Raw genomic sequence first — 65864 nt, 5'->3', positions numbered from 1 at the left:
TAAGAATTATAAGGCAATATTTGAGAGGATTTTGTAACAACTGATCTAAGAAGTTTTGATCAACTTATTAAATTGAAAAGGCTAATATATTAACAAAGAAAATGCATAGCCTCTCATTTTGTCTTATGGTTAACAAATTTCAAGCTCTTATTAAATTCAAAAACTTTGAATTTCAAGTTAACAGATAACAATTATTTTACAATTAACAAAGAACATGCTTAGCCCTCGACTAACTCTACATGAAAGAACAAAATTAATCATTAATTAATTGGTTACTAAAACCCTAAAGATGTAAAATCAAAATAAAGTGTTAGATATTAAATTAAGAATTAAGAATACCTAATAAAAGAGGGGTTGAAACAAGCGTTGATGAAGCAGGTGGTCTGTGGGTGTGGAAATGCTTCGGTTGTCAGTCGTCGTTGAGGTATTGTGATGAAGAACTTCTGGTTATGTTTAGTTAAGGTAGAAAATGAGCAGAGGATATATGAACCATTGTAGATAAGATAAGGGTAAGATAGTAATTTCAATCATGGCTCCTTTTTTTTCCATCATATTCCTTCCAATTTGAAAGAAAAATAAATCATGTTAAATTTGTATCACTTTCATTTCCTTTCTCACCTATTTCCTCCCAAATAAAACTCTGGAACACCTTCTTTGCTTGATTCCTTTCACTTTCCTTTCTTTTCTCTTCATAAGTGAGACTCTGGAACAGAGTGTAAGACTATCCCCATCAACAATCTCACAATCTCAATATCATATTATAAAATTAATTTCTCTCTTCAATCTACAAAATTTAACTCACTCCAATCTTTTACTCTTATTAACAACCCAATCTCATCCTTTTTTTATTAAATAAATTCAGTTTATAATTATTTTTATTAACTATATAAATATAATTAAGTAATTATATTTCATATTGTAGGAATATGAAATCAGATACAGATGGAAGGTGTGAGTGAATATGAAAGTTCTTATAATATTTATAGGGTTAAAATACGAATTTAGATATTTATTTTATTTTTGTGAACAGATAATGTTTGATTTTTTAGATTATAAATCTTATCCAAAAAATCTGACTAACCAATAGAAAACTAGTTGTTCAAATAAGATAATTCAATAATGTTAAAACTAAAATTTTATATAAAAATACGATTTTTTAAACAAACTCCATTTTTAACGAAATTTATACCGGAATGCTCACACAAAAAAAAAAAAAAAAAAAAACCCTAAGTAAGACTGTGTTTTTAGATTTTTTTTAAAAGTCAAATATAATAAGTTATAAAACAAAAACCAAAATATATATATAAATAATTGTTATGAATTAAAAAGGAAAAATCAAAATAGAAAGTAACCAATGGAAATATGACATGTGTGAATGAGACAAACAAATTGGGTTTGCAATCTGGTTTGCCATTTCGATCGAGATTGCCCCCTTTACTCCTTTTTTTTATTTTTTTATTCTCAAAATCTCAAGATTGCAATCGTGAAAATGCCAATGGTTGTAGTCTAAATGATGTGATTAAAATCACTATTAGAACTGATTTGGATGGGAATGCAAGATTATTTTCAAAAATCATGATTGTTGACAAAATCATGATTTTGGTTAAATCTGACACAATATGAATGACAATTTGAAAAGACGTGATGACAAATGAATGTTTAAACATGACAAATGAATGTTTAATAGTTGTTTCAGAAAGAAACAAAGAATTGGACATGTGATAGCCGATTAACCGTGCTATAAAAGCTAACTAACAAAACATTAATAGGCTTGTGTTCTAGCACAAGTGGTATTAAGATGCTACTTCTCAAAACGATTGAGGGTTCCGCTTTCCAAATCCTAACTATCAAATGTCGTAATTTGGATGTTAGGAATTTTATTTTTACATACCTATTGTTTGAAAAAAAAACAAAAAAGATCAATCGGGCCATTGGCCTTTTATTTCGTTCAACACTTCAACCTGGTATCCCATTTGAAACATGCTCAATTGGGACTACATACAAACATGAGAACTTTTGAAGCATCTTAAACGCCATTTCACACAACCGAAAGGTGTCGAGCACCACCTACTAATCCATCACCCAACACCCATCCCCCAATCATCACCGCTACCATCTTTGCTATTTCTTCTTTTAACGACAAACTAACTTACCTTGAAATAAATACTCTTATAAACTAACTAAACATGTATTTGAAACATCCACTGGAAGCTACTTACCACCACACATCCACACCATGTCCTTTGGTAAGACACAACTATCATTGCTCACCACCGTAAATATTTAATATAATTTATAATTATATAATAAATAGTTAAATACTATTATGACTAAACAAAATAATGTATATATACACAGTTATAAATACAAATATGAAAATAATTATATGTATAAAAGTTAAGTAAACAAACACAAATCATTTAAACCCCTAATCAAAATAAAAACCATAAAAACACTCAGCAAAATTGTCTATGTTACTATACTGGTGTTTTAAAGATGTACTTTAGACCAAGAAAATTCAAAGGTTGAAAAACATAATCGTCACAATATCATAATCTACATTCACATTCATTATACAAGCTCCACAACCTCTAAAATCTCGAGCAAACGGAGGAACTTGAAAAATACAATAATCAGTAGTTTGCATCACGTTTGTGAGAACTTAGTTACAAGCAGTTGGCCCGACTCGACCCAACCCCACACAACCATACCACAAAGGTCAAAGAATCACAAATATTTGTTTTGTTTAATGATGTGTTTGTGCATGCTCGGGTTTGTGAGAGTGCTCATAATCAAGATGAACAAACGCATGTTCAATTTCAGGCAAAAGCTCGAGTTTCTCTTGCAATGACTCACCAATATCATGAGCTGTTTGTAGAGGCATGTCTGATGGTAGAACAATGTCCACCTCAACAAAATAGTGAGACCCGAACGTGTATGCTCGTACGGTGTCTATGTGGCGTATAGCCTTGTGGTGGTTCCAACAGAGGTATGTTAGTTTCTGTAGATATTCTGGCGCTGCTGATTTTCCAACTAATGAGTTTACGTTTTCCAACACCGTTAGTGACCATGTGCGGATCGTGTAAAGCGCCAGCTGTGTAACCAATAATAAAATTTTATAAGAGTTTTTTAATGTTACAGATTAAAAAAAAAAAAAAACATAAGCGAGACCGACCCATTCATAATCATAAGTTGGGGGTGGAGTAACAGGTCACGTTTAGTACGGGCAAAATAGACAAAGGTAGAGTGGATTGACCCACAAAGACTTCTAAGCGCTTTTTTCTTTTTTTCAGCTTTTCTTGTTAATAACAATGTATTCATTAAATCAAAATAATTAAGTAAAATACATTAGATAAATTTTCTTGTAAAAAATGATGTCTTTATTATTATTATTACAAATATAATCTAAATATTTAAGTAAAATACATATTAGTAAGGTTGTATGCATTATAGCTTTCAATCCGTTATAACTCCTTTTTAGCTAATTAGCTGGTCTTTTATGTGGCTCGTTTGAAATAAAAACACACCCCAAATTGTTTGAAATGAAACATAACCCAAATGGATACAAACACAACCCAAATTGACCAGTCTGAAATAAAACACAACCCGAATTGATACCTTTAAAATGAAACACAACCCGAATTGATACCTTAAAATGAAACACAACCCGAATTGACCCATTTGCAATGAAACACAACCCGAACTGACGCATTTGAAATGAAACATGAGCTGAACTGACGCGTTTGAAATAAAAACACAACCAAATTTGACCCATTTGAAATAATAACACGACCCAAACTGACCCATTTGATTTAAAAACACAACCCGATGGACCTGTTTGGAATCAAAACACAACCCAATCTAACCCATTTGAAATAAGTAAACACAACCCAAATTGACCCATTTTAAATAATTCAAATCTTTAAGTAGATCATTTCAGTAAAGTTGTACGCATTATGGATTTCAACCCATTACAACCCCTTTAGCTCATTTTAATTGACCCCTTTGAGAAATAAAACACAACACAAATTTTAAAGGGGAAGGGTAAAACAGAAACTTACAATAATAGCTCCAACGGGATCCATCCAGTCACTAATATAATTAGCAAGTAGTACAGCAATTAGCCCAATCAGATTAGTGACAACATCAAAAAAGTAATCTTGAGCGTAAGCTTTCACAATTTCGTTTGTAAACGATCGGCAATATATACACAGCACGAGTTTCACAAGCGTCACGGATAGCATAATACCAACAACCCATTGTTCTTGCTCTTTGGTCAAATTAAAATCCTTTTCCTGAAACAATTTTAACAGTTAATACTACAAAACAACAATTTTCTTGATCTAGAATAATGTGCAGGCCATTTATGCCGGTAAGTGAACTGAATGTTCAGTGAACAATTCGTGAACCGTTCCAAAGGAAGTTCATTTATTTAATAAACGCACGAACATGTACAAAAAAAATGTTCATTTAGTTTAAACAATAACATGAACACATGTCTCGCTCATTCATTTATGTTTAGGTTCATTCATTTCTATTTGTTCCCTTACATCCATCCAATTATGTTCGTTAGTTTACGTTTGTTTAAGTTTGTTAGTTTACAGTCGTTAATATATTCATTTACCATTTTTTGGCCCATTACAACTTAGTCTAGTTTTAATTACCTCTTAGGACCAACACATCGCTCTAGTTTCAATTATGTTCGCTCATCTATGTTCAATAATTTTCAATTGCTTACGTTCGTGAACCGTTCATTTATATTGTTAACCAGCGAACATAAACAAACACAAACAGTCGAGCACGAAAAACTTTCTTAACGATCAAACACAAACAAGAAAACCATGTTCCTTTAACCGTTTGTGTCCGATTATTTGTTCAGTTAAAGCTAAACAAACAAGCGCGAACATGCTCCATTCGTGCTCGTTTGGTTCGTTTACAAGCCTCAAGATCATGCTAATTTATTTACATCAGATGCCAATGTCCGAACCGACTCCAAGAAAATCTGTAGCCCGAGTGTAGCCATAACAGATGCAAACACAAGAATTCCCTACAAATCGATTTTGCAAAATTAACATGGTTTAGATATGAAAATGATGCAATTAGGTTATGATTCTTCTAAAAAAATAATTATGCAATCATAACAACAAATCTTTCAAGTTTTTTAAAATTATTTTAATGTGACATTTAGGAATCGCAGACTAACCAAAGGTTGCATTCGTCTTTTCCCAATTGGATATTGGTAAGGGTTTGGAGTCTGCATAGAGAATGCTGTAAACCACAAGATAAACCCTGATAGCAGATCAAGAAGTGAATCCAATGTTGATGCAATTATAGCCAATGAACCACTTCCTAACGGATGCATAAACTTTTGCAGCAAAAAGAACCATGTTTGCAATATTTGATATTCTAATAGCAAGTGTTTCCTTTTTTGCCAAACTTGCTTTCTCTTCCTGCAAAGTAAAACAATCATCTCAGTCAAAGTCAAAGTTCAAACACATGTCACACTAACTTCAAGTCAAAAAAGTCAAACATTTGACTCCTACCGCCGACAACCGAGGCACGAAACCGCGCTCTGCTAATGCATCCATTTCAGTAAATCCTCCAGTGTCTCTACCTGCTGCTGGTAATACTCTGCTACATTGTCTTCCGGAACTGAGAATTTACAACAAATCAATTTTAATGCAATAATTCAAAATAATAAAATATATAATGCATAACTCACAGCGCTACTCATTATTCAAGTATGATTTAGAGGGGAATAAATTAAAATGTCCTATAATAATATAAACTGTGTTTGAATACAAACAAAAAACACTTTGAACCTACTCACTCACTCACTCACTCAACAAAACACTACCAATTTCATATATCAAGATTTAAAACCATAATCAAGCAAATACGCATACAAACAATAATATTCTTGCTGCATGATTATATATTTCCCCAATACATAAGTTTCAATACATATTTTCCAACGACATGCAAGCCTAATTTGGGTAAATATGTAATATTGCAAGTTTATAGGGGTGAATATGAAATTCCCCTATAATAACTGTATTTGAATACAAACAAATGAGTGAATGACAGTATGACACATTGAACTCACCCACAAACACTACCAATCTCATAAGCTAGATATTTAAAACCCTAAACAATCACTATTACACATCAATCAAAATGCACAAATCCAGCTACAATAATATTCTCATATCAAAACTGAATCAAAATTCATAACCTAATTTGTCATTAGTCACAATTTCCAGTTAATTATTATTAAATCAATTTCACAAATCCAATAGTATCATAAACAAACAAAAAAACAAACAATTAAAACTATTCCAATATTAAGTTATTAACCACTTCATATCAAATTATTTAACCTATCATAGTATCATATTAACATCAATAATATTAATAATTAAATAATAACTAACAATTTTATACCTAAAACCCCAAGGCAGTCATGAAGTCCACGTGGCGGCTTCTCCTTATGCTCCGACGAAAACTGAATCCCGTCGAAGTTCAACCGCCATGACACGTCACATCCACCGGCACCACCACCACCGCCGCCGCCAATGATACTCATCTCCGTTAGCAGAAACTCCTCCTCGTCGCCGCCGTGATCTCCGCCGCCGGTCATTGTCTCCACCATTGTGATTCAGTTGAACGAGGGTTTGCTGAGATATTTTTGAATATGCTTGTAGGCTGTTGCAGAAACAGAATCTGTATTTGTTTTGGTAATAAAGAGGTGGAAGGGTAGGGAGTGTAAATATGGAAAAAATGGAGGGTAGTTTGGGGATTTAGAACAAGATCCAATTTTAAGTGGGTAGGTAGGTAAGGTGTAGGATGTGGCTTTAGAATTTAGATACACCAAGGGTAGGCATCTACTTAACTAGACGAGCTGAGTCTGAGCTTGACTAGCATCAATTTTAAATTACTTTAATTTACGTGAGTTTGAGTTTGAGCTTGGCTTGTTTTGAAATCTTTTTCCGCACCTCGAGTTTGGCTTGTGTAGGCCCCCGAGTCAACTCAAGCTCGACAAGTAAAGCTTGGGCTCGAGCTTCATTCAACTTGTTTGCACCCCTGATGTAGAAGATTTGTTTTGTAACCTAAAACCGAACTTAAATCAGGTTGATGAAAATGAACTAGAAGATAAATTCAAAATCGGTTCGATTTTTATTTTTTCAATTGAAAAACTTTCTACTTTTTTATATTCTTCTTTCATTAATATTGTTAATATTATTATTTATAATCAAATTAGGTTAGGAAAAGATAAAATTGTGTTGATAACTTTTTTATTTGGTATGATTCGAATTCTATTTTTTAAACAAAAATCCTAACAACCAATTCGTTTTTTTAAAAGCTAGCCAAAAAAACAACTCTTTAAGTTGGTTAAGTTTTAAATAATTTCGATCGTGTTTAGTTTTTGTTTTAATGTATTCACTATATATTTCAAACCCAAAGATGATTTAGGGGCTGTTTGGTTTATTCAGATTTGAGTGAGTTAAATCTGAATGAGCCTCTGTCTTATTCAGCAACAACAATAAGACTGAATGATTCAGACATACTTTTAGCCATTTAGATGTTTTTTCTGTTTGAAATCAAACAGTCTGAAGTCTGAATGAATCAGATTCAGATGTAAACAAACAGTTCCTTAAACATCACTCCATTATATATATAGTAAGCAAGCAGACAACAAGCTAGATAGTTAGCTATTTTTAAATTACAAAACTAAATCTTTTAAAAATTATATCAATATATCTTGAACTAATAACATTAATATTCATCCATAATAATTAAGATGCGTGATTGCGATAACTATACATGCTTTTTGATTGGTGAAAGGTGACACGTGGTGGTATCTTGTGGTGGTGAATAATATAGAAAGTGGGTTACGATGGCCATGGTCGAGGAAGAATCGTGTACGGTCACGTCTACAATATGATGCCTAATCACTCAAGTGGGGGACAAGAAAGTCATTCTTTTCTTTATTTTAATTCAAGATCTTCAAAAGCAAACTAATTTCGGCAAAATAATTTAAGTTACAGATATATATTCACAATAATTGACTTTTGAGTATCTACAAGAATAGTAAAATACTAACAAGCATATCCGGTATTATTTTAGAAAAAAAAACTTATGAGTTTAGTTATTTGATTTTCTTCAAATGAAATAATAAATTTTCAAAAATAATCATAAAAAATCAATGATATGAATCCTAGGTGCAGGAGTTAGTGCGACATACAAACCACATATTATATTAAAAAAATGAAAACCACAAAACTAGGATTTTTTTGATTTTTTTTACTTTTGGTTGTAGATTCCCTATTATCACTTAGAAAAATACTTTAAATGAATGTCACATGATTACTAATTATATAGATTGTGGCTCATGTCACGTTTATAAGCACTATCGGTGCTTGTGTCCACAATTTTTATTTTAACTTGTAATGGTATGGTATTTTGATCAATTCGTTATATTTAGCAAAAACTTTCAACGCTTGCTAGTGCGAAAGGCCAAACATGTCACGGATGAGTGAATGATGATGATCAAATGCGTAATTTCTGAAGGCTAACGATCAAAATATAATATAAACATACCCAGTAGTACTACCTATGTAATTATTCTTTATATTTACAATAATATATTTTTTTTACTTGTACTTATCGTCGTATATAATCTGAGGTCTTATCACGAATCAAGATTTTTGGCAAACATACAAGTGGGGTTCATATGGCCATTAGCTAGGATACTGAGTATACGACTCACTTTATTTTGTGGTAGGTTCCACAATAATTTATTTGAATATCACTAATGAGATTATAAGAGAATATGTATTTTATTGTTGTTGATTTTGATTCCTTTTATGTATTGTTAATAGTTATTGTCGATTTTGACACCTATTTAGACCACAACAAAGTCCAACTATGATGAAACATCTAAATATTTTTCATCATTTGATGATAAATATACAAAATTCTTTTAAAGTATGCATAGCAGAACTATTTTTGAATACGCAACTAATTTACAACATTTGAGTTGATAATAGAAGAGTGTACGCATCAGTAAAGACAATTTATTGAGAGAGGTGTTAAAGCAATGAGATACAGTTTTGAACTAAAGTTAAATAAATGCTTTAGTTCATTTTGTTGTAGAGTAATAAGGGCATTAGCATTCATGGATAAAAAAAAAAGTCAAAAACACCCCAGAAATATTACTATCTTGACACAGTGCGTTGAAGAAAGTAATCACTGTCTTTGCTTAGTGAGACATGTTTGACGATCATATCGGTAAGGGAAACTACTAGTGAAGAAAGTTTTTGATTGGAGGATCGGGGGAGATACTAAAATGGATTGGTTAACATTCACTCTAACTTCTATATATCTGTTGAGTCATCTATATCCCTTATACTCTTTATCTTTTGCATTTATACTATCTTAAGGTTGTGAAAGGAGTTTGATAAAATCATTATCATCTTTAAACAGGATAAAATTCAAGAAATCATATCCACACACACAAAAAAAAACATCCAGTCTCACAAGTTAAATGGGTAACGGCCAAATTTTACAAATGTTATAGTGGTGTTGGTTTTTTCAAGCTTGGCAAACATACACAAGCTCAAATTTTTGCTGTAAAATAATAACTATCACTCTATAAATAAATGAAGAAGACTAAGCAATTAAGCATTACTCTAGTTAAAAGAGAACATAATAATATTTATTCTAGTATAACCATTAGTTTTCTAATGCTTATTACACTTCTCATGTTAAAAACTAGTTTCCACCAGATCCATCCCTAATCCATATGCATATACTATAGCATTCTTATTGGAATCTATATCTTCATTGCTAAATTCTCACTTTTCTAAATTATGCTTGATTTCTCACATCTATACTTCATCTTTATCTTTATATATTTTTATAAATTATTTTTGTCTCTTGCATGTTTGATGTATAGACCAAAATAGGTAAGGCACAACCTTTAAGTTTTGAAGATGTGAATGGTCTCTCTGAATACAATGTATCAAATTCTTTATATTTTATAGGTGTGCATGAAGATTCATATGAAGAATAACCGAAGAAATCTCTAAAATTGGAGATGCATAAGGAGATGTAGGCGCCAATGTGAGTGCTAGCATTCGCGTCCAATCCATATCCACGTAAATTAGCTAAAAAATCATCATTTTTATATTTATCTATCAATATAAAAAATCTCTTACATCTCATTCCATCGCTATCTTTTTATTATTGGAGGTTCCACAAGCCAATTCCAATGCCGATGGAATTAGTTAAATCGGAGTTCATTTGATCCATATTTCTCCGGTTTCCCATTTTTTGTGGTTCCCAATGAACCTATATCTCTATCTCTATACATGCACATGCGCTCGCGCATACACACATGTGTGTGTGAGTGAGTAAGTTAAATATAAAATAAAGCATTTTTTTCAAATAAGCGGGTAACTTTAGGTTTTTACGAGGCAAGAGCTCAAAGTTCGGCTGTTTAAGTTTAGCTGGCTTGACTCGGCTGTTTAAGTTTAGCTGGCTTGACTCGGCTGTTTAAGTTTAGCTAGCAACACAATTGCTATGTAAGGGGGGGGGGGGTATAATTGGGCCACATCAGGTCGTGTTCATGATCGAAACCAAAACTTGACTGAATTAGACTTGAAATTTCTTAGACAATTAGTTCATAATGAACCCCCAAAAAAATGATTTTCAGTATTTATGGATTGAATTTCTTTGGTTTATGTTGGAATTACTCGTGTAAAAAGGAAGATCTCTATTCAAAAGATAAACACTCTTACTGGTCTTATGTCCAATTCACCTATAATTGAAAATATCAACCAACTTAAATGTTAGTGACGAGAAAGTGTTACATTTCTATTCTATCAAATTACTATTTATTATGTTGATTGTTTCCAATTCGACTTGGTTTCACTAGGTATGATATTTAAATGAGATGATGGCTTAACATGGAAGGAAAGTTTAGTTTTGTGTGATGAATATACGATGTTAGAACTTAAGTTGGCAAATTTACATAGTAGTATGGTAAAGTTAATAAAAGGTGAGGTGAAAATCCAAACTTTTTTATATATATTACATTAGAAGAAATAAATGCGTCATTGTGAGTAAAAGGTGCAACGTGTCACTTAATGATAGCACGCGTTGCAACTTGTCACTATTTCATTGGTCATGACAAATCATCAGCTATTTGTAAAAATTGAATTAACATGGACATGATTACATATGAGTTGCTACGGGTATAAAGCTTGAAACAAGGGGGCGCTTAAAGATGTAAACGAGCCGAGTGTAGAGCAACACATTGAAGCGAAAACACCAAGATCAGTGGAGATCCAATTTAATACGGGATATTTGGGTTGGGTAAAAGTTCATGGTTACTCTTGGTGACGGAGCATCGTTTGCAATGAGCTCACTCTTGTCAACTGTAAGTTCATTTTGTATGTAGCCCTGGATCCACTTTGGAAAGCATTTTTCTATTATGTTAACTATAATTGATATTGTTTATAACATAGATTGTTGCATTACTTACAGGATGATAATAAAGTTGAATCGTTGATTCGTTGGCCACAATCACAACGTTTGATGATTTGCAATTTGTCGATAAAGAAGATGGTAAGTCTAGTGATGGTTCAGAGCAAGTCAAATATTCTAACACCTTGTTTCTAATAATTGTTACAACTTTTGTTTTAACTAGATTGCACAAGATGCTGGGGAGTTTTGGGCCTATATTGTTCCCTAGATCGTAGATCACTTGGGGTTCGGTCATGGTTAGTTATTTAACTATGTTGGTGTTTTATTGTTTTAACTGTTTTTGGGTGTTACATTTTTTTCCCTGATATATATGGTTTAGGTGTGGGGAGCAGCCATTTGGCTCCATGTTGTTATAAATGCTTCCGTCGAATCGGCACCCCTTGTGTCTCACTCCCAATTGCTTTTGGATAATCTATTTTTTGGATTGTTTTCTCGTTAACCCCGTGAGCAATGAACATTTTATTATTGTGTATGCAGTAAAAAAGGTCTTGATGTAATGATGTACATATACAACAAAAAAAAAACAGTGATGATGTAAATGTGTGCAAAATAATTGATGAATTAGAAGTTTTTCCTTTACAATAGTGACTTTCTTGTGTTTTAATGATCAATTTTGCACTTGTTTTTTGTCAATCTGGTTTTGGTTCTATAACTTCAGTGGATGTAACATGTATCAATATTTGAGGCTTTTACTAAGCATAGTTAAAAAAAAAAAACTGTTTAACAAACATTAAAAAAATTAACTAAAAAAGGTAGTTTTGACTCGATTTGAAATTGTACTTATTCGATGGATTGCTTTTTACTACTTAAATGCTATCAGAAAAAAACTTCAATACTATTCGTGAAACGACATGACCCCATACAATCTTTTTGTATACGAATATTCGGTTTTTTATCAATTTGATTTGGTTAGCCGACAATTTATTACATGTCCTGTTAACATCTTAAGAAATAAATGGGATACCAATATAATCACTACAATAACTACATTAACAATTTGTTAGACTAAGATTGTTATTGTTGATAATATAATTAAAAGTTGAGATTGTCACTAATCAAAATGTTAGTAGAGATTAATAATGAGTCATAGTTAATAGTTTAGATTGTTAAAAAAATTCCTTATTAAAATAAGCAAAACGAAAAATGTTTTACCGTTTTGGCAAAGCTAATAAATAAGTAAAATAATAATAGTATTTTTTATATATTATATATTACATCATTATTATACATCATATCCTATCATATTATATTACATCATATTACTTTTACCATAAATAACATTTAATGCCATATTTTATTTATGGAATTATGTTACATCATATCATATCAACTTACGATAAAATTAGTTAATATAACGTGAAATCACGTTATAATATAAAATAAAATAATAAACATAACATATTCACTTTTTTCTGGATGACTTTAGTGTCAGTGTTTGTCAGACTTATCATCTGTATACAATCCACCTTACAAGAGTTCAAATTCTTTAACAATGATGTTGTCCCCTTCTAGTGATTGACTACTAATTAGCTAATATTTTTTTTTCATTCAACCTGCGTATACACTGGCTTCTAATCTAGTCATAAAAATAAGATATGAAAATAATAAATAAATCCTTTGAATTAACACTTTTGACAAAATAGCTAACAATATATGCACATCTTAGATTAAAAACTAGCACTTGTGTGATAACTTATATGGCTATGCTAAAGTTTTCTAACATAAAAAATAGATAGATAGGCACATAATTGAATGACAGAATTACAAATTTTGTCCTTTAAACGAAATCAATTTATTGATGGTACCCCTTTTCCCGGTTGATGACCTGTGTTCCTTATGTCGGAAGGCTTGTTTGGATTCTTTTGAGGAGCATGCAGTCCATTGCAAAGAATTACCGGGCTTTAAATATCGACATGATCTAGTTAGAGATGTGCTTTACGACGTCCTTAAGCGGGCCGGGATCTCGGCAAAAAAGGAAGCCCCAGTGAACTTCTTGACTGGCCCTTTAGATGGGAGATCAACCCTACGACCCGCTGACATTCTTGTTTTTGGATGGGAAGGAGGTAAGCACGCGTGCGTTGATTTGACAGGTGTGTCCCCCCTCGTTTGTAACATCCCGAATTCTGTAACGATAAATAAAAGAGGCCTATGATTTAAAACGAGTGTTAATATTTAATTAATATTAAATGAAGAAAGATCATGGACTTGGATTAACTATGATGGATTAAAGGGTAATGAGCCTTAGGTCCATGGATCCCCTTAAACCATCCTAAAACCCTAACTATCATTTCATCTTTCATAAATCTATACACACTCAAAACACACACACATCCTACACCACTATATACGGCCGAGAGAGAGAGGCGAGATCCGAGCCAAACGAACGTCGATTCTTGATAGATCCTCATAGTGCAAGATAGATACAAGACCTAAAGTTCGTAACCAAGCTAAACCGTAAAACACGTAAAGGTATGTTCTTGACCTTAAAGTTCACGTCTTTATGAACGGTTAGCCTTGAAACCCGAACCTAGGATAGATCGGGTATAAACGAGTATTAAAGTAGCGAACTTGATGTTAAAAACGAACTTAAAGAACTCGCGGCTGCGTATGACTCATTTAAAATAAACCCTAGACCTATTATTGAACGTTTTAATCTTAAAGACTCAAACTTTATACTTTTCCGAGCCGTGTTTTACCCGAAAACGACCATAGGAACAGTCGCGGGTTAGTTAGATACCATATCCATGGATTTCGCGTTAAACGGAGATGATTATGGGGGGGATTAGAGTGAACAGTGGCTGCGGCTGGGCAACTTCGCCTGCAGCTAAGCTCGCTGCACAAGTTCGCCAAGCCAAGTTCGCTGAGTAAGTTTGCCAAGCTATAACTTCGCCTGGTGATAAGTTCGTTCAATGCTAACTTCGCCTGAGCTAAGTTCGCTGAATGCTTAACTTCGCTGGAGATTAAGTTCGCTTAAATGATAAGTTCGCTAAGATAATAAGTTCGCTTAATGTTAAATTCGCTTAATATTAAGTTCGCCAAAAGTTAAGCTCGCTGAGAAATAACTTAAAATTCTAGTGAAAAATGTGTTAAAGACAGTTAATGGAAATAAAATTTTTCCAAGCTGACCTGGCAGCTTAACACCAGCCAGGGGCTCTGCCCCCTGGACCCCGCTAGGGGCTGCCGCCCCTAGAACCCCGCTGCCAGGGGCGCTGCCCCCGGACCCCCGTTCGTTGTGGGTAATAATTGAACTAGAAAGACGATATGGGTAGTGATAGTTAATTGATACGTGTAATTGTTATACAGTTAGTCGTGCACTACTCAAGGAAGAAGTAACCATTAACTGAATAAGTAACCGGGTTCAGGTGAGTTTCTAGCCCCACTCCTTGTTATGTTTTTCGGGGCTGTGTGCATACTCGATGTGTTTAGTTAATACACTTACCTTAAGTGGTAAGTGTATGCCGTATATAATATATGTGATAGATATGAATGATTGACTGTCGGTATGCGAACGATCTTCAGATATTGCGCGTACTGTCAGGTTGTAAATGAAGATACGAATGTTATATATGGATGATGTTTGATCGTTATAAATGAATGCTTGTATGGGCGTAAACAATCTTCGAATATTGCACGTACCGACAAGGAGCATGATTGTTAATTGAATGATGTGAGGAACGCCTAGAGTGTTCTTATGCTATGATGTGTTTATTGTATATGCGAAGTAAGTGTATGCAGGTACAGAAATGGTACGTGAGTTCTACGTCTGACGTAGTAAGTTAGGATGGCAAATCCCTCTAACTACTGTGGGACATCGACTTGGCAGGTGATGGCGTAGTTAAGGACTGTGGGCCTTATACGTGATATAGATGATAGATGTAAACGTAGATAGGGACAGTGGGCCTTATACGTGTTGTCGGAATGGACGGTATGCGAACGATCTTCAGATATTGCGCGTACTGTCAGGTTGTAAATGAAGATACGAATGTTATATATGGATGATGTATGATCGTTATAAATGAATGCTTGTCGGGGCGTGAACAATCTTCGGATATTGCACGTACCGACAAGGAGCATGATTGTTAATTGAATGATGTGAGGAACGCCTAGAGTGTTCTTATGCTATGATGTGTTTATTGTATATGCGAAGTAAGTGTATGCAGGTACATAAATAGTACGTGAGTTCTACGTCTGACGTAGTAAGTTAGGATGGCAAATCCCTCTAACTACTGTGGGACATCGACTTGGCAGGTGATGACGTAGTTAAGGACTGTGGGCCTTATACGTGATATAGATTTATACGTATTGTAGATAGGCGTCAGCACAAGAAATGACTGTGGACCTTATACGTGCTATATTTGTGTTGTGGTAGCACAGGGGAGGACTGTGGACCTCGTACGTGCTATGGTTTAGGTTGCAACATAAGGAAGGACTGAGGACCTTGTACGTGTTGTTATAATAGGATGGTACAGGGAAGGACTGCGGACCTTGCACGTACCAAAACTTGTGAGCATAGGTAAGAACTGCGGACCTTTTACGTGTTCACGACCTTGAATACAGGTATAGACGGCGAACTATGAACGTACTCTCGGTAGTCTGAGGTTAGTGATTGTAGATATGTAGGTATGTATGGTAGTAGGGTAATTGACTAAGTATGGATATGTATCTTCGGGTATGTATGTATGTATGATATACGTGTGTATTGTGTGTCGCCTGATTAACTAAAACTCACTCAGCGTAGCTGACTTTTAGTATGCACGCAGGTATACATATTCATGGAGATGGCATGAGGATGACACGTGGCATGGATTGAACGGCTGGCATCTGAAGATAGAAGAAATGATGTTTAAATATGATGTTTTATGTTATGGTTTTAAAATAAAGATTAAATGTTTTGTAACAGATGGTTGATGTTTTATATTCCGCGAAAGTTTTAATAAACTCTGATTTGTAGAACTGTGTTTATGAGTAAATCCGACGCTAAAGTAGGGCTACCGGGATGGGGCCTTACATCGTTGGGCTACGGGACCACGGGTTTGTGGCTGGTCATGCGATAAACAAGGCTGAGGCGGGTAAAGTAGCTAAGCACGAGAAAGCTTGCCTTGAGAATCAGCACGTGTTCGTACCATTTTCTTTTGACACTTTTGGCGCTCTCGGCCCTGACGCGGTTCAGTTCCTTAAGCGGGTTCAGCAGGTGGTCAGCAGTAACTCCGCTCATGCTAAGGGGAACATTGTGTTTAGTAGGATAGGGTTTGCTATTCAGAAGGGGGTAGCGGCGCAGCTTATTGCCCGTCTATCTGCCGTTAGTCTGTAATTGTCTATATAATAGTAACCAAAATATTAATTGCTAAAAAGTAATTTATGGATCGTGTCCTTTTTTTAGTTTGTTCACAGGCGATGTCCTTTAAATCTTTTTTTCTTACACGTTATGTCATTTACGCTAACTGGGTTAGAAAAACCCAGTTAAATATCCTCACGTGAGTTACATGTGAGGGCTTTTTGATCGATAAAAAAGGGACACCATCCATAAAAAAGAACAAAATTTGTAAATCTGTCTAATTGAATACACATATAAGTTTTAATCTATGTTTGGTATATGCTTAAATAAACCTCTATATACTTTTACTAGGTTAAACATGTATACTACATAGGGTGGTAAAAAGAGAACCAAAAAGAATTTCAACGTTGCCACTATGCGATTTATGCAACTTTGATTCGTCGTATCAATCTGTCCTACCCGCGTGCATCATGCCTCAAATACTGTCAAAAACATTTTGGTCCAATCGGATGCCGAAAAAAAAAGGAAGCAAGTGATGCAACTAGAAATGAACTTGCCAAAGATTATCTGTCATGACGCAACTAGTTTAAACTTTTAAACATCCAAAAGAAATGCAAATCGATGAAATTTAAAGACACAACGAATCCAATAAACACACAGTTTACAACATCATGACCCTCAACAAAACACAAGTACAAACTTAAAAAGTGCAGTTACACACACCAACACACATTTTACTTATATTAATCAGAAATTGAAACACAACATGACGGTTGTCCATCTGGGCTTTCTAGAATCATTTAGCCCGAAATTGATAATATATACAACTTTAGAACCAGCACCCGCTGCATATTGAGTTACTGGTCATAGCATGATCCTGGACCAATAGGCGGGCTCCGAGCATAGAAATTTGTTACGGGGCTAGCTTGAACACCACGCCTAGTCAGCAGGCACCTGAAGTACTGCAACCTGTGTAATGCAGTCTCGGAGGTGTTGCTTATAGGTGCAGCTTCTTTTGACGTCCACAACCGCTCTAAAATGCAAAATTAATAAATGCTTAGAAAATGTAAAAACCAACGTGTAACGGTTTCATATAACAGATGACAAAACCACCCTCAAATAATATTAAGTATATGAAATAAATAAATTAATGATTGATTGTTAAGGAGTTCTTAAAGTTCTTAAATTATTTGAAAGTAAAGTAGGAGTGTGCATGAAACCGGAAAAAAAACACACCCAAACAAAAACCGACGGTTTGGTTGTAAGTTTTTGTAAAACCGAACTTTTGGTTCAGTTCGCACGTAATAAAACACGTAATAAAACCGACAAACTGAGATGAACCGAATTTATGTATTTTTCAATTTTTAGTTATTTATAAGAATGTACGAATAATAAGCAATTAATTATTAACAAAAAGAACTAGGCTCAAAGTCATTATTTTTGGCCATTTTTCAGACCAAAAATTTCAAACCCAAATGGGAAAACAAAACCGAAACCACTTTAAAAACGAAGAGTTTAAAAAAAAGAAACTCAAAAACCAAAATTTTGGTTTTTAGTTTGGTTTGAGCCCAAAACTATTTTAAAGTTCAAAATAATTCATATCCGTAACTTTATAAATATGGTACAATTTAATTAGTATAACTATATATATTAATATTATTATGTAATACACTTATGATATTAAATTAACTATTATAATTTTAAAATAATAGGCTCGCATATAAAGCTCACAGGCCCGTTTATTAAGCTAACTTCAAATTAGGCCTGGGCATGGGCTCATGCTTGTTAGGATACCTGCAGCGGTTGCGGCGCGGGGCCATATTGTTTGTTGAACATTTGAAGGATCAGCGGTCTCACTCCACATACAGACTTCTCCACCAATCACAAGTTCCTGTTGAGCAGGATCAGTTATTCCTTCAAGAGGTTCAGCATCATAAACACTATCCCATGGGACATCCAAATGATCAAGATACCAAAACCCTTGATTGCTGTAAATGCATTTTAACCCTTTTGCAGCCACCTTTGGACAAACACCAGCGCCCAACCTGTGACAGTATAACATCGCTTCTTTATTTAGATGTGAATGTTTTAATGCTAATATAAAGTAGAGAAAAATAAAAACAGGAAACTTCACCAGTTATGCACAACAGTCTTTGGATTGAGTTTTTCAGCAAAGGTGTTGAATGTTTCTTCCCTGTATAGATAGAATTTATCAAATAGATATACATATACACGCACACATAAATGCACACATATATATGCCTGTAAACGAACCAAACGTTCAGTGAACTGTTGAGAAGTTCATATATTTAATAAACGAACAAACATGAATACATTTTTTTTAAATTAGTTAATTGAATGAACATGTCTCGTTCTTTCATTTATGTTCATGAACATTCATATACATCCGTTAATTGAAATTTGTTTACAATCAGTCAATTACATTATTTATGTTGGTTAGTTTACGTTCGTCCATTTATATATTCATTTCCTTTTTAAGCCCATAATTTAGTCTAGTTAAAATAACTTTTCAGGCACAACACATTGTTTTTCACATTTACTTATAATCTTAGCCTACTTATGTTTGTTCATTAATGTTCAGTTATGTTCGTTCATGAACTGTTTGTTTATATTGTTAACAAACGAGCATAAACAAAACACAAGCAGTTCATTTTCTTAACAAATGAGCACGAACAAGAAAACCTCGTCCGTTTAATTTTACGTTTTTAATCGTTTGTTAGATTAAATGTTTGTGTTCGTTCATTTCGTTTGTAGGCCTACATTACAAATATGTATACATATTACGTAATTGACAAATGTTCAGTACTTATATACTGTAATGTGGTTACCAATATTATTCAAAACTAAGACGGGTACGGAAAAGGCTATTTTGATTGGGAACAATGGGTATGGTTAATTAAATAAAACACTAATTTGGTATAACAAAGGTTTTAAATTTGCGATACCAATTGACGGGGGTCCAGTTTTTGGATATTGCTATATCTTGAGCTTTGATCACAAAGTACTGATATGCATCTTTAGCTGTCATGTTCCTCTCCTGAAGCCTATATATACACCGATGATATGTAAATTGTAAATACAAAAAGTGAGAAAACAAAAATCTGATAAATTTAGATAAGGTTTAACCATTGCTTCACATGTGGGGTGTTTTTCCAACAATCTGCACCAATGTAGATTGGGTAAGATGACAAATAAATTATTCATATTTAATTGTATCATCATTATTTACTAACCGGTATTGACTTCATCACCTCCTAAATGAAAAAGCTCAAAAGGAAATATATCTCGCATGTCTGCAAATATTGAGTTATATAAACAAAGCACCAGTTAACATCATGCGGTAAAAAATTAATAAAGTTAAATACATAATCAATAATATGTTTAACCTTGTAAAATTCCGGTAAGCACCTCAAAAGTGAAGTTCTTTGAAACATCAAGAGGTTCTTTACATGTAGATGAAGGCCAGAGATCAGGATATCCAGTACCCCTGCAATGAAAGCAGCCAACTATTTATTTATAACAAACTAATTTATGTCATAGTCAAGAATGTGGATCGTCAATCTCATTTACCATGATTCTGCATGACCGGGAACATCAATCTCTGCCATTACATTGATACCTGTCATAAAAACAATCAACATAATTAAAAAAGAACCAGTATTAACGAAATTAAACGCCATTAAACATTATTCCAATCAAGTTTACTTATTTAAACAAATGTACCTCTCATCTTTGCAAAGCTTTACAGTAAAATCATCAGGTAAACATGAAACAGCAAACAAACTTTTAGTAAAACAGAAACAAAGTTACATGTTAGCACAAGTTTTAACAGATCATAAAACTAAGCATTATATAATAATAAAATTTCACAACAATCATAAGCAATAGACATGGAGTCTTACTTGACTATTTCAGAAGCATCTTCAACAGTATACCGTTCCCACTTAGTATATGCACCTTTCCATAGCTTAGGATATGCAGGTACCTCTAAAGGAAACGATTGTTCATCTATGATGTGCCAATGAAGAACATTCTACTGAACAAAAGTCACAATATCAGAAACATATGAACTACTCAAGTAATAAATACTGAAACATCAAAGAGTAGCTTACAAGTTTAGCATATGACATTGACTCGATTATTTGCTTGATTATGTCAATTGGATAATAGTGTCTTGAAGTATCTATTAAACAAGGTAAACACAATCCAGAATTACAAACTAACAAAGCTACAACAAAACAATAATATTAAACTTAAAAAAAGAACTGTAACATACCAAGCAAAAGCCCACGAAACTTAAATCTTGGTTTGTCTTTGATAAACCATGGAGCTTTGTATATTTGTACAGTTTTAGTTCCATAATCAAAACCACATAATTGACTAAATGTCTGCAACAAAAAAAAACCCATTACTATAAACTTTAAGGCAAATTAAACAATTAGCTAGCTAATTTAACTATAATATTGACTGTTATGTTCGTACCTCTAATCCGCGCAGTGCACCATACACTGTGTTTGCCTGCATTAAACATAATATTCAAAATATTTGGGGAAATCAACCATCATTTGTGAAATTCAGTTCTCTGTTTGTTTATGGGCTGTATATACAAACACCACCCCCATGCTATTTATACATGCCTATACGACCTGTATAGACATTGTGTGCCTAGCATATGTACGGAGAAATCAGAGTCACAGCCTTTTGCAGCCTATACGATTCGTATAAACCCTGATGCCAGTCTCGTATAGCTCTTTGTGGATGAACTATATGCCTCGTATAGGCCATTATATCTCATTCTTGTTCAATTTTTTTCAAAATTCTCACCTTCACATGTAAACACACTATACTGCTCGTGTAGGTTTTTGTCAACATCATTTGACACCATCATGAATCGACTTGCCTTAAACCAACCTCTCCATCATCAAAGATTATATTTTTTTACAAGTTTTAACTAATAAACAAAATAAAAAACTTTGAGCATATATAAGCAGTATAGGTCTATACAAGGCACCAAGAAACAAAAACTGAAACATGCCGACACAAACTGACACAATTCAGGTCCTATACTAGTGTCTGGATAACAACGAAGACGGTGTTTGTATAACGCAAACCTTGTTTACAAAGTTTCAAGAAATTGGTATACATTACCTCAATAGTAACCTCTCCAATAATCGAAAGGTCATTATTCTTAGCAACCAGCAACGTATAACTCTCATCAACACCTAATTGCAGCTGAAACACATTCAAACAGTTAATAAGTATACTAACTGAACCTGAAAGCCTGAAACACATTCAAAAACAAAACAAACTGACCTGTTGATCACTAGAATGAACAATAACATTAACTTTACCAATATCATAATCCGAATCACTAACTCCTCCCAATTTGTAACCATAGGCGTGTTTAAATATAATCGTTTTGTATCTATCGAAAGCTTCTTTTACAATAAGTGAGTCTCCAGCGTTGCCGGAGAGTGAGACGGATAAATTAGGGTCAACGGTTAGGGTTTCGTTACCGGATTTGAATTGCGAAGGTAACGGCCATAGGTAGGTGATGGATTGATCGTCGGAAGAAGAACGTATGGTGCGTGAATTGGTGGTTTGAAGAAGACATATTGAGAGAATTGTGAAGACAATTTTGAGGGATTTAGGGTTTATAGTACACATTTTGGGGGAGATTGATAGCTGTGTTTGACCTGTGTGAAAGAGGTGAGATGATGATGATGATGATATTGGTTGGTTTTGAGGTTAAAAAAATGATGGTATGTTACGGAAGGACCCCCGTGTTTAATTCATGGTAAAATCAATTCTGAATTCAGACTCGGTTTTTTCGGTTACGGATGCAATATTGTTTTTGGGTTTTTTTTCATTTTTCGGTTTTTCTGAACATGCCTATGTTGTATCGTTAAAAGCATTGTTAGAAAAACCTGGTAACATAAAACAATTGCTAACAGGAGAAAAGTGTGGCGCAAGCTGTCTCATTTGATATTTTTTGATTAGTTATGCCGTTTCATTAAAAACGGTACTAGGAAAAGTCAATAGGACAAAACCTAGTGAAGAGGAGTGCTAGTATGATGAGTGTCAGTTATCCGTAAAAGGTGCTTAAACATTTGTAGTTAATGATTGGTCGATTGATTTCTTGATGCGTAATTCTTTATGTTGAATAAAGTATATGATTGACTTTCATTGTCTTTTCGTATACAAATACCAAAAAATCCACGACCATGTTATGTTATATTTTTTACATCTATAATACCACCTACACTTGTTTCGATGGGTTACATCGTATTGTGTCTTCATTCAGAAGATACAAATTATATATCTTTTGTATGAATGTTAAGATTCTTTTAGTGAATCGTTGGCACTTAATCTTTGGTGAGAGATGATTAATGTCATTTCTATATTAACTTATTCATACCTTGAAGAAGAGTTTTATCAATTTTAAAATGTTTGATCTGTTATGGAGATACAATTATTTGTCAATTGTCAGGCCATTTAAAATACAATAAGCGTATTTAATAAAGTATACACGTCAACCCATTTTTAACCTAATTACAATTTGACTTCAAACCTATCAACCCGTTTAACTTGTTATGCTAATGGTTTGCACAAGTTTAAGTGCACGCATTTAGGATTGATGTCTTTAACACCAACAAATACACCGTCCATGTTCAGATTTATCACATGAACCCATCAACTTCTTTATCATATATTCACAAATTGATTACAACTCATTTACAGCCCTTCAAACCATTTGACTAAATTAATTAGACGACCAAACACACCAAGTCATGACTAATGTTTTAAACACAAAATTTAATACATCAACCCCACACGATGGACACACCCTAGCCAAATCAAAACCAGGGATGCAAACGAGCTGAGCCGAGCCCAAACTCGACCATGCTCGAACTCGACTCGTTTAACCTACACAAAGCTTGAACTCGGCTCGTTTCGAGCTCCATTTTCAAAACTCGAGCTCGACCCTTGGGTAGATTTTCAAGCTCAAGCTCAGCTCGTTTTATATTTATCAAATATTTTTATATAATTATAATTATTTTTATATATTACCTAGTTATTTTTATTTATATTTCTATAACATTATATATTATAGTTAATAATTATATATATATATATATATAATTATATAAATGACATGCTCATTTAGGTTCGCGAGCCGGATCGAGCTCTATAAGTGAAGCTCGAGTTCAGACTCGTGTATTGAACGAGCTTACTTTTAGGCTCGATTTCGAGCTCGATTAAGATCGGCTCGATTAAGCATTTTTTACGAGCCGATCTCGAGCAGCTCGACTCGTTTGGACTTCTAATCAAAACCAGGATCACAATAAGGACTTATATTGCAACTAAAACAAACTTCAGGCTCTAAATTGTATAACCCATTAAAGGGTTTTTGAGGCTTATACGTCTGCACCTCCGCCACTATCTCAGCTGCCTCCATTGTTACTCAAATCTTATGCACCATGGTTCTCTCAAACAAGAAACTAAAGCAAAAGCTTCGATCTGTATTATTAACCGAATCATCAACCCAATCAGACTCTCAACCCCACAAATCATTCAAATCGCTCTTTAATTCGGTAACCCCAAAACCCAAATTAAACAAAAGAGAGATTGGCAGAGTTAAAAACCCGTCAGTTAAATCAAAGCCAGATCAAAAAACTGGTGGTGTAGAGAAAGAAAGTGAAGAAATTGATGGCGAGTTGAAGAATAATAATAAGAGGAAGAGAGAGGAGAAAGATGGAGTTGATAAAGATAAGGGCTTGAGTGATAATAATAATATTAATAATAATAATAATAAAAAGAAAAAGAAGAAAAATGTTAAGAAGAAGAAAGTTGTGAAGAAGGATGAAGAGGGTGTGCAGAAAGCAAATGCAGGAAGTGAAGAACAAGGTGTGAAAGAAGAAAGTCAAGGTCAACCTCAAAGTCAAAGTCAAAGTCAAACTCAAATTAGGTATCTTTTTTTATTCATCCTCATGTAAATGCTTGATATTGTAGGCTAAACATCTCTTGATGAGTTGTTGATGTAATCAAAGTAGATTTCTGCAACCGGTGTTGTAGAACTAGTTAGGCGCTCGTTGGGCGATGGTATACGGACTAACGGTGACAACAACTATATCTAGTAAAAATCTTGGGGGATGGTGGGATGTAGGCAAACCATATATCTGTCCCAAGATATATAGAGGTTGTTTTCGATGAGACCCTCGGCTCTAGAAAAGACCAGCACTAGAAAGCATAGGTTAAAAATATATAGTGCTAGTGATGGTTTCAAAACATATAGCTACAATTAATAGAAGATGTTGTGAAGGAGTAAAAGATAGTACTAGTTATAACATCATAAAACAACATATAGATAGACGTAATGAAAGAGAATAACAAGCGAAGACAAATCAATGAACTCCTATCCTGGACCATGTCTTCGTGGAGGTACCGACAAACGATTAAAATAGATTAATTGGGTTGGAATTTTAATATGTAATTTTTTAAAATTTACACACACTCTGAAAAGTTACATATAAAATTTCACATAAACACTTCACGCATAAACAGTTAGACGTAAGCATGACAAGTCAATGAGACAACCAAGGTCCTTTTAAAAATAATAAAAGATAAAAAAAGGTCTGATTATTTACATAGGATTGAAACACCTAATGCAAGTTGAGTAACTTTTAAAATTTGTAAACCAATTGTATCACATTGTTTTCACTAACGATACATGTTATAAGTTATAACACATTTTTGATCGGTTTTTGTGCTAAAATATTTAATGCAGTAAAGAAGATGAGAATATTTGTACAAAGATTTATGTTGGAGGCATTCCGTACTACTCAACTGTGGAAGATATTCAAAGTTTCTTTGAAGGATGTGGAAGCATTACTGAAATTGACTGTCTAAAGTTTCCCGAGACTGGAAAGTTTAATGGAATTGCCATGATAAGTTTTCGGGTATGATAAAGAGGTGCACTAATTGCCACACATATTTACTATTCTTGTTTTTGTTCATTTTATTGCATTAATATTATCATCCGTATAATATAGTTACAAACCTTTAATGTCTAGTTACATTCATTTTTTTATTATTATTACAGACTGAAGCTGCAGCAAAGCGAGCACTGGCGCTTGATGGGTCGGATATGTAAGTCACACATGATACAACTATTTTTTAGTAAAATGATTGTTATAAATATGGCAAAATGGGAATGCCCGATAACAGGGGCAAAATGGGTACTTTTTTGGTGCGGTTTAAGTTGACCCAATATTATTTTTTGTTTAAAAATTCTATTTTCTAAGCACTTAAAGAGTGTGAAGTATGATTACAAATAGGGGTGTGCATGAAACCGAGTTGAAAAAGGCAAACTAAAATTGATGGTTTGGTTTTATGTTTCCGTAACACCCGAATTTTCGGTTCAATTTTGGTTGTGCATGTAATAAAAAAAATTACGAACCGAATGTATGGATTTTCATTTTTTTAATTTTAAATGTTTAGTAATTTATAAGAATTTAATAAATAGTTTCACCAAAATATTTTAACTCAAATATATACTAATCAATAATTAACAAAAGATTTAGGCCTAAGTTCATTATTGAATGGACCTAGACCGAAAACTGAAAAAACTGTAATCGAACTATTTTCAAAAACTTAAAAACCCACTTTTTAGTTTTTGTTTTGGTCTTAGCTCAAAACCGACCCAAACCATGCATACCCCTAATTACATTTTTTTTGTTATTTCAGTAATGATTAAATTTGTTGAATAGAATGATTAAGAGGTTTTAACTTTTTAATAATTAAAAGTACACTTTGGGTGACTTTTACTTAAGTGTGATAAAAAACTTAATTTTGTTGCAGGGGAGGACTGTCTCTCAAGATTCAACCATTCAAGGCAACCCGAGATAAAAAAGTTTCCGATTTTACCCCTGCAATGTTGGAAGGCTATAACAGAATCTATGTTGGAAATTTATCATGGGATATGACAGAAGATGAATTAAAGAAGTTCTTCTCAGATTGCAATATATCTTCTGTTCGACTTGGTAAGGATAAAGAAACAGGGGAATTTAAAGGTTTTGCACATGTGGATTTTGCTGATAATATGTCGTTAACAATGGCGTTAGAGTTAGACCAAAAACCGCTTTTTGGTAGACCCGTGAGAGTTAGATGTGCGGTTGCACCAAAATCCGTTAACCCTGGTTCAAAAGTGGACCCCACTATCAGTAAAAGTGGTAGTGATGGCGTGGCAAGCAAAGGAAAGAGGCAGACATGTTATGGTTGTGGTGAAAAGGGTCATCTTTCTTCATCGTGGCCGAACAAAAAGGCTGCTGACATGGCGCCTACGGGTGGCAAGACTGATGATGTGGCAAATGGTAGCGTGAGCGCTGATAACATTGGTGACGGTAAGGCGAAGGGGAGGACATGTTATGAGTGTGGTGAAAAACATCTTTCTTCATCGTGCCCGAACAAGAAGGCCGCTGACGTGGCATATACTGGTGGCAGAACTGATGATGTGGCGTTTGACCAAGGTGAAAAGGAGGCTGATCATGTTGGTGATGGTAAGATTAAAAGGAGAACATGCTATGAGTGCGGTGAAAAAGGGCATCTTTCTTCATTATGTCCGAACAAAAAGGCTGCTGACGTGGCACATACATATAACAGAACTGATGATTTGGCGTTTCACAAAGATGAAATGGAGGTTGATAATATTGGTGATGGTAAGATTAAAAGGAGGACGTGTTATGAGTGTGGTGAAAAGGGGCATCTTTCTTCATCATGCCCGAAAAAACAAGGTGCTGACGTGGCAAACTCGCTCCCTGAAACTTTTGCAGATGTGGCGGTCAAAGGTAATGAAGAGGTTGACTATAACACGGTCAATTTGGTCAGTGATGGTAAGTTAAAGAGGAGAACATGCTATGAATGCGGTGAAAGAGGTCATCTATCATCATTATGCCCAAAGAAACAAGCTGGTGACGTGCCAAACTCGCGTTCTGAAACTTTTGCACACGTGGCGGTTAAAGATAATGAAGAGGTTGACTATAACACGGTCAACACTGTTAGTGATGGTAAGTTAAGGAGGAGAACATGCTATGAATGTGGTGAAAGAGGTCATCTATCATCGTTATGCCCTAAGAAACAAGCTGCTGACGTGGCGAGCTCAGTGAAGGAAGTTGAGAAAGCTGAAGTGGTTGTTGGTAAGGAGGTGAGTGAAGGTAAGCTAAGGAGGAGAACATGCTATGAATGTAGTGAAAGGGGTCATTTATCGTCATTATGTCCTAAGAAACAAGCGGCTGACATGGCGAATTCAAGCAAGATAGACAATAACGTGGCAGTTGAGGAAGTTAAGACTCCGGTTGCTGTTAGTGATAGCAAGCTAAAGAGGAGGAATTGCTACGAGTGCGGTTTAAAGGGTCATGTATCCTCATTGTGTCCCAACAAATCACAAACTAGTTTTGCGGCTTAATCAAGTAAGTTGATTATTATTATTATTGTTATTATTATTATTATTATTATTATTATGATCAATGGTGAAACAAGTTTATCATCATCATGCATAAACTAGTTGAAAATTATATAGGTCCCATTATGTTGTTTCCATAGAATAATAACTTAATAATTTGCTTTGACTATATGTCTATATGCCATGACAAACTTTAGCAATTTTCATGGAATGGATAATAATGTATAATATGTTCTAGACAACGATGCTAACTTTCCGAGTCATCATTGTTTTCAGGTTTTGTCACGACCCGAACCGCGGACCCTGTCATGGTCCATTTCTTTCAACACACAACCACACCAGTTGGTAATCTTCACCTGATCCTGCATAGATCGAAACAAAGGTTCGTTTGAGAATAGCGTTTAAAGGTTACAAGTTTTGAGAACTAAGATAACAGAAAAATGTTTTTTGCTAGTCATTATTTCTTATGATTGTATAATTGGATTTATAAATTTGTTGACAATGTAGGCTGTTTTATTTGGGAAAATAGACACTTTATGCTACCTACTCTGCTCTTATCATTACTTGTTTGACAAAAGTAAGAAACAAAAACATATTATTATGATGACTGAATCTATTGATCCAGATGTTTCTGACTGGTTTTATTTTGTCATGTTACAATGATTAAGAATCAAAATCGGGTTTTGTGTCGGGTTAATACAAATTTATGTACTACAAATTTATTGTAACACGACAAATATAACGCCTAATATGTACTACAAATTTATTGTAACATGATAAGTTGATTCTAACAACGGTTTAAAGTTAATATCAACGTTAATAGCACATGTGATTGTTAAGTACTTGTATTTGATCAATTCATTGATGTTGACTTTTTGAGAGTCAAACTTGCAATTCATGAATGACAATTATATCCATAATTTGGATACATACAAAAAAGAGGTTCACGGGGGGCAACCTGGAAAATGTGAAGTATTTGGAATATTGTACACTCCGGCTTTTGAGCTATATTATTAATATACTTGCATAAATACAACAAAGAAATCATAACCCTTTGATATAATTATGGAAAGATGTTGGCCCTTTGTCCTTCCAATTTAGGACACCATCCCATCATAAATGGGCAAATAAATATTTTTATTTTATAATTTTTTGGTTAATAAAAAAAGGTTACATGGGTTTTTTGGGAATTGATATTCATGCATTTTCTAGACTTATTTATGTAGAATCCAAAGTTTATTGTACTTCTTTCTTCTGGATTTTGAATGATTCTTTTTTTATTGTTTTGGTCTTGAAAAATGTAAATATAAACACATGTTAAAAGCCCTTATAATGAATATGAGATATTATTTATAAATGTTTGTTCATACTTCATACCAGTCATTTCTTGAAACAAGTTTATTTAAAAAAAAAACAATAGATAAACCCCTTTTTGTGAAACTTGAAAGAAAAATGACATTATCTCTTCTTCACAATTTAAGATACCAAAGGGCGTTTGGACTTTGAATTTGGTCTAAACTTTATTGTAATAATCATGTTGAACATAAAAGTGATTTTAAATTTCAAAACATAAAAAACAAGTCCTGTGATCATGTTTAAATAATGATTTTGAGGATCAATGCTCGTTATCTGATAATCAGTAACTACATTTTTTATGAAGTTTGGCTTAAAATCGACTAGTAGCAAACCAAAAGTGAGCGTTCATTCATTCATTTGATCCTGAAAATACAATAAACTAAATGACATTTTACAATGTTATAAGATATGAGGCATTACTTGTATAGCATTTTTTTATCCCAGTAAAGATGTTTCCTTTCTAAAAATCAATAATACACGTCAATTTTACATCTTACATTATTAGATTGTTCAAAGAATTTTGGCCAACCCAATAAATCCAAACTGTGAAATCAAACAGCATCAACAGTTTGATTTGACCCCTTTCAGCTTATCAACATTTTGTTTTGCATGTACACATATTAAAAACCGTCATTAGCTATTTTAACTTAGATTTAGACTAAATACGAGAGCAAATAAAATTTAAGTGATTTTAAAAGAATTTTTTTTTTAAGGATTAAGTGACTCACTAAAGATGTAAACTCATTACTATATACAAAGTTACCCCGACCAAAAACTATGCAATTAGTCTTTTGGAATAATAATACGAGGGGTGATGGTTAAGGCTTGAGATTTTTATAATCGTAGACTCAAAACCCGACTCAATGGGGTTTTCCCACAATGGTGAGTTTCCTCCTTGATGATGTTGTCGGGTGAGTCAGGACTAAAACATCAAAATCAGCATTAACAACTGACACCACATGTCAAGAAGACTCACTTGGTATCGAGGATGGTTCCAAACGCCATTTATATATATATATAATTTGCAACTCACTTGTGCTTCATGAGTTGTACACTATGTTGGACAAGTTTTGTGCATTGTTGGCTGTACACTATGCTGCTAATGTTGTACCTTGGGATTTATAGACATAATCTCCCGGCTTCATCATCACTATCTCTCTTTAACTTAATCGTTTCAAGTATATAAGATTATGGGATGCATAATTATGATGGCAAAATGGAATGCTACAAATGCAGAACACCAACGAGTATTTGAGGTAATCAAGTAAAACTTTTTATTTTTCTGAATTATGTTTTCTGATTAATGTATTAAGATTTTAATTTTGTTTTCAGGATGCCACTGAATTTGAGGAAGACAACCGGTTCGAAAGTCAAATATAGCTCTTGTTGTATTTCTTGCATTCCACACATTGTGATTAGTTCGATCTGTAATTCCTTCACATGTTAAGAGTGGTCATATGTAGGGTGATAAATGTGATTCACTGGGATGAATGATTTGTAATAAAACGTATATAATTGGTAAGTATTGGTCAAACTAAAAAAAGAAAATGATTGAAATTGGTGGGTTGACATTTTTCAAGGTTCTTTTTTTATGGATGAGAAAAGGAAGGAAACTTTTTGATACTTTTATTTTTTTAGTTTTTGATTTATACTTCTAGTTATGATTTTTAATTATTTTTTTTTGAATTTTTTAATGAAGGGTTTTGAAATGGGTCAAAATGAGTTGAGATTTCAAAACCGCTCATTAAAAAACTCAAAATAAAAATCATAACTCAAAATATAAATCAAAAGCTAAAAAAAAAAGTAAAAGTATTAAAAAGTTTCCTCAGTTTTTCTCGTCTCATAAAAATAAATAAATAAAATTAAGAAATGTCAACTCTTTTCAATCATTTTCTTTTTTTCAAGTTTGACATATTCTTACTCATTATATACATTTTATTACAACTCATTAAACCAACCCTATTCTGACTCATTATATACATTTTATTACAAATCATTATATACATTTTATCACGAGTTCAAATTGACTCCTTTTAAAAGATTGAACATCTACTTTTATTAAAAATAATAAAAAGCTTGATTTAAGCAAAAGTTTAATAATAATAATAATACAAGTGTTACGAATAGTTTTGATGCTTGTGTAGAAACAGTAGAATATATGTTTCCTGGTTCCCATAAATATACATACCCCTGTGATCACAGCTAACCGAATGTACCCGCCATCTTCTTCTTCTTCTCTCACTCACATGGCCACCGATTCCAGAAACGAGATCTTCATCTCCAGAAGACTTAAGAAGACTCGGAACCGTATTAACAATCTGAATCCGCTCATGCTCAGTACTCCTGATGCAAGTCCTAACTTTATCACACCTAGAACATCACCAGCAGTTGCAATCACACCCAGAAAAGTTCCGGTCCTCTATTATCTTACGCGAAACGGTCACATTGAGCATCCGCATCTTATCGATGTTCCGCGTTCTTCCGTTGATGGACTCTATCTCAGAGGTAATCAATTTAGCTTTGATCTTTGTGGAAGTTAATGGTTTCTGTAAGTTTATTGTAGTGAAATATTTGTTCGATTGATCATTTAGCTTGATTATTATGAAGTTTATTCTGCAACTTTATGGTGGCCTGATTTGGCCACCTGTTTTCGTCAGGAAATATTTTTTATACGTAGTGTAAACTTACCTGTTGTTGCCGTAAAGTTTGAGGCATTTCATGAAACCTTAGCAATTTTCTTCTCTGTGTAATGTACTATTCTTGTTCGATCGATCGTTTTAACTTGATAATTATGGAATTCAATAATTTCTGCAAATTTAATCCAGTGTATTCATGAAGATTTGGTGGAAACTAGGGGTGTAAACGAGCCGAGCTTGAGCAGTTGAGCTCAACTGAGCTCGAGAGCTCGGCTTGTTTTGACTTATGAGAGCTCGAACTCAGCTTGTTTCTAGCTGGACTCATTTATTATTTATTAATTAATTTATATACGTTTTTAATTATTTTTGTATTTTATGAAAAAAACCTTAAACAGAGTCAAAGCTCGGCTCGAGCTCAGCTGTACAGTGTGAAATTTGTCTTGTTAATGCTCAACAAGCCTAAACGAGCTTCCCATACATACAATACTTGAGCTCGATAACTAAACGAGTTTTATCTAAGACTCAACTCCTTCAGAGAATTTTTCAATCCAAGCTCGCAAGCTCGAATCATTGCACCCCTAACGAAAACCTAGCAGTTGTACGTAAAATGCCTGTTCAATTGATCAATTTAACTTGATAATCAATTTCACGAAAACCTAGAAATTTCGATCTGATGAATTTGTAGTAATTTTGTTGGCAGATGTTATGAACACATTGAATTATCACAGAGGCAAAGGAATGGCAAACATGTACTCCTGGTCATGCAAACGGTATAATATTAAATCAGTTGCTGTTTCGTGTTCCATAAGTTATTAGGTTTATAATTTCATGTTATCAAATCCAGGAGCTACAAAAACGGTTACGTATGGCACGACTTATCCGAAGACGATCTAATCGACGTCACAAACAGTCACGATTACGTCCTCAAAGGCGCCGAGCTTCTTCAACCACATCCAACGGACTGTACGGACACTAACCGCACCGGCGAAAACTGCACTTCTTCTTCAACGGCGGCGATCCGACGGCGAAACCAGTCATGGAGCTCGTTCGATAATCCACAGGAATATATGGTGGTGAAGTGCGAATCCAACAGAGAATTGGCGGCAAATTTTGCAGCGGATGCGGCGACGCAGACGGAGGAGCAACGGAAGGGACACGTGGCGGTGGCGGTGGTGACGGAGGAGATGCCGTCTCCGCCGCCGTCGAATTCGAGCTCTGATGGTGTGAGTGGAGGAAGGTATGGTGGTGGTGGTGATGGTGATCGGACGGTGGAGGATAAGTGTGATGGAAGTGGGAGGATGAAGGCTTCTGAGATGCTGATGCAGCTGATTACGTGTGGGGCCCCGGCTTCTAGGTTGAAGATGCAAACTGGGTGTGGGTGAGTGTGAAGGTGAAGGTGAAGGTGAAGGTGAAGGTGAAGGTGAAGGTGAAGGTGAAGGTGAAGGTGCATGGTAAGCGAAAAGTACTGGATTATTGTTAACAGTAATAATAAGTTTAAGTAAATCTATGAATTAATTTTGTTTAATGTAATGAACTAATGATAGTTTGTTGTTAAAAACTTAAAAATTAAAATTACAATTCTCTCTTTAATAAGTGAAAAAAAAATTATATTTGTCACACAAGTAGTGTTCTTGGGACGGGACTGGTTGGTTTGACCGGGATTCGGGATTCGATTACCTGGCCGGCTCGGTCTATGTATTTCGCTCGTTTCTCAAAAAACCGGCCGGTTCGAAACAGTTCATTGGCCCGACTGGTTGAACCGGTTTACTATGAAAAAATATTTTTTTTAACCTTAACCGTCATTTTTAGATAAAAGTTGTTCGACCGGTTGAACCGGTATCTGTCCGGTTCACTGTCCGATGTGGTTAAACCATGTGTAGCAGATAAAAGCCCATGGTTGTGTCATATCACTTTTGCAAGTTTTGGGCATGAGCTGCGCAAAAGGGGGCATGAGCACGGTAACGGCTAAAGGGGCAGAGAGGGGTAGCGAAATGGGGACGTGGATTGCGCCTCTGGTGTAGTTATGATGCGGGTGATGGTGGTGTCGTGGGCATTTATCCACTATACACAACCTTACAGAGAGTGTGAAGGTTATAGTGTGCAAGCATCGTGGGCATTAATCCACTACAGCTAGCCTTACAAACAATGGTGATGGTAACAATGTGGCGGCGAACCGGCGATGGTACCAATTAACAGATATATAATCTCTTTGGGATAATTATTACTTAGATAAGTTCATTTAAATAAGCCATGATGGTGAGACGTATACCAAAATAAATATCTAACATTTAAAATAGACATTAATATATTATACCATCCAAAGTAACGTTGACCATAATAACAATTATTGGTGTCAAACAATAACACAGATCTAAAACTTAAAAAACTCAAATCCAATGAACTGAAACACAAATCTTGAACAAACAAATCCAAATGGATGATCAACATCATCTATTGATCATCTTTCTCGACATAATAAGCTTCGGGATTAACCTGCTTAAACTTCCTCCCAACCAAACTTATCCCAACATAATCTCGTGGGTCAACGCTCTCACCACTCTCATTACTCTCATCACCATCACCATTAGTACTCTTATCCCGTTGACCCACAAGGTCAGATATGTTAGGCTGCTTCTGTTGACTTACACCAGCACCGACACCATTATTATTATTATTATCCGACATGTTTTTGCGCCCAAGATCTGATATCTCAGGTGACTTATTATTTGAGTACACCCCATCACGACTAGTAATGTTATTATTAGAGTTGAATGGTCTTCGTACGTCTGAGAGTTCCGGAGAATGGCCGGAGAGTGGTTGATCTTGTGGCAGCGTGCGTTGACTTGTTGCCGGAAAGTAAGGGTCGAAGTGACCGTACAGAGTGGATGAGAGATTTGGAGCAGCTGTGTAGGATGTGGGGTTAGTGTTGTTATCTATGCTAACTGAACGTTGGTAGATGCTGGAGTTGGAAGGAGGTTGTGAATAGCCGTCGGAATTCATTTTGGCCGGAGGAAGATAAGATTCCGGTGGGTGTGGGTTTAATGAATGAGTTTGGATGAATGGTGTGTGTTAATATATACAAGTTATGTTATGTTATGTTTAAAGTCAAGGTCAACCCAATGCTTAGTCCACTAGTCTTTTTATATATTTTTTTGAAGATTGGATTATTATTTACAACTTACAAGAAACTTCCTTGAAATTTATATGTGTGTTCGTCGAACATTGTTTCGGTTTATGATCAAAAGCATGTAAATACCATGTGACAAAACATACCATTCTAATAATTTACATAAGAATAATCAATTGATAAATTGTTTATTGTCATAAATCTCACCAAGAAATTCATATCATATAGTAATACGTTTGTCATGTGTTATTGTTTTTTTACGACATCATGTAGACGCGTTATTTAATTATCAAGTTAAAAAAATGCAACATGAAAGTCAATGGTTTGACTTTTTTGCTCCAAATGGTTAAAATCTATTATTAATGAATCAGATGAATAATATATTTAGACATCAAGGGGTCCATAGCTCAGTGGTAGAGCATTTGACTGCAGATCAAGAGGTCACCGGTTCGAACCCGGTTGGGCCCTTTTTAGTCTATTTTGAATAGAATTATTTTTGTAGTTCATACTATTGGTTCTAATTATAACTTTTAAATGTATAACTTTTATCATTGTTCTGAAAATGCTCAGTATGGTAGAATAGGTTGGTTTACCAAGTACTATAGTTTCGTAGAGAAAATTCCCAAAATAACCCATTTATATAATGTGGTTCCAAGTTTGTCCCACTAAATTCAAGTTTCTAATTTTGTCCCTTTAGTATCTCGTCGCCGGCGACATGTTAGCGAACACCAACGATGTGTTAACATAACATAGGGTTGACGATGCGTTATGTTGCTAACATAGGGTAGCAGCGATGCGTTAATGTTTAAAGCAGGGGTTCCACGATGCGTTAGTGGACAACGCATCGCTGCTACCCTATGTTAGCAACATAAACGCATCGTCAACCCTATGTTATGTTAACACATCGTAGGTGTTCGCTAACATGTCGCCGGCGACGAGATACGTTTATGTTGCTAACATAGGGTAGCAGTGATGCGTTACCAGCTAATGCATCGTGGAACCCCTACTTTAAACATTAACACATCGCTGCTCCCATATGTTAACAACATAACGCATCGTCAACCCTATGTTATGTCAACACATCGTCGGTTTTCGCTGACATGTCGTCGGCGACAAGATACCAAAGGGACAAAGTTGGAAACTTAAATTTAGAGGGACAAAATTGGAACCACATTCTATAAATGGGCTATTTTGGGAATTTTCCCTTAAAAGTATTACTGATGTGTTATTAAAAATACCATTGAAACTCGTTCCTGTAGCTACATTTGAACTTTACATTATACGCTTTTTTATCGTCTTTTACAATGTGTCAAGTCTAATATCTTGACAAAGCTCAATGGTACATTAATTTATACATTTTTCATAGGGATTTTTTAGCAACATTTTTTTATTTGTTCACATCTATCAAGGACTAACGCTCAACAACTCAGGATGCTAATCGGGATGTGCTCGTGAGTTGGCTAGTGAGCACGACATTAATTCAGACAATAAAACTTGAAAATCATATAAGACACATGAACTCCGATAAAACACAAATAACTACATATACATAAACAACTAGATAAATCTGAAATAAAAAAAAATTGGATGTTATTGCTTTAAATTCACAAATCTACAACCAAAATACGAATATATATAAAACATTTACGTTTATAAGTATAAAATCTTAGGTCACTCTCTCTAAACTTTGACATTAAATAAACATCCATTTTAAATGATGACATAAGTGATAAGACGTGTCTTTTCAATATAATATAAAAAAATAAACATGTTAAGGGGAGTGTTTGAGATTACTTATTTTAGCCAACTTATAACATAATGAAAAATAGAGCCCCCCACAGTCAGTTTAACTCAACGCGTACTCAGGTATAACCAAAAACTCGAACTCAAACTCAAACCCAAACCAATAAAATTCATGATAGGTTCAGACATAAAAGACTTATGATGACCCATTCCCAAATAATGTAGAATATATAATATCAATCATAGCACTAGCAAGAAAAACCATTTTGCTAAACAAATATCCAAAACACTGAAATGGTTTATAAAAACCAGTTGATTCCATTTCCTAAAAACTAAGTGTAGGCATTGTCAACTTCCATACACTATTCGTCCCTACATGTAAAGTTTGGCCGTTGACTGGTCAACCACAAGTTTTCAAGTACCATAATATGATTAATATCTAGTCACAAATTCTATTTGTCAGCCACAAGTTCACAACATAGCCACAAAACAACCATCATCAAAGCTTTATACCTTTTTCTCTGGCCATTTCAATTACTGCATTCACCTGATTGGTACTATCATTATCGTTATCATATAACTCGCGATACGACTTCCACAGCTTCAACGAAAACGGGTAAACCGACAACACCCGTTTATGAAAGCTCTCCAAGATCGCCCTAAAACCAACCACATCTTTCAACAAACCTGCAGCTTCAACCCACACAGACTCGGGTGCAACCGGGACCGCCTGAAACAGAGAATCGATCAGCTGCACGCTTGCCCAGAAAGACACGCTAGCGTTCACATCTGATTGGTTCTTGCAGATCGATAGTGCTAATTGGTAATTCGCGGGCCTCATTTCCATCAACGCTTCAGCAAGATCTATAACAACGGCCGGTTTTTCACAGCCTTCAAACGGTAACAAACACGAGCCAAAACACGATTCGAGAACCTGATTCAACAAAGATGAATTGGAAGAAACCGGACATAAAAGATTGTTAATGAGTTTTTGAATTTTCTGGTTCCCGATACTTTTGATGAAGGTTCTAGAAAGTGGCTCGGGGGGTGGTAAAGCACGGGGATCCGTTAGGTAACGGTTTATCGCGTTCAAAAACGCGTCTAAACAGGCTTTCGGTTTACCAAAAACATTTTTGAGTGAAAATGCTGCATGCTCTTTCACACAATGGGTGTAATCTTCAACAGAAGCGACTTCAAACGCTTGCTCGATTGCAATACGAGCTTCGTTATGATCGTTTTGTAACTGCTTATATAGTGAGAGATTAAGCAGACCAAATACGATATCGGACTCGGCCAAACTAGACATCCATTGACTTATATTCATAATCCCAGATTTTGGATACCATCGGCCCATTATCTCTTTTGCAAGATCGATTTTTCCAGTTTCATGGGCATATTCTGCATATTGGTTCCAAATGCATTGGATACCACATTCTTCAGCACAGCTACTTAGAGCCTCTTCAAATGCTGTGAATGTTGACTCGGTCGAGTCAACCCCGTTGACCCGAATTGATAAAAGAATGAGTTCCAAGCAGGATGGGTATACCCGAAGGTACTTCTCCAACAGTTGTTTACAAGAATCTAAACCTTTAATGACAGCTGTACATCTGATGTGATTAACAGCAAACCGTTGCGCTAACATACCCGACTCGGGGGCGAGTTCTAACATGGTAAGAGCTTGCTGTTTTTCATCATCTGTTAACTGAACGGGATGCCATTCGATTGTTGATAATTCTTTTCGACATTCAAACTGCTGGATGATGGTATCGGGTAATTTTTTATATAGTAGCAGGTATACAGCACAAAGCCATAAGACACGTATGTCAGGATCTGTTAGGGATTTCTGAATGTCGTGAAACAATGGTGCATGGGGATCGGTGGGGGTGTTTGTAGAAGATAACAGTCCATATACATTCTGGATAGCATTGTTGACTTGACCAGATGAGCATAAGCAATTAATCATTTGTAGAAAGAGGTCTAAGATGCACTCGCTTTCCCGGTTAAGAGTTGATGCATGACGGCATAGTGCTGATATTGCAGTGTTATACGCAAGTAACCGATCGTCAAGTTTTTCCCGACTATTGATGAACATTAGCCAAAGTTCATAAGATGATTCATTGTTTTCAACCTGGATACAAAAACCAATATGTTTAATTTCAAAAATAACAAAAAAGAAAAAGAAAAAGAAAAAGAAAAAGAAAAAGAAAGTAGATGAAGAAATTAAACTAAAAAATTGGCGAACACCCAGACAAAAAGACGGTCATTGTAAAGAATATTGACAAAGAGTAGGGGTGTAAACGAGCCAGGCCGCTCGTGACTACTCGAGATCGGCTCGCTAAAAGCTCAAATCAAGCCGAGGTTAAATAAGCTAAGCTTAAGCCTGACTTCGAGTCTAAATCAAAGCTTGTTTAGTAAAGGAGCTGAGGCCCAAGCTTAACATACGGAGTACGGCTAGACTTGCGAGCCTAAACGGCCTGTTATATATATATGAGATTTTTTATTTAATCTAAACAAATATATACCACATAAAAAAACATTAATGTATATATAATAAGATAACATAGGTCAAAAATAACTAAACAGTATATTTGTGCGCGCGTGTGTGTCAGTGTGTATTTAAATAATACAACTAACAAATAGAAGTTTAATGAGCCAAGCACTCACTGAGCCTTCTCGGCTCGTTTAACACCCCTAACAAAGAGGCAAATGGGTTCATGTCAACATAGACGGCTCTTACGTACAGCTAAAAACAGGTCAGGTTGACCTGTAACACCTTTTGATAATCTTTTTATCTCTCTAAATTATTAATGTAATTTAAATGATCAAAAACTATTACATTAAAAAAATTAACATGATTTGTTAAAATAATACGAATACGATATTGAAAGGAGAGAAAGAAAACAAAGTGCGTACCGCATAACGATACATGTCATCTTTTCCGATTGACTTCTGATTGCAATAGAAAATGTGTAAATAAACAATCCAGATAAGTGCAGATGTAGGATGTTCCTCAAGGGCACGAGCAAGAACAGTAAGACACTGCAATTTTTTTGATGATCAAACAGTAAATATATAATATCAAAAATATAATAATAATAATAATATATGTAAGAGTCAGTAACATCACAATTACCCCTGTACGTCCCTTCTCCTTGCTAACCTCCTTATTGAGATTAAGAAAAGCCGTTTCAAGACGTTGATAGATACCATCCATATGTTCATCTGATTGACCCTGTATTAACATAGTTTATATATAAAAAGGTTAATTAGCTAATAAAAGTTTATCTGTGCTTACATTTTCATAGGAATGTCAATTATATCATTTTAAGTTAATTTAAATATAACTAAATAAAAAATAATGCAAATAATAACACACCATTATAACCAAATTGTATTAAAACTAGTATTCACTTCCAGTGAATTACGACAGCTCGGTTTTGAGTAAAATTCATAACGAAAGTTCAAAACATATGTAGAAATAAGCATCTCGCAATGCTTTTGGAATTTTAGAATCATTATGCTGTGGAAAAAAAATTTAAAATATATATTATATTGACCCGGTTCAGTTTTGAATATGCTCATGTTAAAGCGTGTAGATAAAAGAGCATGTTATAACGTTATATTCGAAATTTTGTAAAACATTACGCTTTAAAACTTATAAGAGAGAAAAAAATATGCTCAAATGTAATTAAAATATTTAGATAATAGTAGCTTTGAGGAGTTGTACCTTGTGCTTGAAGAGCTAGCACATAAAGTATATACATAATACTTAATTACAAAATAAAAAATCAAAACATGTATTGCTAAACAAAGCTTCAAGACTTAATACATTTTTTGTCCTCTAAAAACATGTAAATCACTACTCATAAGGGTTGGTAAACTGTGTGCGTGTGTATAATGAGAAAGTAGACTGACCTCTTTGACATTTTGACCATGAAAATACGATGATTGTCGATTCCAAACACCATGAACCTCAATGCGTGTTTCAGGACCATGTAGACATGATTCATCTGAGTTCAGATCTGCAAGCATTGAACTTGAAACAACTAAAAAGGCACTATACGACTTTTTCCAACGCTGTTCATTGGTTGGAGCCACAAGATATTTATATGGATGTGAATCAGCTTTCAAACTGTCTAAACAGACCAGATAAGTAGGTGGAGCTAAGCAAAGGGACCCACGATCTGCAACGTTAACATCACATTAAAACAAATAAAAACATGTTTAAAAAAGAAAAGACAATGAGTTCATAGTTCAAAATTTCATACCATTGCTGTTTGAATCAACGTTTTTTAATGAATAATCTCTGACATGCTGCCATTGACACTCATGATCGTTGCATTTACCTCGTAATTCAAACATGCAATGAGGCCAAAAGGGGTTGATTGGTAAGTTGTTCGAATACGAACCAACTTCACCGACATAAAGATCCAATAAAGAACTGGAAACTGAATCAGTAGGGTGGGCCCCACAAACACCATTTGGAATGTCATGAGTTTGAATCTGTGTGTTTTCACTGAACTTTACATGACCAAAAGCACTCTTCAGAATTGGTTCAGCCAAAAAGGAACCATAATCGACATCACACTGGTCTTTCTCTGACATCACAATATCTTTATATTCCAAGAAAAAGAAGTTAAAAAATTATAAACACTAACTAAAACATAATAAAATTATTAAAATGTAGTAATGTACCTCCATTATCATAAATTTGGTCTTTCTCTGTCTCAGAAGACGGTATGTTTCCAGAATCTTCCATAATTTCCCCATCCTCTTTTTCAGAAGTAGCAATCTCCAGGCTTTGAACTGGCTCATTCTTCTTTGACTGTCTATTTCCTAACCTTGCAAACAGTTGAGACCTCAATGATGCTTCTAGAAGCAATGAGTCCTCATTGTTGTCAATAGGAACTGAATTATTATTCATTTCATTACATATTCCTTCCATATGACTATCTAAACTTGAATCACCAGCTTTAAGCCCAAAAGTGGATGTCTGGTCATCCTCAGCTAACATATTATTACTATCATTTGTTTTTTCTTCATCCTGAGGCTCTGATCCACTGGAATCGGGATCCTCGCACTCATTCTGCACCTGATGATGTGGTGTGTCGTTTTCTGACATGTTGGTTATAGAGTTCACATTAGCATCAATAAGCTGATTTGACATGTTTGACATATTTGACCAGAACATATTTGAATCCTCCACCACATGAGAGTGAAGATTAGCCGAAAATAAATTTCTTTTGTGATAAAGATATGAACATCTAGTATTAGCTTCAGCTAAATCCCTTTGAGCCTTACGGTAAGCTTTTAAGGCGTTTCTTTCTTCAATTTCACATTTGCGTCTATGCTCTTGTGCTTCATCTAGCTCCTTATCTTGCAATTCTTCAAGTTCTAGTAGTGATTTGATATCCATCTCGCCAGTTGTGGCCCCAAAATGATTCCAAAAGCTTGAATTGGTCAGAGAACCCTAGAATCAGTTGACAAAAAGGTAGTTGTTCATGTAAGGTGAACAGTCAACACATTGTTGCATAAAAGCTATTTGCAGATTCATAATTCAGAATTTAACATAATGTAAATCACAATGCTAACTGTTTGTAAACATTGTAAAAACAGAGGTGCTATGGAGAATTTTGATGATTGGTAGCTATAAAAATAGAGATAGAAATGGAAAGAGAATTTATCTATTTAACTACTATAACGGCATTATCAGCTTGTGTTTCACTTATGTTATTTAAACCCATGTAATCTAGAAACAAGATTGAACAGATCTTGAAACAAATAGGAAAACGCACGGATATAGAAGATGTTGAACCCTGTTGTGAAATCGGAAAATACACGGATATAGAAGATGTTGAACCCTGTTGCGACATGATCTGGAACTTAGGGCATCTAAAACCTACACAGATTCGATAAATACGAACCAAAACAAGAAAATGAATGGATGTAATCTGAGAATCAGCAATTCAACAAAATTGAACAAAAAGGGGGTTACTGTTATGAAATCAGCAATGACCAGGAGCAGCAGATGGCAGGAAAGAACAGGGGTAGGGTTTCAGAAACTTTCCCCAAATTAGTGATGAGTGAATAGACGGTGATCTTCCGTGTGTGTGTGTATATATACTAGGGATGAGATCGGTACCGGTACGGTACCGAAAATCGAAAATTCTTGATACCGGTACCGAAATATTCGGTCCGGTATCGGTTCGGTACCGGTATTCAAGGTAAAAAATACCGGTACCGTACCGATACCAAAACTCAAAACTTTGGTACCGACGGTACCAAATCGGTACCGATTTCGGTACCGGTACCGAATTTGCTCATCCCTACATTATTATATACACACTTATGTATATACATATATGAATGAGATCATTTGAGAACTCGAAAGAACTCCAATTAACGATATCTTTTTGAAAAAAAAAATTCCATATGTATTATAAATAAGTTACAGCTACAAAACAAAAAATATATATTTCGTCGATCGACTTTTATAATAGATGAAACAAACGTTTACATTACAAGGTAAAAAGTACAAATTTGCAAATATTTGCGTAATGTAAACGTTTGTTACATCTCTGCTAAAAGTCAATTCATGCAAAAAAAAAGTTTTAAATTGTCTTGTAGATGTAACTTACCTATTCTACATATGAAAAAAAATATAATATTGTTAAGATGGAGTTCTTTCGAGTTCTCAAAGTATCCATCCCCTATACACACACTTACAAATACGTGTGTGTGTGCGCGCGTGTGTATGCATATGGCCCTCCTTAAAAACAAACTAGGTAGCATTCCCGGCGCATTGCGCCAGGTTGATGTTATTCATAGTCGTACAGCTTATCAAACTGTGTGATGCGACTGCGAGTTGAGGTGAATTCGATCAGTGTTGGGTTATGGAACGGAAATAAACCCCAAAAAAGTTTGCTAGCACCCATATACAACAAATTAATTAACAAAACAAAAACCACGCGTTGCGGTGGCGAACCGACGACACTTCAGTCGGTATCTAGTTCCGGCACCGAAAGTAAAGCGAAACATAAATTCGTCCACACCTAGGGGAAAGGTAACGTACAAATGAAATTAATGTGCTAATTGTGAGAATCAAGTAGAGTAATTATATATACAAGTAGAGTAGTATTGTAATTACATCATAGAGTAATTATGTAATTACTCTATGATGTAATTACATAATTACTCTACTTGTATATATAATTACTCTACTTGATTCTCACAATTAGCACGTTAATTTTATTTGTATTTGACCAAACCCCCCACACCTATATACAACAATTTAACATATTTAAAAAAGAAAACAATGCGATGGGCAAGTGGTTACGCAGGTAACGAAGTTCAAGAACCTAGGATCATTTGTTCAGAGCGATGGGGAATTAGACAGCGATGTGGCACATCGAGTTCAGGTAGGATGGTGTAGATGGAGAGCAGCCACAGGTATATTGTGCGACAAGAGTTTCCCAACTAAACTAAAGGGAAAATTTTATAAGGTTGCAGTAAGACCTGCAATGTTATATGGAACAGATTGTTGGGCCATCAAGAAGACACAAGAGCGGAAATTGGAGGTAGCAGAGATGAGAATATTACGCTGGAAGTATGGGCACACAAGGTTAGACCGAATAACAAACAAGGTGTTTCGGGAGAGATTAGGGGTAGCTAACATATCTGACAAGATAAGAGAGTGGAGATTGAGATGGTTTGGACATGTGAAGAGAAGACAGATGACGAACCCTGTTAGATCAGTAGAAAACATTACTATAGGGGGGAGGAGGGGTAGAGGCCGACCTAAATTGACTTGGGATGAGAGGATTAGACATGATTTGCTAGACCTAAGTCTCTCAGAGGACATGGTTGAGGATAGGAATTCTTGGAGACTCGGAATTAAGGCTAAGGATTTTTAGGGAGTAAGGAATACCTTAGCGGTTTTTCGTTACCTAATTTTGGTCACACACCATTATGTTTTCTCTTCTCATTTAGTTCTATATGGTTATCTATACATGCATTAGTATTATTAATTTTACTACGTGCTATTATCAATTTTATCACTATTATACTTTGATGCCCCTTCTTTTTCTCCCATACAATGTTATCTTGAGCTGAGGGTCTCCCTGGAAGCCACCTCTCTATCCCATCGGATAGAGGTACGGTGTGCCTACATCCCACCCTCCCCAGACCCTACTTATAGCTTTGCTATTGGTGGGATTCCACTGGGTATGATTGATTGATAAAAAAGAAAACAATGCGGCGAACAAAAAAAATCACGCGCTGCAGTTACGAACTGATACGAATTCGTTGATTCCGAGATCAACGAACAAAAAAGCTTGTACGCTAGCGAATTCGGTCAAAATCGACGTTGTCGGCACTAAATTGTACAAAGAAAACCACACATTGTGGTGGCGAACCGACACGAGTTCAGTCGGTATCGGGTTATGGTACCGAAGTTAAAGCAAAAAATTAATTCATCAACGCCCAAATACAACAAATTAGCATGTTTAAGTAAAAAATTAGCGAAAAACAAAAATATACGCGCGTTGTGTCTGCAAACTGAAGCGAATTTGTCCGGAATCAACGGACAAAAAAAACTCACGGCGAAAAAAAACCCGCGTTGCGACCGCAAGCTGAAACGAATTCGGCTGGAATCATTTGAAGGTATTAACGGTAAAAAAACACGTTTTGCCACAGTGAACCGACGCGAATTATAAACAAAAAACAAATAAAAAGCTAAAAATCAAAATAGAAAAATGCCAATCAACCACGTGAGGCCACGTGGACATATTGCGTGGATGCGTCGCCAAAACTCTCGTTTAATATATAGTTATAACTTATAATTATAATATCCGGTGAAAAATTAAACCAAGAATTCATAACACATTAAATCACATTTCTTGGATTATCCGCCAAATGAAGAAAACCAAGAATTCTCCGCTAAGTACACATATAAACAAAAGAAGTAAAAAAGGCAAGTAATCGTATTCTTAATTCTTGTTCTATTCGTATGTGCTTGCTTGAGATTTATAAACCCAGAACAAGAAAACCCTGTTTTCATGATTCACAGCGCTTGTACGAAGGAAAAATCAAAGACACTGGTGGTAAAATTCAGTTCTCAAACAGATCTTACCAATAAGATATTGACTGTCCTCAATCAAAAGCACACTGGTGGTAAAATCCCTTTCAACCCATAGATTTCACATCCAAGTTCATAACATAACAGATTACTAATAGAACAAACATTAATGATTTCTTGTATTAAGCGTCTTCACAATCTTTGGTCACACTTTTAATAATCCTTTTGTTTTTATTTATTTGAATAATTCTAATTTTCTAGTACCCTTTCTTAAGTGACTACTGTTTCCATAAGTTCTAAAACATTTAGTATGACCACTGATCATCATAACATAGAAACTATTTTTGTCTACAATGAACCTTTTTGTAAATTATATTGCATATAGCTTTGTTTTAATATTAGTGCAAGTGTCATGCAATCTATCATTTCACCACGCAAACTTAGAAACTATTCTCTTAAGAATTAGCTTTTATAGAAACATCATCACAAGCTGCAAGTTAGACCCATATCTAGCTTAAACTTAGTTAACCAAAAATCATTGTGGTCCGTATGGTTTGTAATACCCAAAGAAGAAACTATCCTACTAAGACTATCCCTTTTACATACGGAATATCGCATAAGAAGAGTGATATTGGAAGAGGCTGAAAGAGAGTGAATCCCAAGTTTATACATATACTTCATTTCATTTTTAGTAAATTATATGCTTGTAAAAGTGACTGACTACATTTTGAGTGAATCATGTATTTATGTGTATTTACAGTAAAGGGGAAACCTCAAGATATAGGAAATAAACCATAGAGAAACCTAACTCGGCCATGTGTGCTAGACATAATTAAAACCTGACAATAATCAATACCTAATAAACAAGTAATCAGTTGCACCAAGTGTCACAATTCTGTGAGCCCAAGATTCTTTTTCCTGCTTCTTTTATACATAATTTCAATCATATCTTATCTTATATATCATTTTATAATTCTTAAATTTTCATTACTAACTGTTTAATATTTTCTTTATTCAATCTGTTATCCATTACATGGATTCCATGTAATACACGGGTTTCTAACCCAGTATTCCAATATATATGTAACAATGCTAGAGAGATTCTAAGATGGGAATAGTCCATGTGTAAAGAACTGACAAATTAATAAAAGAGACAAAAACATCTAAAAAGCATACACAGAAACTCATCAACTGATTATGATGTTTTCCTGTAACTTTATAATAACTATAAATCTTAAAGGTTCAGTGGTGGTGATGCCTTGGTTATAGTAATGCAACCAAAAGCTGTTTTGTGGTTTCAGCAATAACTAAGCTTTAGAGACTAAAACAAAGTCTTGCAATAAAAATTTGTATATGTACCTGTCTAGGTGAAGAACTTTTATCAGTTTTAGCCATTAATTGTGCAGAAGACTCTCCCAGATTTGTTATCCTGTTATGCTGCCTGCTATTGCTGACTATGCCACTGCCTACACAACAAACAGTTGCCTTAAATTATACATACCCATGATGAAAACAAACTTAGCATAAATAAACAAATAACGCATAACTTTATTCCCAACCTATCAGTAGATTATTGATATCATGATTTTTCAGTTCCTTTATATGTTGCTGCATTGTCATGATTTCTTTCCCATATCTACCCTTCAAGCCATCATTTTCTAGTGCAGAAGTTCCATGTTGACCAAGATTTGTAACTCCAGTTGCTGCTGTTGACTCTGGAGGAGGCCTATCATGTTGAGCACCAGCTGCTACTGTTGACTCTGGAGGTCTACCATGTTGACCAGCGGAAGTTGCAACTCCAGTTGCTGCTAATGACTCTGAACAAGACCTATCATGTTGACCAACAGACATTGCAACTCCAGCAGCTATTGTTGACCCTGAAGGCCTATCATGTTGACCAACAGAAACTACAGCATTTATAGGTGGCTCGCTAACTTTAAGACGTTTCTTTTCTTGCTCCTTCGGTTCTATACGTTCAGTAAGATTTCGGCTCTTAATAGCACTGTTTTTTAAATTCAAATCGTTCTTTTTTGAACTTGAAGCTACCTCGTTACCAGCTTTACTCTTTAACTCATTTTCCCGAATTGCGATCAATTGCCTTAAATCTTGGAGTTTATTACTGTTGACATGAATGTTTGGGGCCTTTTGACCAAATTTAATAATGCTAGGTGGGGTTGACTTTTTAAGATGAGTTTTCACCCCAACAAACGTGCTTCCACCATTCTTGAATTTGGCTCCATTCACTCTGTTAACTGATGAGACAAATGTACGGCTTGTAGATAACTTTTTGGGACTTTTGGTGTTTGTTTTGGCAGTTTGTTGCACCATTTGTGACCATGAACTCACCATTGAAGTGGACACCTTTCTATTATCGATGGTGCCACGTGTCTTCTCACCAGATTCCATTGCCGTTTCCTTCTTGTATTCTTCAGAGTCACTGCCACTGTCATCATCATCTGAGAAACTAATCACAAATGGGACTCGATTCTTCTCCGTGCCTTTCCGTTTGTTTGAATAAGTGATTGTCCTTGAAGCTACAGCAGGATTAAGAATCGGTGCAGACACCCCTGTTAAGTACATGAGAAACATCAAACCATATCAGCATTTTCACAGAAAATGTAATTATTAATAAATAAATGAGGTCAAAAGAGTGTAAAACCATCATATTAAACTTGATAACATGCTTTATGAAGTAAATGAGTGCATTCCTACTACTTGCACAGTACAAAAGTTATAGCATTATGAAAGTCCATGAATGAAAGTGTTAAAAAAGGTGTTTAATGTTTGATTATCAACCATGTTTTATTTCAATATAGATAAAGATAGTGTCACAGATTTTGTGCACATATTACTCTGTTACATTGATTTGATGACAATGTTAGGGTAACCTAACAATTATTCTGTTTTATGGTGTTTGACATACCTTTACTTTTTAAGAAAAGATATCCAACACAACAGAATGATGTTTTGTGCACTTTTTAAAGAAAACAAACTTAAATGACTAATACAGCCTACCCTTCTCAACAACACTGGTGCCCTTGTTCAATGGAGGTGCTGCAAGAATTGTTCCATCAGGGAACTGAGAGCGCGCATTGTCCTGAAAGAAACTCACTGTATCAGCATGAAAACGGTTCAAGTTACCTATATCTGACGGAGAAAAAAATGCAAGTTACGCTCACAATAAGATTTCCAACTACATAACATTTAAAATGGCTATATGTTTATCATATTTGTGCCTATAAAGAGAGATACACCAAATGTATGACGTGATAAAAGATTGAGTAAATAACTACAAAATAAGTATAAAATAACCTAATATGAAGACTTAGATTATATCCAAATTAAGCAAGTTACTTATATTGGAAGAAATCAAAGAATTATAAATGAATGAATATGCAAAAATAGAAATGCACCAAATATAAATCCAGATAACCTAGTTCTTTTAAATATGAAAATCGAGTTTGTGCAAACAATTTATTGTATAAATTTATATGACGAGTTGGGATATAAATCCACCTTTTTCATACAATCATGTAATCAGACTGAAATAACAAATATCAATTCAGCTTCAGAAGCTTTAAAATACTTCAACTATCAACATAGACGTTTACAATTGACAGAAGATACCACAAACACATCATATCCATACAGACATTCATAGGAGTACCAAATACAACCACAAACTAAAATGAAAAAGAATCATGCTGTTGTAATACCAAAATCATTGACATAAGATAGTCCTAAAGACATCTAGGTCAATAATGTTCTTATGAATTTGACTAAATGTAACATCCTACTTTTGGTTATAATAATAAAATAAATTTCGTTTATTTTATAGCGGGTCGTTATCGGTTTAGATGAATAGAATATGGGTTGGGCTAGTGTTGGGTGAATGGATATGGGTTATGGACTTGGGTTATGAAAAGAAAGAAGGAAAGACCATGGGCTTAAGCCCATGATCCCATATATATAAACCATAGTCACCATTAATTCCCTCATTTACACATATCCCTTACACTACCAAAACACACACTTAAGCTCTCTCTCTCTAGCCGAAACATAGAAGAAGAACCGATCCCGACCCAAGGTATGATAGTATTATGTTGTATGAGCTTAAACCCGTTAGATATGGTCACGAAACTACGAGCCGACATCGTTAAACCGTTTAAGTCACGAGATCCGGGTGGAATCGGGTATAAACCGAACCTAAGATGAGCTTAGGGATCACCCTAGCTCAGATCTGGATCGAACGGGACGAAAAACGAGTTAAAACTCGTTTTTCCGGCGAATCCGCGGTTATCCGGCGGCCTTCCGGCGGCGGCGGCGGAAAAGTTAATACGAGGTTGTCAGGGAATGTTCTGACATTCCCTGACCTAACCCTAGTTCGCTAAGGGTAACTAGCGAATTAGAAGTTATTCGCTAAGCTGATTCATCTGTAGAAATGTAACGAATTAGCTTCAGTTCGTTAGGGGAAAAGATAGCGAATTACCCTTGATTCGCTATAGTTAGAAGATAACGAATTAGCCCCAATACGTTATAGTCATTCGTTAAAGGAGGTAACGAATTAGAAGGTCCAGTTCGCTACTTGGACTGGTTCGCTATATGGACTGATTCGTTAGAGGGTCCAGTTCGTTACCATGACCAGTTCGTTAAGAGAAATGTAACGAATTAGAAGTTTAACAAAATGACAGAATGGTCCCTGGACTTAGAAAAGAATGATTTAATTACAAAGAAGCCCTTGGACTTTAGGTAGCAAATTATTTAATGATTCAAAATCCTAATGGAAAATGTGTTAAGACAGTTAATGAAAATAAAATTTTTCCAAGCTGACCTGGCAGCTTAACCCCAGCCAGGGGCTCTGCCCCTTGGACCCCGCTAGGGGCTGCCGCCCCTAGAACCCCGCTGCCAGGGGCGCTGCCCCCGGACCCCCGTGCGTTGAGGGTAATAATTAAACTAGAAAGACGATATGTGTAGTGATAGTTTATTGATACGTATAATTATTATACAGTTAGTCGTGCACAACTCAAGAAGGGAATAACCGTAAACGGTGAACGCAACCGCATTGAGGTGAGTTTCTAGCCCCACTTCCTTGTTATATTTTCGGGGCTGTGTGCATACTCGATGTGACAGTTAATAGACTTACCTTAGGTGGTAAGTGTATGCCTTGTATGATTTATGTATGATGATTGCTTGACGGTGCGTGAACGATCTTCGGATATTGCATGCGCCGTCAAGTAGTAGTTAAAGGTATGATTGATATGTATGATGTAAGAATGATGTATGTATGAATGCATATGATGTATGAATAGTGTATGTACGATATGTTAATGGTACGTGAACGCTCTTCGGAGATTGCACGTATTGTCAAGGAACGTATGTAAGGACAGGTATGTTATAGTAGTACGAATGTAGGGAACCGACCCTAATAGTATCGGCGAATGAAGGGAACCGACCCTGATAGTATCGGCGAATGCAGGGAACCGACCCTAATAATATCGATGAATGCTACAGGGTAGAATGCTCTTTAAAGGTATATGTAGGAATGAAAGTATGTACGTAAGTATGTAAATGAGTATGTAAGAAAAGACGAAAGTATGTGTCTTCGGATACATGTGTATGTATATGGATGTAATGTATGTTACCTGATTAACTAGAACTCACTCAGCGTAGCTGACTTTTAGTATGCACGCAGGTGAGTAGAATGAGGCAGCTCGCTTGATGAAAACACATGGCATGGAATTGAAGACACTGGCATTTCAAGGAAATGTTATGATGTTTTAAAGACTATGTTTGAATTTAAATAACTATGAATGTTTGTTAAGACAAGGAATGATGGATATGTAATATATTGGTTGAAGTTTTATATTCCGCGTAAAGTTTTAATTAACTATGATATTTAGAACTGTGTTTATGAGTAAATCCAACACTAAAGTAGGGCTACCGGTAACGGGGCCTTACACTAAAATCTTACAGGACTACTTGATTTAGCTTCTTATAAACCTAAAAAAACTGTTTTATATGCGAAATACAAACAGAAACGACTAAGTAAATCCCTAACCACGAGATGAACAAGACATACATGAAACCTTAGGAGACTCATCAGACACTCATCAAACAAATACGCAATTACAGTTCATATATTTGTGACACGTCACGAGTTTAATACAAACCCTACGATGAATTATGACATTGATGCGCGGCTTCCAACTACGTAACAACAGAAATGGCCATACATTAATGGCATTTGCGCCTATTAAGCAATATACCCCAAAAGATGAGTAAATAACTACAAAACGAGTATAAATTATAAAATAACCTAACCAACATAAAAATGAACTGATGCATCTACATTCTACCGACTCGTAGACTGCATTCAACCGTGTATTCGACCGAAAAAACTAACATCACTTCAGCTTCAAAACTTCAAAATCCTACATCATATTCATAGACATTAACAACTAACCGAATTACTGAATACACCACAACCACATCATATCCATATAGACATCAATACGACTGCTTAATTGAGCTTCTTATAAACCTAAAACAACCGTAAAACCCTCGAAGTTTAATCAAACGCTCCTCAAACATATACATAAGTAACTACAGCTCATTGGCTCATATAATCGCGTTAGATGCAAACATATACAACAACAGATTCAATTACACAGCACAAATCGAATCGATATATTATATAAACCGAAATTCAAATAAGCTAGGGTTTTAGAGACGTACGTCGTTTTCAGAAGCGGAAACCTCGCCTTCTTCTCTGATTTTGGATGAATCGGCGATCGGTTGTGAATCGGTAGCAGCAGGATTAGATATCGCCGGAGATGTCACGGCGGCGACGGCGGTGGTGGTGGTGGTGGTTTCCTCCATTGTCAGCCTCTCCACCGTTCGCCGGTGTACGTAATATTTAATATGTAATGTGTGTAGTGTTTGTTATTATGATATATGTTTCATCAATTTGTGTATTGAAATGTATTAAAACGAGGCTTGGGGTTCATGATTCATGAACCATGTTCTATTTTAGGGGAATAATGTATTGAGGTGTTTTGTTATTTATTGAAACTTTAATGTTCTTTTTAAAAACTTTATACTTTTTTTACCATTAGAAAGAGGTTAACAATTACTATATGAAGGCTTACGGACCCCACTTCTTTCTTTAGTTTTTTCGCGTTGATTAATCCGTTATGTGTTTCTCACTCTCCGGTCAGCAGACGATCTTGTGTTTGGATGAGTAGGGTGAAGCACACTTGTATTAGGGATACCGGGTTTATTGTTAGGCAGTTTGTGTTGAAGGTGGAATCAGAAAAAATTGTTAAGCATAAGAAAGAAAGTGTTGAGAATTAATATGTCTTCGTTCCTTTTGCTTTTGATACATTTGGGTATCTTGCTCCCGAAGCTATTACATTTCTTAAAAGAGTTCAACGGGTAGTGCACCGTAACTTATCGACGCCAAAAAATTATAATTTTGTTTTCAGTAGGATCGGGTTTGTCATTCGAAATAGGGTAGCGTGACAGCTTTTTGCCCGCTTACTCACATCTCTACTGTAATTTGACCTTTTATTAAATATATGTTCAATGGAACTTTCTCTGTTACCTTTCTCTGTTACCTTTCTCTTCACCGTTTTTGCATTTTTTTTTTTATGTGTGGTGATATGTAGTAGCAAAGTTTATTGTAACATTCTAAACGGTGCAGATCATAAATAAGCTATGTTTGTTTATTGATTTTAACATAAGTATTATACAAATTTAGGTTATTTTGGTATTGTAAAAGTTATATAATACTACTTGTTAGTCCTAGATTTATGTTAATCAAAGATGGTAAATTGATTTCAACATAGTAAATAAAATTTGTGTGCAATAAGACATCAAATTTTCAAAAGAAAGAGGGTATAGAATTTTGATTTTGTATCGCCAGTAAATGCTTACAAAAGTGATTAATCCTTATTTGCTAATACAAAAACAAATACTTAAAAAGAATTTTATGTGAAACAATTAAGGTAATTTTGAAGGGGTACAGCACATGTTAAGGCTAAGAAAAGTATACACCAGCACATGTTATGCATTTTAATTTATTTTATTAAATATTATAATTTCAAATATATATTCTTAACTAAAAAATGTATTAAATAAAAAAGAAATATAGGAAATGGAAAATGATGAAGCATGGTGTTTAAGGGTAGGGATGAGCAATTTCGATACTGGTATCGAAATCGGTAGCGATTTTGTACCGTGGGTATCGAGTCAGTATCAAAGTTTTAAGTTTCGAGATAGGTACGGTACCGCCGGTACGGTACGGTACCGAGCTCATCCCTATTTAAGGGTGTATACCCCTAGGTTGAACGGTGATGTTGAATGATGGGGGAAAGCTGACGTGGCGCAGATAAAACGAATGGTGTTGATGGGTGTATACGTCTTAGCCTAAGCTCGTTTACTCTCGTTCCTCTTCCTTTGTGACTTTAAATTACTATTTATAGGGATGTTTCGGGTAGAGGCATAAACAAGTATTAAATTTGTTTAGGCCTTCTACTTAGCACGTGAGTTATTGGATATGTTTGACAGGAAGCTTTTAAGAGCTTCTAGCTTCGAGCTTTTAAGAAAACAATAATACTCAATTAAAAGCCTTGTTTGGTTTTTAGGTTATGAGAAAAAAACTTAAAATTTAAAGTTTCTACTATTAGCGTTTAGAAATAGATACAAGCTTTTAGTATTTTAATTTACATAAATAACATTACAAAAAATATACATTTACTATTATTGTTTTTAGTTATGCTTATTTTAGTAATTTTATACATTTTATTAAAAGTTTCAACTACTCTGTCAAACATAGAAATTATAACTCAAAATATAAATCATAAACAAAAAAAGTAAACACACTAAAATATCTACATTGTCCTCATTCTAAAAAAATCCCACTGAGAATCAAACTGAAACCAAAAATATCGACGAAAATGAAAAAATAGGCCAAAATTGAACCACAACAGTCGTAATCGAAAAAATCAATCAAAACGAAGCTAAAAGAATTCAAACTGAACAAAAACGAGTCCGGAATCAACCAAAAAGAAACAAAAGAAACCGAAACCCAACCCGTGCCATGTGAAAACTCGTGTTGGCTTGAAACCTGAACAGAGCGCGTTCCAATCTGAAACTCATTTCGTGCCGAAACCTGTCTTGTCACACCCCAACCCACGGCGGAAATGCCGGGGCGCGAACTGATTTTCACAGCTCTGAATGTTACTATCATGCACAATATTTAAATGACACTATCTATTAATTGAATTCAATTATCAAATAAATCAAATACAAACAAGTACATAATTCATACAACAATACAAATTTTATATTTCTTGATTAAATAATTCTTCTAGCTAAATTTCTTCACTAAATCTTCACCAACCTGTATATGCGTATAAAATAAAGTTTTGTCAACAACACATGTTGAGTGAGTAACACACCAGTTTAGTTGTACATATAGTATATATAACAAAATACGTAGCTGCAACAAGTCATATGAAAATAACAAAATAACCAAATGAGCAAGTTAACTGAGATGTCGAGAAGCACAAAGGCTAACGACTGGCGTATGATCATACTAGACTGAGATTATGTTGGACTTCTCCGAATGCGAAAGCATACAAAGCAAATAAGCACATAAACAAGTAAGGTATAAGTTGTTAACACATAAGACAATAGTTACAGTTTTGTATATAAGTATATATGAGAAAGTATATTTACGCATATGTCCCCAAAACGTGAGAAAACAAGTAAAATAGGGGAATGTGGTACTCACCTCGATGGACGAACAAGAGTGAATAAATAACAATAAGAATGACGAAAGCGGATCACACACATTGACGATAAAGCCTAATAGAATGCAGATATGCTATGTTAATAAACTAGATCGGATAAGCCAATTCGATATTTATAAAGCTATTAAGTCGTATTATATTCTTTTTAATCATACTTAAAATAATATTTTATTATATATAAAGATATTATATGAAAACAATTATTAGTTTGTTAAATTATAAGAAAAATACTAATATTTTATTATGTAAAAATATTATTTAAGTAAATTACATCTATAAAAGTATTTATTAGTTTGTTGAAACATTTAATAAGTTTGTTGAAATATTTATTAGTTTGTTTACATATACATATACGGACAAGAGACAGGAGAACACAAGAATTATATAATAAGCTTTTAGAAAAAATAGTTTATTTAGTTATTCTTATACTTATTATTGATTAATGTATGATTTAAAAACAAAATTACCAAAAATATATATGAAAACGAGGTGCAGGGGGATTGAACCTGCAACCCCTGCCCCCAAACCTTTACGTATTAACCAGCTGACCAAACAGATATGCTTCATGGGACCAGTCCGTTAATTAATAAACATACAGGTTCTGAACCCAATTGATCAAGAACCCTAGGAAATCAAATTGAATAATCTGTTTGAAATTAATCAAAGTAAACTTAGGGCTACTGATCTACATGTGAACGCGAATGAAACCATGTATTCAATTACCTGTAACGATAGATCAATTATATATAGGGGTTAAGTCGGCTATAGCTTAGAGATCGTATCTATTCATTTAATTGAAATATAATCACCGATATCGTGTCCTACAAGATTATTGAGACGTCGGTTTGCTTAATATGGAAGAATGGATCATCAATGAAATTATTAACTTGATTATGGTGGCGGTTAGGCCGCGATCGGTATAAATGAATGATTTCCTAGATCAAAACATCGAATAAACGAGATTTCCTAACATAATTTGGTGATTAATAGCTTCGGGTACAAGAAAATTACATACGGGTCGGATTTGATAAATGGATATCCGAATTGTAATATGGGTTATTACATAAAGTTACAATCTAGTCCTTGGAGTTTGAGGTTGGATATATAAGAGTTAAGAATATATATTTTGGGCTAAAAGTGTACAAACTTTAAAGGCTTAATTATAAATAATTATATGTTAATATAACAATCAATTTTGCTTGATAAACGCCAATTATATTTAAAAATAACCCGAACATAGAGCCGAGTCGGGTAAGATTAAAAGTTTGAAAACCCGAGTTGTTACAGTCTCCCCTACTTTAGGGAATTTCGTCCCGAAATTAAAGAAATTATAACAAAACCAATAAATTTTAAGGAAAAGAAAATTTTAAAATAAAATTTAAAAATTTATCATAACACCGAACTTTGGATAGTTAAAATAACGCTCCAAAGGCAAATCCGATAAGGGCACTTATATATAGGATGTACCAGCGGCGTATCCACTATGTCCTTATCATTTCTATATTTGTACCATTATCCCAACTACTTTCAATTCTATATTATGACACACAGCTTTAAACTTCATGATTTCCATGCGAGAACTTCGATAATTATGTTCCGGACCATAATTATTGTTATCGTCGGATGGTCCACATGATTCGTCCCATCGTGTGGGTTTACAAAACATTTGAGTAAAACATGATTTTGAGGAAACAACAATTTTAAAAAAGTCTTAATTTAGAACACTAGAAATTCACCAATGTATAATTTCAAAAGTTTAGTGAATTTTAATAAAGCAAAGAAATTTTAAGACGACTTTAAAACGTAAAGATATAAGTATCTAAAGTTCAAGAAGGGGTAGCTTATAAGCAGTTAAGGTTAATGAAGATAAGAAATAAGGTAGAAGTAGGCTTCAATAAATAATATATTTAATCAAAAGAAACTTAATTTATTAGACAAAATGTACTTAGTTTAAATGGAAAAATAATCCAAGGCCATACAGAGGCGTTACAAAACGAAATTGAGAAAGACGAGATAAATTAAGATAGATAAAGAAATTAGTGAAAGTCTTCGAGGTCTTTGAGTAGCTTAATTGACGTGACGTGAAACACCATGAGGAGTTGCATTCATAGAGGTTGGAGCAGTCTAGGTAGGTTGATTCGACATTACTTGGAAAACTAGAGCTAGTACGGCTTGCAAGAAAGTTGTTTGGTGGAAATATGCTTGATAAACTTGAGCTTGTGGTTGCGAGGTGTGGTAGTGTTGGGTTAAGTATGGTTGACCTTGATTGATGGGAGGAGCTTGAGGGACATGAGGTTGTTGGATTTGAGCCTGATGAGCATGGGTTAAGTAGTAGGGTATAGTCGTAGATTGAGCTTTATGAGCTTGGGTAAGTTGCGGGCACATATTACGAAGATGGTTTGGGTATCCACAATGATAGCAAGCACGAGTATTAGGAACACTAGGTTGAGCATGAGGGGTAGGTTGTTGAGGAACAGCTTGTGCAGTAGGCGGGACACGACAAGTGTTAGCAAGATGGCTATAACGGTTTACATTGGGTGCAACGACGGAATAGGGATTTAACCGAGTGATGACGGTTACAAATGGAGCATGACGGAAAAGGACCGAGTTAAGGTTTCTTGTTTGAGGAGACCTGCGGGTGGGTAGGATTTGTTGTAGCAAGGTTCTTACGTTTCTTGTTGTGAGGATGAGTGGAGGTAGATGGTTTGTAGTCACCAGTAGAGGAATTTGTGGGAAAAGTTGAATCGGTTGCATTGATGTTAAGGACGACGGTGAGTTCTTAGATGGGACATTCTATAGGGACCAAAAATGAGGATTTATAAAATGAAGGATAAATTGAGGAATCATAAGAATAGTAAAATGTTTAATTATGTGAAAATGATAATGTTGTCTTAATAAGTGAGGAATTGCGTCATGAGGATTAAAAGTAAAAGTTTATGAGATGAGGGGTACATAGCGTAAATAGTTGTTAAATGATGTAGTCAATAAGTTTAATGTGTGGTGACTACATGAGAAGTTAAGTCATTTTAAAAATTTTGATTATTAAGTTTACAATAAACTAACGAAATATAAATTGTGGATGTTGGCCTCCCATGAGCTTTCCATGGAAATTTGAATGGCCCAACGAACTAACGAAAAACAACTGAGTTGGACAGCCCATGAACGTTACATGGTAATTCGATTGTCCCAACTAATTAACGAATTAACAATGCAATTAAGTTTGTCGGCCTAATGAGCGTTACACGGCGTTTTAATCGACCAACCTAAATAACAAACTATCGAAATAAATATGGGTAGTCGGAGAATCATGTGAAATCACCATGTTGATTACTCAAACAAAAATACGAAATCAAGTTAAGAAATGAATAGTAGGAGTGCCCATGGGTTCCATGGATTTTTCACCCAACTAACCATTTAAATAACGGAACACAATAATCGGGAAAACCGAGTTTAGCCACGAAATCACCGTGAAATCGGTTAAAATCAACCTAAGGTATCGGTCATATGGCATTTATGTAGAGTTTTGGTTTAGTGTGTATTCACTAATTAGTTGTGCTGTTTTCTTTATTGAATTTTGGTTATTATTTGTTATTAATACGTGTGTTAGTCTCTCAAGGTAAAAAAGAAAGATTTTCACTTGATATTGATTGAATATATACTGAACTCATAAAATTTAGGCAATTGTTGTTTACGGTCATCGGCCGAATATGAAACGCCTAATGCACATTCTAATAATTGAGTACATATTATTTCAAAAGTTTAAATATCGGCTAAAGAACTATCATATTCATTTCAGTATTTCGTAAATTGTTGATTTTGTCGATCTTATACATTATAGTCACACTTTATGCTCCTCTTTCTTTTCATTTGAGTCTGACGTTTAAATGTGTATTTGATGGTCGGTTGGATATTAGATATGATACATAACCTGAATCGAATCATCTATGGTCAAAATTACACCCATCTTGAATTATTGTTTTCGCTACAACTACTTGATGAATTATAATAGACGAAAAAACTTAGTATTGCTACTACTTTAACATGTTTACTAAGATTAACTCCCCTGTCGCAACGCGACGGCGTCTACATACTAGTTATTGTTAAAATAAAAATAACACGGAGTAATTATTAGTGGTTACATTAAATAATTTAGCGAGTTAAATATGCATTACTTAATATAGTGATTTTTTTGAACGACTAAAGAATCATTTTAAATTGGCTACTGGTTAAATTCATCACATCGGATGCATTTGTCTTTCGATTCGTGAGAACATTCACCTAAGGCCAACGCCAGTGAACACTTGCCCGAAGGCATGACAACGCGGTGAGATAAAACCCGTTTAGTTCAAGGATCAAACTAGTGAACGTCACATACTCGCCTAGTCTCCTATCATTGCCTAGTGCCGTCAAAACTAAATGATGTGGGCTGGAATCGAACCTAGGTTACATGAAACACCAAGTCTCTCTCTTACCACCCCACCACCAGCTCATTGACGTATAATGAATTAAATATTTATTATTAAATAATGTACACTAATAATTAGTGGTTTAAAAACGAATTATACCTTTTAAAAAATTATTACTACTTAAGGTGAATATTATTATATATAATAATTTAGAACTTTGGTGCCGCAAAGTCCCCCATTAGGCCACTTTGCGGCACCTTATTGGCGGTGTTTCGTTTTTTGTTTTTTTAGTTCAAGTTCGTAACGTACGTAACAAAATCGACCAAAAATCAATTTTGTTTTGTTTTAGTTATGGTATCGTAATGAACGTGATGAAAACCAACCGGATTCGCGTAAACTAACATCGTTTTGTTTTAGTTCTAGTACCGTAACGATAACCAAACGACTGCTGATTTTTATAGTTCCGGTATCTTAACGAACATAGTGGAAACCAACCAAATTCGCGTAGACTAAACGTCTCAACGCCCAGGATCGATAACGGTTGGGTTTTACCAACGATCGAGTTTTACCGACCGACTTCACCCCATTGGTCCACCCCAATATTTTTATAGCTCTAGTACAATAACACGGGGAACCGGAACATACCGAATTCGTGTCATTTACCGTCTCAACGCTTGAGACCGAAAACGCTTGAGTGTTACCACCATCCGAATTTTACCAACCTGCCTCGACGCATCGCGCCGGGTAAAATACTAGTTATCATATAAATAAAAACTCGAAACTCCTTAATCAAATAATTCTTAAAATGTGATTTCCATATGTGATGCCTTTTTCTTAAACAACAAATTTTATCACCTAAAATCTTTTAGACCTTGTATTTGTAAAGATTTGAACACGTTTTAATCCTAACAAAACGTATTTTTAATTGCATTAAACCTCTTAAAACCATATTTTTTAGCAAATTAAGTTATCACATTGAATAATATATTATAATAATGTATAGTATAGACTATGACATATGTGATGCCTTTTTCTTAAACAACAAATTTTATCACCTAAAATCTTTTAGACTTTGTATTTGTAAAGATTTGAACACGTTTTAATCCTAACAAAACATATTTTTAATTGCATTAAACCTCTTAAAACCATATTTTTTTAGCAAATTAAGTTATCACATTGAATAATATAAACTTTGTAATCATATCAGTATATATATAACCCATGTTGCATAGAAACTGTTGGTTATGATTGTCTTTACAAATAAGTCTTAATGGTTGTGATTGATGTTGCAATTTTCATTACTTGGAAGTAACACAGTTATGAAACTAGGTTCATGTAACAAGCATCAATCTTTATTGTTTGAAGAAACAGGGATCTACTCCTCACTGATGGGTCCTAGATCCGATGAATCCACAGAGTAGTATACGGTTAACTTCCAATACGATATGAACACAATTTCCAAAGTCCAATGACGTGAATCCTGCAAAACAGAACACCATGGGCTCGTTACGGGAAGGATGAGGTGGGGGGTCTTCCCGTAACCACTCTCCGGCATGAGAATAAGTACAGTCCTGATGAGAAGATAAAGTACTTAAGTAAATTGAGAGAGTACAGTGATTATGAATGAATACCTTATGATGATCGAGAGGGTATTTATAGCCAAAGGATGTGGGAAGGTGATTGGGCCAGCTATCCCTTAAGAATATGACTGCATAACCGTCTGGACACGTGTCCCTATATGATAGGTTCAACCTATACGTTGCATGTGCATGTATAACAACCTGGACACGTGTCTCTTTATATTTGGTTATCGGGGGAATATTGGCCATGTGCACAGTTATAACGACCTTGCTAGATGTCATCACGTATTACCCAAGAAAGCATCTTGGTAAATCTTCTAGAAGGTGACAGCTGTCCCGGAGCATTACCTCGTGGCCATTTACGCGGAAGGTTATTCCTTCTTGCGGATGACTTCTGAGGGTGCTATGATGCTTCCGCATGTGCTATGAGAGTGTTTCTTCCTCAATTGATTATGCGGATAGTTTATATGTCCCGTGTGTGCCTTATGAGGGACTTCTGATTGACCCGCGGGCCTTATTTAAGGGTATTTAGGTCTTTTTGGTACCCTACCTCTATAAGTCCCCCCAATCCAGTGTTTCTTCCGTGTGAAGTAATTTATGCGGATGGAATTCTGGACTTGATATGGATTTGGGGGGTTTTTGACTTTGCAAGTTGGTGGGAAATATCTTTTGTTGTTTGTGGATAATCATGAAAAAGGACAAGTTGACCACTCGCAGGCGCGTGTGCAGGTGACAGGACGTTTTTGACGGCTGTTACTGTACCCGACTGTACAACCTTTTCTCTTTTTCGAATTTCCCGCGTGACGTGGCGATATGTTACTGGCCGGTTTTTCCACTCTCTACTGTTCATATCCCATCGTATTAATTGCGGTGAGTATAAATAGAGAGTTAATTTCTTTTCGAAGTTTTATCGCCTTCAAATCTTGACTACGGATTTGCTTTCTTTCTTCTATCTTTCGATCTTTCTGTTTAATTCCTTTGAACTAATCCAAACATTTTTTACCAAGTGTTTCCAATGGCTCCTGCGTAATCTGAGGTCGATGAGATAGAAGTCTGTTGGGACCAAGGGGAATACCAAAAGCTTATTACGACTTATGGTATTCCACCGGAGTGGGGACCGGAGTTCCCTTCTACTGGTTCTATAGCCAGCTTTCCTCCTCCAGGAAAGATGGCGCTATATGCCAATTATTTTGAGCATGGGAACTTCCGTCTTCCTATTACGAAGTTCTTCCAACGGGTGATTAAGGCATTTGGGATTCACTTGTCCCAACTTCACCCGCGTGCTGTCATACGAATTCGACATTTCGAGTTCGTGTGTATAGCACACGACTTAGTTCCTCGGTTGGATCGGTTCGCTGTATTTTATAAGATGGCGAATCGAAACGGATGGTATACTTGCCACAGTGTGCCGGATAGGATTATCGGCAATATGACCGAAGAAATTTCCAAGGAATGGAAGAAAAGATTCTTCTGGATCTCCGAGGATGTAATACCGGAGGTCATGGTTCGTGGTTCTCCGAACGACACCCTGATCGATATCGCTCCAGCCACTCACGAGAAGCGTGACTGGTTCCACAAGTTGACCACATCACCCACTCCGATGCGGACACTTCCCGAGGAGGCCCTTGTATGGGCGGGAATGAGCCGGTTGTGGTCTTCACCTTTCATGGAGCCTGTCTTCGTTGAATTAAACGGCCATAAGTCTTAATGTTTTTATTTTTTCTACTTTTTCGTGTTTTTGAGGCTTTGTTGGTGACGTGTGTTATTTGCTTTCAGGTTTTGGTCCGATGTTGAACGTGCTTGAGGATGACAAGGGCTGCGTGAGTAAAACTATACGCGATGTGAAGCATACGCCTATATTGGAGAAGACTGCCCAATATTTCCTCTTTCCGGTTAAAGTATGTGCCGAACCAGTTGTTTCGGAAGCTATCTTTGAAACAGGTGCGTACATTTTAAACCCTCCTCCTCTTAACATGCTCACTTCCGACGGGATAATCGTCATTCCAAGTGACGATTCTGCCATTCTTGAGGAGTAAAGCTCAGATGATGCTCCTGAAGTTTCATCTGTCTCTCATTTATTGGCAGAGCTGTACCGGAAGAGGTCCCTTCGTGCATCCCAGGCAAGTGACACTGGTACCAATGCTGCGGATGCCGGGAAGAAACCAAAAATGAAGAAGCACCGGACGCACCGACCGAGGAAGCCATTACCACCCAACCTTTCGGAGCGTTTGGGGACAGTAAAAGGTAAGGTCATACTTGCTAACTTTTATCAACCGTTGTAATAGGATCTGACTATGGTATTCTTATGCAGACTCGTCTATTGCTGATCGTCCGGTGATTGGTAAGCTGTCCAAGCCAACTCCGACTTTTGAGAAACAACCATCACCTCCCCCGGAGAAGGAGACGGAAAAACCAGTTACTCCTCTTGTTGAGGCAGTCGAGGAGGGATCTAATGTTCAATCAATAACCTCCGGGTCTTTGGACCATTTGTTCCAAGATGTTGAAGCCACTTGTCCTCAACAAGAGAATCCTGAAGATACTTCGGGAGGTTTTAGGGTTGATGAAACTTTTCCCCAGTTTGTTCCTCAATTTAATCCTACCTCCTTACCCTTCTTATCGGGTGGGGGAGATGATTTCTTTTCTGGACCGTATGTCCATGAAGCTGGAGGAGGTTCCACCCAGGGTGGGTTTCAACAATATTCCTCCACTCCTGTTCATCTTGGGACATCTAGTTCCCAGTATTTGGAGAATGTTCAATTGGGGGGAGATTATGATTTGTTTGTCCCGTCTTGGGACATTGTCAACGGATCTCGGGTTACTTCTTCCAAGACTTGTTTGAGTTTTGTTGAACACTGCATGCCACCGGCTGAGAAAGCATACCAGCTGACCCGTTCCCGCGATGAACTCCATTCTGACTTAGCCGTTTTCTTGACTAACAGTCTAGCCTGTAGTCAGGAAATCTTACGGGAGTGGCGGACAATGGGTGGTAAGCTTGGTGCTGCTTTCGATGAAGTGAAAGCTGCCAAAAAGGAGGCTGAGGAGCATCGCAAAGCGGCGAGTGCAGCTAGGTGGAAACAATCTGATGTTGAGGCTGCACTTGAACAAGAAAAGAAGCGGAATGCTGATGCTGCTAAGCGGTGGAAGGAGGCCTGCGAGAGGTCCAATGCCACCCTTGAAGCTTCCCGAGCAGAAACTCAAAGAAAAAAGGATGAATTGGTGAAGGCACAGGATGAAGTGTCTCAATAAAACGCCCGGATTCAAGAGCTCGAGGAAGCTTTAAGACTGCAAGGAGAACAATCTGAGATGAAAGACAAGACTATTGTCGAAATGCAGTCCGCATACGACTCTCTCTTGCAGTCTCACACTGAAGCTGGTGACCGCGCCTCCACCGAATTGCAACAACTTCGTAGCCGGGCGGAGCGCGCTGAGCAGGAGAGACGATATTTCCTCACCCGCGGTCTTGACTCGGTAAGTTTTTTCTTGGATATTGTTTAATTTCCTTGTCTACTTCTTTTTATGACGTTTAACGGACCGCTTCTATAGGTCATCCGTCATGTTAAGAGAAGTACGGAGCTCACAGATTGCTTTGTGAACTTGACGACTGCTTCTGAAGGGGTTGGTCGGGTGAAAGGTTTTAATCGAAGGGTTGACCTTTGCCCAATCCGGAAAACCTGTCGAGAGCCATCCTCTTTACGGACTTGACGCAGAGTAAGAACTTGACATGCGGGTTCAAGAATATGATAATTTGGTCTTTCCGCTGCAACATATGCTTCCAGAATTTGCCTTGTCTGAAGATGGAGTAAAGCAGTTTCGGATAT

The 65864-nt window shown here is 35.4% G+C and overlaps 5 protein-coding genes, 1 non-coding gene and 1 pseudogene across 8 annotated transcripts; 3 read left to right on the top strand and 4 right to left on the bottom strand.

Moving 5' to 3' along the window:
• Positions 1-2540: 2540 nt before the first annotated feature.
• LOC143582410 (metal tolerance protein 11-like) lies at positions 2541-6652 on the bottom strand (annotated as a pseudogene). The gene is made up of 6 exons (XR_013143965.1): positions 6445-6652; positions 5544-5652; positions 5204-5450; positions 4967-5047; positions 4062-4295; positions 2541-3094 (listed from the first exon to the last, which is right to left on the bottom strand). The product of XR_013143965.1 is annotated as a metal tolerance protein 11-like (transcript).
• A 10692-nt stretch (positions 6653-17344) lies between these two features.
• Positions 17345-22627, bottom strand: LOC143582401 (beta-hexosaminidase 1-like). Its single transcript, XM_077064981.1, has 15 exons — positions 22160-22627; positions 21995-22078; positions 21329-21364; positions 21123-21234; positions 20959-21029; positions 20749-20879; positions 20570-20586; positions 20417-20465; positions 20233-20333; positions 20080-20139; positions 19973-20006; positions 19792-19890; positions 18960-19019; positions 18620-18870; positions 17345-17858 (listed from the first exon to the last, which is right to left on the bottom strand). Exons 1-15 carry the CDS (start codon positions 22511-22513, stop codon positions 17683-17685), a joined length of 1635 nt encoding a protein of 544 aa, XP_076921096.1. The 5' UTR covers positions 22514-22627; the 3' UTR covers positions 17345-17682.
• Positions 22628-24327: 1700 nt separating this feature from the next.
• LOC143582390 (phragmoplastin interacting protein 1-like) lies at positions 24328-28750 on the top strand. Its single transcript, XM_077064972.1, has 5 exons — positions 24328-24815; positions 25635-25806; positions 25950-25996; positions 26708-28314; positions 28584-28750. The coding sequence occupies exons 1-4, from the start codon at positions 24328-24330 to the stop codon at positions 28308-28310; spliced, it is 2310 nt and encodes a 769-aa protein (XP_076921087.1). The 3' UTR covers positions 28311-28314; positions 28584-28750.
• A 3159-nt stretch (positions 28751-31909) lies between these two features.
• Positions 31910-33701, top strand: LOC143580511 (protein SOSEKI 5-like). The gene is made up of 3 exons (XM_077063514.1): positions 31910-32168; positions 33000-33069; positions 33144-33701. Exons 1-3 carry the CDS (start codon positions 31910-31912, stop codon positions 33679-33681), a joined length of 867 nt encoding a protein of 288 aa, XP_076919629.1. The 3' UTR covers positions 33682-33701.
• Positions 33702-35822: 2121 nt separating this feature from the next.
• On the top strand, positions 35823-35894 carry TRNAC-GCA (transfer RNA cysteine (anticodon GCA)). The gene has a single exon. It is a non-coding gene; the product is annotated as a tRNA-Cys (tRNA).
• A 1462-nt stretch (positions 35895-37356) lies between these two features.
• Positions 37357-42368, bottom strand: LOC143582372 (uncharacterized). 2 transcript variants are annotated; one of them, XM_077064959.1, is made up of 6 exons: positions 41865-42368; positions 41438-41782; positions 41085-41353; positions 40303-40401; positions 40083-40208; positions 37357-39297 (listed from the first exon to the last, which is right to left on the bottom strand). In XM_077064959.1, exons 1-6 carry the CDS (start codon positions 42358-42360, stop codon positions 37669-37671), a joined length of 2964 nt encoding a protein of 987 aa, XP_076921074.1. In that variant the 5' UTR covers positions 42361-42368; the 3' UTR covers positions 37357-37668. The 2 variants fall into 2 exon arrangements, with proteins under 2 accessions (XP_076921074.1, XP_076921081.1); XM_077064966.1 differs by having other exon boundaries at positions 41438-41767.
• Positions 42369-47348: 4980 nt separating this feature from the next.
• On the bottom strand, positions 47349-53151 carry LOC143581471 (uncharacterized). The gene is made up of 5 exons (XM_077064251.1): positions 52981-53151; positions 49261-49342; positions 47805-48812; positions 47605-47711; positions 47349-47378 (listed from the first exon to the last, which is right to left on the bottom strand). The coding sequence occupies exons 1-5, from the start codon at positions 53122-53124 to the stop codon at positions 47349-47351; spliced, it is 1371 nt and encodes a 456-aa protein (XP_076920366.1). The 5' UTR covers positions 53125-53151.
• Between the last annotated feature and the right edge of the window lie 12713 nt (positions 53152-65864).

This window comes from Bidens hawaiensis, unplaced genomic scaffold (assembly GCF_021521415.1).
Source record: "Bidens hawaiensis isolate Kalapana, Puna unplaced genomic scaffold, B.hawaiensis_p1.1 tig00001511_1, whole genome shotgun sequence".
Classification (NCBI taxonomy): Eukaryota; Viridiplantae; Streptophyta; class Magnoliopsida; order Asterales; family Asteraceae; genus Bidens; species Bidens hawaiensis.
Note: the sequence above shows the minus strand (reverse complement) of the source record. Positions and strands in the feature narration are given on the sequence as shown.

Excerpts from the sequence above, each read along its gene's own strand:
- LOC143580511 (XM_077063514.1), top strand. The coding sequence starts at position 31,910 with ATGGCCACCGATTCCAGAAACGAGATCTTCATCTCCAGAAGACTTAAG. Across the intron at positions 32,169-32,999 it reads TGATGGACTCTATCTCAGAG|ATGTTATGAACACATTGAAT; the intron begins GTAATCAATTTA and ends TTTTGTTGGCAG. Across the intron at positions 33,070-33,143 it reads TACTCCTGGTCATGCAAACG|GAGCTACAAAAACGGTTACG; the intron begins GTATAATATTAA and ends TATCAAATCCAG.
- LOC143582372 (XM_077064959.1), bottom strand. The coding sequence starts at position 42,360 with ATGTTCTGGTCAAATATGTCAAACATGTCAAATCAGCTTATTGATGCT. Across the intron at positions 41,783-41,864 it reads CCAAATTTATGATAATGGAG|ATATTGTGATGTCAGAGAAA; the intron begins GTACATTACTAC and ends TGGAATATAAAG. Across the intron at positions 39,298-40,082 it reads ATGACATGTATCGTTATGCG|GTTGAAAACAATGAATCATC; the intron begins GTACGCACTTTG and ends TTTTGTATCCAG.
- LOC143582390 (XM_077064972.1), top strand. The coding sequence starts at position 24,328 with ATGGTTCTCTCAAACAAGAAACTAAAGCAAAAGCTTCGATCTGTATTA. Across the intron at positions 25,807-25,949 it reads TTGCCATGATAAGTTTTCGG|ACTGAAGCTGCAGCAAAGCG; the intron begins GTATGATAAAGA and ends TTATTATTACAG. Across the intron at positions 25,997-26,707 it reads GCGCTTGATGGGTCGGATAT|GGGAGGACTGTCTCTCAAGA; the intron begins GTAAGTCACACA and ends ATTTTGTTGCAG.
- LOC143582401 (XM_077064981.1), bottom strand. The coding sequence starts at position 22,513 with ATGTGTACTATAAACCCTAAATCCCTCAAAATTGTCTTCACAATTCTC. Across the intron at positions 20,140-20,232 it reads GCTTACCGGAATTTTACAAG|ACATGCGAGATATATTTCCT; the intron begins GTTAAACATATT and ends CAATATTTGCAG. Across the intron at positions 18,871-18,959 it reads AAGACTGTTGTGCATAACTG|GTTGGGCGCTGGTGTTTGTC; the intron begins GTGAAGTTTCCT and ends ATACTGTCACAG.
- LOC143581471 (XM_077064251.1), bottom strand. The coding sequence starts at position 53,124 with ATGGAGGAAACCACCACCACCACCACCGCCGTCGCCGCCGTGACATCT. Across the intron at positions 48,813-49,260 it reads CACCAGTGTTGTTGAGAAGG|GGGTGTCTGCACCGATTCTT; the intron begins GTAGGCTGTATT and ends TGTACTTAACAG. Across the intron at positions 47,379-47,604 it reads AAAGTTCTTCACCTAGACAG|TTCTTTACACATGGACTATT; the intron begins GTACATATACAA and ends TTAATTTGTCAG.